This window comes from Cervus canadensis, chromosome 18 (genome assembly GCF_019320065.1).
Source record: "Cervus canadensis isolate Bull #8, Minnesota chromosome 18, ASM1932006v1, whole genome shotgun sequence".
In the NCBI taxonomy this organism is placed as follows: domain Eukaryota; kingdom Metazoa; phylum Chordata; class Mammalia; order Artiodactyla; family Cervidae; genus Cervus; species Cervus canadensis.
The window spans coordinates 54310388-54381328 of NC_057403.1; the positions used below are offsets into that span (position 1 = coordinate 54310388).

At 49.5% G+C, this 70941-nt stretch overlaps 1 protein-coding gene across 1 annotated transcript; it reads left to right on the top strand.

Annotated features, from left to right (window-relative positions):
- The first annotated feature begins 2244 nt into the window (after positions 1–2244).
- On the top strand, positions 2245–45915 carry COTL1 (coactosin like F-actin binding protein 1). The gene is made up of 4 exons (XM_043436533.1): positions 2245–2529; positions 2790–2872; positions 26659–26816; positions 44652–45915. Exons 1-4 carry the CDS (start codon positions 2453–2455, stop codon positions 44760–44762), a joined length of 429 nt encoding a protein of 142 aa, XP_043292468.1. The 5' UTR covers positions 2245–2452; the 3' UTR covers positions 44763–45915.
- Positions 45916–70941: the final 25026 nt, after the last annotated feature.

Consider the following 70941-nt stretch of genomic DNA (forward strand, 5'->3'; position numbering starts at 1 on the left):
CAACTTTGCTAGATATTGACAAGTGGCTTCCATGCTTGGTTGTGCCAACTTGCACTCCCACCAGCTTGTATGAGATGGCTTGGGTCTTCATGGCTTCACCAACAAAGCATGCTTGTCAAATTTTGCTTTTTGCTAAACTGTTAGTTTTTTTTTTTTTTTTTCTTTAAAGTTATCTCAGTTTTGCTTCAATTTGCATTTCTCTTATTAGGGCTTGAGATTGAGCATCTTCTCGTTGTTTAAGAGCCTTCTGATCTGTCTGGTCATATCTTGTGCTCACTTTTATTTTCTCTCCCTTCTTTCTGGCTGTTCCACAGGGCTTGCAAGATCTTAGTTCCCCAAACCCAACCCTCCTCACCTCTCCAGGACTGGAAGCATGGAGTCCTAACCACTGGACTGCCAGGGAATTCCCTCTTTTCTCTTTTCTAAGTTGGTTTCTCTATATGTCAGTGAGATAAATTCTTCCTGATTTGAGTTGCAAATACTTTCTACTGCCTTGTTTTCTTTTCTTTTTTTTTCCCCCTCGAAGAAGACTTTTTACATATCTGAATGTATCTATCTTTTGTTATGGCTTTTGGATTTTGAGTCATGGTTAGTTTGGTTTCCCTTTCCAGTCTTATAAAGGAAGTTTCCCATGTGTTCTTCTGGCACTCTTGTGGTTTCCTTTATTTACAGGCAAATCTTCCATCCTTTTGGAATTTACCTTGATCTGCGGTGTAAGGTATGGATCCATCTTTGGTTCGCTTTCTAATGGCTAATTATCCCATTACCTTCATCAGGGAGTAAGATCGGAGCTGCTTTGAGCTGTATCCAATTTGAATTTCTTTGTTTTTGCCTTTTAATTTATAGCAGTACCAGCTCCTATTTTTCCCATTCACCCTCCCCCATTTGCCTGTTCAATGCTTGATTGATTTTTATTTGTTTACCATTGAGAATTTTATTACTAATTGAACATTGTCCCTGACCTTTGGGGTTTCTTTTTACGATTTATTTTAGTTGATAACCAACAACTATGACCTTTTGTTGAATGTCTAACATATTTGTTTACAAGTTTCATTAAATCATAAAGCAAACCTTTGATGTCAGTTGTAGTTTAGTCACTATGTTCGACTCTTACGTTGTCGGTACTATTGTTATTCCATTGGAGGAAAGTAATCGGAGAGTTTTTGAGGCTTGTCCAAAAGCCCACAGTTAAAAAGAGGCAACGTTGGATGCAATTCAAGAGCCAAGTCTTGAGGGTCCAGCCTTTTTACTTGCCTCTACCCTATAACTGGTCTTTGTGGAATGACTGCAGGAGGGAATGAATGAGTGAGTCAGTGAGGGAAGTAAGAAGACAGAATGAGTCATCTCCTGCCCTTAGTGGAACCCAAACAGGGAGATAAGATGTGAATGGAAATAACCAGAGCGCAAAGTAAACAGTGATCCCACCGGTGGAAGCAGTCTATCCCCTCCTACTTAACAATCTTACTTCTTTCCAATTTCTCCCTACCTAGAAACCACGGAGCCCAACACCGGGGCAGGGCAGTTTGATGCAGTAAGTCACCCATGTGGAGGTTCCTTGTGGAGCTCTGCAGCCCAGGAGCCCTGGTGGGGAGGAGGGAGGTAGAGGAAGGGGTAGGGAGGAGGGGGGATGCAAAGTGAGAGAGAGAGGAGAGAGGAGGAGAGCTTGAAGACAAGGAATAGGGAGGAGGTAAACGGAGTTGTTGTTTGGGGGGGATAAGGAGGACTAGGGGAGGCTGGGGTAGGAGGTGGGGGAAGGGAGGGGAGGTGGGAATAGGGAGACAGGAGGAAGAAGGGGTTAGGGAAGTGGGAAGGGCAAGGGGAGGAGGTGAGGCGAGGAGCGGGTAGTGAATGAGGAGGGAGACTCAAGGAGGGAGGAGGGAGAGGGAGTAGAGAGAGGGAAAGGAGAAAAAGGGCTTGGGGAGGAGGAAGTGGGGGAGGAGTTAGAGGAGTGGGAGAACAACAAAAGGGTTGGGGGATGGAGAAGAGAAGAGGAGGGGGGAGGAGGAGAAGGGGAGGGAGAAGAAGAGGGGAGAGGTGGGAGGAGGGGGGGAGGAGGGAGAAAAGGCCCCCCTCCCCAGCCCCCTTCGCAGGGTTGCGCAACCCACTCGGGCTGGGATTGGCCGCTGGCGAGTAAAGACGCCACGCCCCTGACTCGCGCTACGACCAATAGCGATAGGGGGCGGGGCGTAATGCGTCCTGGAAGGCCAATGGGCGGGGGGGGGAGGGACTGCGTGGCCTGGGTCTAGCTCGCGCTCCTCGCGCACTCGGAGCCACCGCCGCTCTCAGAGCTCCGAGCTCTCCTCTCGCTGCAGTAGCCGCAGCCGCCCGCCCGCCCGCTTGCCAGCCCGCCTTCCACGCGTCCCCGCCCCGCTCCGCTCCGATTCCTGCACCCGGCCCCAAGCGCGCTCATCTATCGCTGCGAGCACTGTATTCCCACTGAGACCCCGGGGCGATGGCCACCAAGATCGACAAAGAGGCTTGCCGGACGGCGTACAACCTGGTGCGCGACGACAGCTCGGCCGTCATCTGGTGAGGAACTTTCCATTGCTCTCCGAGCCCCGCTGCCCGAGCTCGCAAGGGGCCTGGTGCGCTGAGCCGTCTTCCAGACGGGACGGATTAAGGGTCATCCCCGTGCGGTCTCCCCGCAGCCTTAACCCGGGACAGCGTGGAAAGCCAGAGCTGGCTTTTCGCTAGCCAGAGCATCTTTTAGATTGTTCTGTGGAAGCTCGGCACCGTTCAGCCACCAACGCTGATGTGTATGTGTGTTTTTCTCTTCTCCCAATCCAAAGGGTGACTTTTAAATATGACGGCTCCACCATCGTCCCCGGCGAGCAGGGAGCAGAATATCAGGACTTCATCCAACAGTGCACAGGTAGGGAGACACGCCTTCTGGGGGGACTCCCGGTCTTTTGGAACATGGTCAATGCTAGGGAGGAGCCTGAGGCCACCCTGGGCACCCCCAGCGCTGGAGGAACCAGATTGGAGCGTTCTAAAGCCTCCACAAGCCTTCTCTCCTCTGGACATCCAGAACAACCAGAGGTGACCGCCAGCCTCCTCCCTCTCACAGTAACCTTTTCAGGCGGGACAGCTCCTTTGCCCCCATGGTCTCTAGCTTTCCACCGTTAACTCAGGGGGTTCCAAACTCCAGGGTCCAGCCCTCCGGGTTTCCCCTTTCATCGGTCAGAGCCAAAATAAAAACAATCCTGGTGCTTATTGAAGGAGAAAGAAATGGTTAGCGGCAGCCCCCTCCTTTCTCCTGCAATCATTGTCCATGTGCTGGTGATGTGTTTTTGTTTGTAGAATATAGAGCAGGACATGAAAGCATACATACCATATGATCCCATTTATGTGAAATTTTACAAAAGGCAAAGCTAATCTGTAGTGTGAAAAGTCAGAAGAGTGGTCCCACTTGTGGGTGGCTAGCCCCTGACTGGGGGAGGCACACGGAAGGTGGGGTGGGGTCTCAAGGAGTTGGGAATATTCTGTATTTTGATTTGGGAGGCAGTTACACAGGTGTGTACATATAAGAAATCTTTCAAGCAAAATCTTTAGGATCTGTAAATTTTGTGCCTTTCCCTGGGTTGTCTTAAACCATTAAGTGGAAAAAACACATGCATGTACAACCACAACCTCCAATCCCTGTCCCCCCACCCCCACCCCCCACACCACTGAAGCAAAAGGCCCAGCATTACTGGTAATAGGACCCTTTAAAGCTAAGATTGGAGGATGAGTTCTTTTTCTTGGCTCTGGTCTCTAGCTTGGAAATAGATACTTTCAGACAAAGGCAATGCGGCCTGAAAGTTAGGGTGGGGACCTAGAGTCAGCAAGGTGGGTTTGACTCCCCTTGTGGCCACTTTCTAGTCGTGTGGTTTGGGGCAAGTTACTTAACCTCTCGGGGCCTCGGTTTCCTCGCCTGTAATCTTAGAGGGCTGTCAAGAGGATGGGTGAGTCAGTGCTTGTACAGATAACACGGCCATTTGTGAAATAAATAAGAAATACACCACTGTGCTCAAGATCGCGCAACGGCCCCTTTCCTTTATTCAAATGATTATTTTGAATTTATTCTAATTCAAAGAATATCTATAAAGTGTCTGCTGTGGGCTGGGTGGCACTGAGATTTACCACCCAAAAAAAAAAAAAAAGTCTCCCAACTAAAACACCTCCCAGAGCTACCTCTAGACCTTCATTCACTGCTTTTGGACAGGATTGTTTAAAATGTTGTTGTTGAGTTCAGTCGTGTCCAACTCTTTTGTGACCCCATGGACTGTAGCCTGCCAGGCTCCTCTGTGCCATTTCCCAGGCAAGAATACTGGAATGGGTTGCCATTTCCTTCTCTAGGGGATCTTCCCGACCCGGGGATGGAACCCAAGTCTCCTGCATTGGCAGGCAGATTCTGTACCACTGAGCCATCTGAGGAACCCTTTGTTTAAAAGCAGATGTGTAAAGTACTATCACAACTCACATCTGTTGAGGTGAACGGGGCCAGGATTGAAAGCCGGGCCCCTGACTCAGGAACCCTGCCTCTCAGCCACCTGTGTCCTTTCACCACTGTGATGCCTGCTTTCACAAGTCGGGTAAGTGCAGACTCCTGGGGTTTGGTGTGTAACTAGGAGGTTCAGCAGTATTTTTTGCCTTGCCGGCTCTGAGATTTTCTCTCAAGCCAGCTTCCTTCCTCTCTGGACAGTAAAGTAGCAGTTTCCTCCTGCTAGCCATCCGTCATCCCCACCCCCTGCCGTCAGACTGGGGTCTTCTCCCACCCACCCCCCAGCTTCTGAAGCTATACTTCTGTCTATTGAGTAGAAGGTGACCCCAGGAATAAAGAGCATCCTGTGAGTGGATTCTGAATTGGGGAGGCTGTGGTCAGAGAACACTTCCTCCCTCCCTGGGGCTTTGTGGTTTGCTAGTCCAGCCCTTCCCCCAATGATAGGGATGGCAGTGGGGAGGGCCTGGTGGGAGAACTAAAAATGCTTTCCCTGCTGCTTGTTGAGCTTATGAATGGGCCGTGGGATCTGAAGGCTCCGTCTGCTCTGGCTGGAAGTCCGCCTTCCTTCCCCAGCCATCTGTTGGACAAATGTATAGGCGAGCTATGGTTGCCGTGTCTGCTCCTGTTTGTCTTAGAAAAGCCTGTTCCATACAGCCACCGTGTCCTCCTAACCCAGTGACCAAGGATTCGGAACGCTGACTAGTAACTTTCTACATGCAAGTCACTGCACTGGGCACACCTTGTCTCCGTTTCTGAGCTTGCTTCCCTTCCGTCGGTGGGGAAACGGAGACCCAGAGAGGTTAAGTGATTTGCCTGCAAGTCACGGCAAGGTCGTGGCAGGCCCGGGCCTTGAACCCGGGCAGGGTGGCTTTGAGGCCTGTGCTCTTGGCCTCTTCTCACTAAGGAAGTAGTTTAGAGGCTCATTTCTGAGTCGTGGAGCATCTTCACTGTACAGCATGTTCTGGTCGGGGCTGGTGGGATTGTTGGCAGTTACGGAAGGCACGTTCGCCTACTCCTGTGACGTGGGGAGGCCTCTCCATGGCCCTCATCTCTGGCCAGGTGTTCTGACAAGCCGGAGGGTCTAGTGCTCCTGGTCTGGCATAGCCTTCCTATTTCCAAACCTCTCACAAGGTCACAGGGGACCTGGGAGCCTAAAACCAGTACCTGGTCGCTCCTCCATCTGCCCTGGGGGAACGAGGTGGGTGGAAGCCCCCCGCCCCCACTGTGGGCTTTCTCTCCTTGACATCTTCACCCTGCCCCCCCATCCTTGCTCAGAAATACTCTCTTTCACCCCTCCTCTGCCCTCTGGCTACTGTCTTCCTTCTGTCCTTCCCCGGGGTTCTTAGAAATGGAATCTGCCCAGTAAGCCTCTCCCTGTCAGCCCTCCTCCGCCCCCCCAGGCTGGCCTGTCCTTGTCCCCAGGCCCTGGTTCCTGAAGGTCATGGACTGGAAGGTCGCTGGGCCGCCCTTGTCCTCTGTTTCTTGCTGCCAGGATCTGGAGCCCTCTGGGCCCCCGCACTGGCTCTTCTGGCACCGGCCTCACCTGGCCCCTTCCTTCTGTACTGACCGCTCCATCACTGCCTCTGCTCTGGCTTCTTACCCCAAACTTCAGTCCATGTGGGATGGTGGCAGATCTGTCGGTGCAGTGAGAGGAGCTCAGTGCAGGTAACTTACCCACTCTCCCACCCCCAAAGAAAAGAAATCAGTCTTAGCTTCTGTGGTTGGAAAGTCCAGGTAAAGTACTAGCTGCAGATAAGGCTGTCGGAACTCACGCCCCTCCCCTGGCCCTGTTTTCCTCCTTGATCACCTGCCTTGGGAGCAGGAGGGTAGGTTCTCCCTGAGCGGTGAGGTGATAACCTCTAACCACCCGGCTTCCAGGCTTTGGGGAGGAGGGAGAGACTGACTGCCACTGATTTCAGCAGAAGTCTCCAGACTGACAGACTGTCTTTGGTCTGACTGGGTTCATGTGCGCATGTGAACTAATCCCTGTGATTCTGGCTGACTATACCTGGATCAGTGCCCATGCCTGGACTGGGGGAGGTGCAGCCCCACCAAACCAGGAGTCAGTGGGGGAGGGGCAGCCCCACCAAACCAGCTGGTAGAGTTGGGGATGGTGGGTTCCTAAGGGAAGAGTGAAGGCGAGGGCATGCTGCTTCCAGAAGAGGGGCAGACCCAGAAGAGGTCCATAGCCACCCTTTATTGCAACAGTCTCTCAGCCCACGGTCTTTCTTGTCTTAAATTCATTCTATCCCCCTCAACTCCCCCAAATGGGAGTGAAAGTGAAAGTGAAGTTGCTCAGTCATGTCTGACTCTTTACAACCCCATGGATGAGCCTACCAGGCTCCTCTGTCCATGGGACTTTCCAGGCAAGGGTACTGGAGTGGGTTGCCTTTTCCTTCTCCAGGGGATCTTCCCAATCCAGGGATTGAACCTGTGTCTTTTGAATGGGCAGGTAGACTCTTTTACCACTGAGCCACCAGGGAAGCCTGCAAAGTAACTCTTCCTAAAGCGTGGGTCTCCTCAAGTTCCTTCTCTGCTCATTAACCACCTATAGCTCCCATCTGCCTACTAAGTACAGGCTATCTCCTTGGCCTTCCAGTCTGTTTGTCCCCACCCACATCTCCTGTGCAATAGCTCCCACACCCTCCTTTGTGCACCTGCAGCCTGACCCTGTGTAACTCTCTCAGCCTGCAGGCCAGCTATTCTCTCTAGGTGGAATTCCTCTCCCCTGTATCTGTCCATCTGAGACTGAGCCAGCAAACCCGCCTAGTGCAATCCCTTCTGCATTTCAACAGCCAGGACCTTTGGAATCAGAGAAATTATAAATTTGCATCCCAACTCTGCCCCCTGCCATGTGACCTCAGGCATTTCTTTACCTGTACCACAGTTTTCTGGTGGTTCTGATGGCGCCCGCCTCTCATGCTGACTGAGAAGGTTCGCTGAAGTTGTATGTCTAAATGGAGAGTCCAGACATGGTGATGCTGTTGGCTGTTGTCACTGTTATTTTTTTTTTAAACTCTCCTAGCGTCACATTGGTTGTTGTTACTATTACTTTTTATATCATTATTTCTATTCTCCTAGCATTTAGGATGACAGTGTGCTTGCTGCTCTGAAGTTTCTTGTGCATGCCCTAGCTCAGCACCCAGTAAGCACTCAAGTCTGAGTTCACTTAGTAGAGGTGCTCAACCCCAGACTGGCACGCAGTAGGCGCCATGTGGGCATGCTTGAGACCTTTGGCCCAGGTCTGCATGCAGTAGGTGGTCAGTACAGGGTAAGAGGTGGTTAGCACAGTGGTTAAAGGTCTAGGCTGCTTTGGATGGTCTGGGTTCAAATGCTTGCCAATCATGTGACCTGAATTATTCACCTGCTCATCCTTTTGCTATAATGTGATTATTAGGAGGATTAAGGAAGCAAGTTCATGGTGCCAAGGATGCAGTCCGTTCTCCAGAAATGGTAGTCACTGTGATTGTCATCTCATTGGTGGAATTTAATTGATATGGAAGTAAAATATGTGATCAGAGAGATGGGGGGAGGGAAGAGATGATGGGGAATGGGTACTGAGCTGTCTGGAGGGTCTCTGATTGCCGTGACAGAGCCATGGGGAGTGGGGAGGAGCCAGGGCTAAGCTGGCAAAGGAGAAAGGAGTCATTTGCCAGACTGACTGGTGGTGTGATCTCTCTGATCTCTGTAGGAAGGGCTTACAGATCATGTGTATGTGTTGGGTCAGTGGCTCAGGGTGTCTGTGAAATGTTTTTTTCCTTCACCTTACAAGTAATACAGGTCCGTTGCAGAATATTCAGAAAGCAAGATTAAGCAAAAGGAAGAGAATAAAAACCAGATATAATTCAAATATAGTTTAACACTCAGAAATTTGTTCATTCATTCATTTCCTCCTTCCTTCCTTCAGTCAACTCCTCTGTAGGTTACTATTCTAGGCACTGAGGGTAAATCTAAAAGCAGAGAAAGCTCCTGTTCTCATGGCGCTGATGTTTTATTGTCATCATCCAGCCCTTAAAGTGGCTCCTAATCTATCTGTTGTATAAATGTAACATTGTTTAACAGATCTTTTATTGGTAAACTGACCCCAAAATACTCTGTTGCAAGCGTTTTTATTTTAGAAAGAATCTAGGCATCTGGGAATGAATCCAGTTTTCTGTTGGTACAGATTTTAGAGCCAATCAGTTACGAGCATCGATGGTAGAGCCAGGGTGTCTTGCTTTGACTTGGAGCCTTGCTGCACTGTGTGACCTTGAGCAAATCTCCCAGATTCTCTGTTTCTTCATCTGTAAGATTACGTTAGTGATTGCACACAGGGAACAGGGTTGCTAAAATTGAGGATAAATTGACATGATACACGTAAAGCTTATAGGCAGTGCCAGCTATACAATGGGTGCTCAATCAATGTGGTTATCAGTAACATAGCACCTTGCAACTGCTTCTCAGGGACTGAGTTTGGCAGCGGGATGGTTAAGGCAAACGGGGGTGTCTTTACTGTTAAAGGCAAAAACATTCATTCTAACACTTGTCAAAGAACAGTAAGGCAGGGACTTCCCTGATGGTCCAGTGGTTAAGACTCCCACCTTCCAGTTCAGAAGGCATGGGTTAGATCCCTTGTTAGGGAATTAAGATCCCACATGGCGCATAGTGCAGCCAAAAAAAAAAAAAAAGAACAGTAAGGCAACTTTATTCAGAGGACTGTTGTGATAGGTGTAGGGACCACTGCAAGAGAGAGAGATCAAACTCAACTCTGAATACTACAAGGAAGAGTGGGAATTTGGAGTCAAGGAGCAAGGTAGGGATCAATGGCTGGAAAGTTACCAAGAGGAAGGGTCTGGGGTGAAGGGAGAAGCTGGTTAAACTGACTTAACAGGATTCTTGCTGAAGGCATGCCAGGGATCTGACATCACCGGGAAAGGGTGAGGACAAGGAGCCTGATTAGATATCGAGGGGTGATCAGATAATGGCGGACTGGGAATTCCGGCTCAGTTGACTTGGCGGGATCCTTGCTAAAATCAGCGAAGGCCGAGACAACACAGAAATCGAGAAGTTGAGACCCAGATGAGAAAGAGCTCGGAAGAGCATGGTTAGAGTTTGGTCAAAGAGAGACTCTTTACTATTACTGCAAGAGGGACAGGTTGGGACAGAGACAAATTCGCTCACTGTCCACGGCCTCTGCGTGTGCAACGGTGCAGCACACATATGTGTGGCGGTCTATTTTACTCTTCTGCACACTGGCATTTTTTCCCCCAAGCTGCACATATGCATTTTTTTCCCCCTCTAGCTTTACTCAAATTTAGAAATTTGAGTGAGAAAGGAAGGAGAGAAATTAACTAGTGAGTCAAAGGAAATATGAGGTCAGAAGGAAGCTGTAATCTGTGACAGGGCTTTGGACCTTGTAAAGTGCTAAACAGTCTGTCTGTCATACAATCAACAAATGGGGATTGATTGACGCATCATTTCTGTTGCTCCAGAAACAATGCTAGGTGGTGATTCTTCAGTGGTACCTGAAGTGCTCTGGAAACATTATCTTCACAGTTTTCTGCAAAATTCAGTCTCCTACTGCCTTCTTGGCTCATGCATGTGTTGTTGGGGGATCCTGAGCCGCGTTTTGTGGCTTCTTTGTGTCATAAGATGCGTGGGCTTTGTAACAGCTCTTCTGGGTGATATTTCCACTTGTGTGGAGTTTGTGGCCACACCTCCATGGAGAAGGTTGCTAGATGTCCCTTTTCCTGCTAAGCAGGGTGTCTCTGCTTCAGCAAAAGTATACAGTTAGTTGAAATGAATTGAGTTTCCCTCTTTGAAAGTCTTTAGACGTTAATGCAAACTTTTGGAAATTATTGCTGATGAATCATGTAGATGTCACATCCATGTCGTCATCTCCCACCATTTTTTCACCTTGTTACATCCTGGCATCCCACCGCCCCACATCTGGAGCCTGGCACCCCGTGCCCAGGTCTTTGGTCACCTCCTGGTGGCCAAATGGAGTGGATGTTTCTTTGTACTTGTTTCACTTTCCCTCCTTCTAGCCTTCGGCAGCGACCGCTAGTTACTAAAGACATGGTTTTTCCCTTCCGCCTGCTTTTGCACTGCAAAGCTCACTTACTTCTCCTTTCCTGTTTCTCATCTTCTGCTCTCACTTCTGTCTGCCGGTTCTGCTTCCCTTTCGTGCCCCAGAAGTGTGGGTGTTTCCCGGGCTCCACCCTTGACCCTGTCTTTTCCTTCTCCGGAGCATTTCTTGAGTGCCAGCCCTTTGCCCAGGTCTGAGTTGACCCCTTCTGAACTTGGTGAGCTTGTAGTCCAGGTAGCGGTGGGGAGAGCTTTTCTCTCCCCTTAACTTTTTGTTGCTTTTGCCCACAAGGTCAAAATGCTTAGAAATGGCCCGGAATGCCCGTTAGGATGGGATGCTCAGCAGCTCGCCCCCTCTCATGCACATCCCAATGCATGATTCTGACCCCATGGATGCCAACTGCCCTGCACTAGGTAGGCACTTGGCCTGTATTAGCTCATCTAATTTTTCTTACCCGTGAGGGGTGTGTATGTAATAAGAACAATGACACCAGAGTAGGGGTCATCTCCATTTTACTGATAAGGAATCTGATTGTTTTCTCAGAGTCCAAAGTCACTTGTTTGGTAGACTCACAGATGACAGAGAAAGAAGTAGTGGTCACCAGTGGGAAGAGGGGACGGAGGACCGGCCAGTGAGGGGTTTGTCCTAAGTCGCTCCAGTCGTGTCCGACTCTTTGCGGCCCCATGGACTGTAGCCCGCCAGGCTCCTCTGTCCATGGCATTCTCCAAGCAAGAATACTGGAATAGGTTGCTATTTCCTCCTCCAGGGAATCTTCCCAACCCAGGGATCGAACCCAGGTCTCCTGCATTGCAGGCAGATTCTTTACCACTGAGCCACTGGGGAAGATAGGGGTAATGGGAGAAAAAGGATTATTATGGGATTTTATGATATCATGTGGGAAACTTTTGAAGATTGTAAAGCACTACAGAACTTAAATAATCTTTCATTCAATAATAAAATAATAAAAAATCACTTGCTTGAGATAGTGCAGTAGGTAGAGAAATTGGACTTTGAATCCAGATCTGTGTCCGAGGCTCCCAGCCTTTCCCCTATGCTGCACTGCCCTGCCTTCCCCCTTCCTTGGACTTGTGCACAGTTTTCCTTCTTTTGGCCTGTCCTCATTGGTCTTGCTTTGCTGGAGGACTTCTATACATCTTTCAAGGCCCAGTGTAAATATCCCCTCCACTCAGATGGCCTCCTTGCCTTTGTGATGTTCATCCCATTCTGTGGTGATTACGTGTGCATCTGTTTCTTCAATTCCACGGTGAGATCCTGGAAAGAAGGACTTTTTTCTCTCTGGTGGTGGTAACCTCAGTGGAGCATCCTCACCCCTCACGGTTACCCGGTCCTAATCTCTTTTTCCCCAGTGGTTATGTCACTCTCTTGTGTGGACCCAAGTCATGGGTAGCAAGCCCTTAGCAACTCCGCAAACTATATCTAAAACAGGAGCGTTTCGGTATCTGGTGTTTGACTCTCCTGCTGGATAGAATCTGAGCTCCTGGGGGCAGAAGCCTGGTTGGCCTGGTTCTCTGCTGTGTCATCAGCACCTGGAACAATACCTGATCTCCCCAAGTGTGTGTTGAATAGATGAATGAACACGGTCCCCTGAGATGTTTGAGAGCCAAGCTCACCCCTGGACAGCCCACCGTGCCCTCTGCCAACGTTAACAGCCCAGTGGCCTGTATGGAGAGTCTTTAGGTGCTGAGGCTCTGAAACCCTTGTCCCCCTCTGGCCCACATTCCTGCCCTGGAGCCCCTAGGTGTCTTCCTCTCCAGCTGAGTTTGATGCCTTGGCTTTTGGGATTCTGCTCAGTGGCCTCAGCAGGGCCAAGTCCCCAGAGGCTTGTATGTAAGGCAGGGCTGTTAACCTCAGCATTTTGTGTTTTGTTTCATCAGTTTCATTTGAAATTAACTTGCCTGACATCCTGTTTTAGTTCTGGACTTAATTTCTGGTCATCTGTCTCATTTTTCCTCATGCACTTATTCTTTTTTTTAATCATCTGTGCATTTCTATAACCGTCCTTGCCAATCATAAGTTATCATAATCCTTAAAAATAATGATGAACACTGGGCTTTTATTGTGCCAGGAATTGTGCTGAGGTCATTGTATCAGTTTCCTGTGTCTGCTGTAACCAATGACCACAGGCTCAGTGGTTTAAAACAACATAATTTCTCATCTTAGAGTCTGGAGGGCAGAAGTCCAAAATCAACCTCACTGAACTAGCATAAAGGTGTGGGCAGGACTGTATTCCTTCCAGAGGCTTGAAAGGAGAATCTGTTTCTTTGCCTTTTTCTGCTTCTACAGGTTCTGTATCCCTTGGCTTGTGGCCCCTTCCTCCATCTTCAAGGCCAGCAGTATCTGGATGAGTCCTTCTTATGAAGCCATCTCTTTGATTCTTCTCCCTTCCTCACTTCGATATTTGAGGACCCTTGCGATGACATTGGGCCCACTCTAGTCATCCAGGACAATCTCCCCATGCTGAGACCCTCAATTTATTTTATTTTTATTTATTTATTTATTTTTTGAGACCCTCAATTTAATCACACCTGTAAAGTCCCCTTTGCCTTGTCCAGTCACAGAGTCACAGGTTCTGGGAATTAGTGTATGGACATCTTCGGGGGCCACTGTCTTGCCAGCCAGAGTCATTTAATCCTCACTTTATTTCATGACACCATGGCCCCATGTGGTACCAAGGTCCTATTGTCACTCCCGTTTCACAGACAGGAAAATTGAGGCTCAGAGCCGAGAAAGCACCGACCCCGGGTTGCGTGGAGGTGGAACCATGTTCCTTACCCAGTCTCTGCCCTTCTGGCCACCACTCCTGACACCCTGCTGCTTCTCAACATGTGCAGCTGAAATTCTTTTGAAACAAGGAGGGAAGACCACGGGCGAGCTCTTTTCTTTTTTTCCCTGCTCCTTCCTCCCCCAGTTTTGTTGAGAAATAATTGGCATGCACCACTGTATGAGCTTAAAGGGTACAGCATGATGGTTTGGTTTCCATGTATCATGAAATGATGACTTTAATAGGCTTAGTTAACATTCATCCTCTGATATAGATACAATAAAAAGAACAGGAAAAATATTTTTTTCCTCCTTGTAAAAAGAACTCTTAGGAGCTATTCTCTGAACAGTTTTCCACAAGCTCTTTTTCTGAAAGCCAAGGGGCAGACCGGAGGCCTGTGCCTCTGGCTGGAGGCACATTTCTAAGAATACATAGCTCAGAGGTAATTTTTCTGCCTTTGTTCAAGTGGAAAACCTGTGATGGTCTCTGGGGAGCAACACTCCTTAATTCAAACGCCTCCATTTTTCCTAGGAAAGATTTCTGACTCTGCTGCTTTTGACTGAAAGGATGGCCCTTGGAGGTCATCTGATCTGACCCGGAAGTAGTTTTTTTCCCTTTCTTGGACTATAATTCTACCCTGACTCTAGAATGGAGTGTATTGTTCAGAATTTGAAAATCAAGGAAGCTGCTAGCCAGGGGCTGGCCAGGGGCCCCTCTGGGTCACATGCTGGGGCTTCTGGGGAGGAGGAAAAAGAGTCAGACTTTGTGCAGCCCCTGTGAGGCCCCTGCCTGATCAAAGAGGACCTGTGTTCACTCTGGTGAGCTCCTGTAGCCCTGAACTGGAATGCCACTTGCACTGGCTTTTAAACTTTATTTATTTATTTATGTTTGGCTGCGCTGGGTCTTGGTTGCTGCAGCTGCGCACAGGCTTTCTCTAGCTGCGGCGAGGAGGGGCTACTCTCTAGCTGCGGTGCGAGGGCTTCTCATTGTGATGGCTTCTCTTGTTGTGAAGCATGGGCTCTAGGTGCGTGGGGTCAGTAGTTACAGCATGTGGGCTCAGTCGCTGTGGCACATGGGCTTAACTGCTCTGTGGTATGTGGGATCTTCCCGAGCCAGAGATTGAACCCATGCCCACTACATTGGCAGGTGAATTCTTATCCATTCTTATCTGTCTTATCTGGACAACCAGGGAAGCCCATTTATATATATATATATATTGAAATATAGTTGATTTACATCACTTGCTCTGTTCTTGATTTGGCAAAATCTAACTGCCATGTGTTTGATTTGGGGAAAGTAACTTTTCTTCTTTGGCACTTTGTTACACTCATTATCCAACAAATGTACATTGAGGGCCTACTATGTGCCAGGGACTCTGGACACTAGGGAAGTTGAGTGATCCAGATCACAGAGCTTACATTCACAGAAAATGCAGGGGCAGCTAATAGGCAAGCTAGCAAATGTGATCTTTTCAGAATGAGATGAGTGTTAAGAAAATGAAATGAAGTGGTGGGCCACAGACACATTGTGGGGAGGCCGCTGTTAGCCAGGGGGGTCAGGGGAGGCCTAAAGGGGAGGGGACATGAAGGCAAGACCTGAATGAAAAGGAACCAGGCGTGTGGATACCTGGGTGAGGAGTGACTCCAGCAAAAGGGGAGGGCCTCAGACCATGCATCCTGTAATGGTCCAGCTTCCAGAGTCTGTAAAGAACTCATACAACTCAACAAGATGGGTAACCCAAGTGGAAAATGGGCAAGAGATTTGAATGGACATTTCTCCAAAGGAGACATACACATGGCCAGTAAACACATGCAAAGATGCTCAGCATTAGTAGTCATTTGGGAAGTGGAAATCAAACCACAATGAGATGTGACTTCACACACACTAGGGGGCTGTGATAACAGGTGTTGTAAGGTGTCGCGAGTCAGAACCTTCGTGCAATGCTGGGGGGAAAGAGAGCTGGTGCAGGCACCGTGGGAAACAGTTTGGCAGTTCCTGAAAGGCTAAGCCTAGCTGTTTCACGCCTTAGTGTCTGCCCGAGAGAGATGAAAACACACAAAAACTTGTGCATGAATGTTCAGAGCAGCATGATCCACAGTTGCCCCAAAGTGGAAACCACCCAATGTTCATCAGCTGATGAAGGGATACACAAAATGTGGTCCATCCATGAATGGAATATTAATCACCCATATAAAGGAATGGAGTACTGATTCATGAGACAACATGGGTGAACCTTGAAAACATGTTGCTGAGTGAAAAAGTCAGACGTGAAAGGTCACATGTCGTGTGATTCCATTTATTTCAAGTTTCCAGAACAAGCAAATCCATGGAGATATAAAGCAGATTTAGTGGTTGCCAGTAGTGAGGATGAGGGACAAAGTGTGACTATTCATGGGCACCAGGTCTCCTTATGGGGAGATAAAAATGTTCTAAGATAGACAATGGTGATGGTTGCACAACCTCGTGGATATACTAAAAACCAGTGAGCTTTACACTTAAAAGGGGTGAATTTTATGGTATGTAAACCTCTCAGTTTTTAAAACGTAAAGAAGAAAAGGGGTAGGAGGAGTGCAGAAATCCAGCAGGGTGATGGCCTCGCGGTGTGCAGGGAATGGGGTCAGGGGTGGGGCTCAGGGCCATGGCCATGACTCTGATTTTGCATGAACAGCCTGCATTTTATCCCCATGACTTTTGTCCACGACCTTGTGGAATTTAGCCCTTGGCCTTCCTGTGGTTCATTCCCAGGTCAGCACCTCTGGTTCTGCCATTTTCCCCTTCATGTCAGACTTGTCTTTCCCCAGGGCGGCTGTGCAGGTCCACGTGCCCCAGATGCGCTCAGCCCCGCCACATGCGCCTGCGTGAACTTGATCTCGCGGTCTCACGCGCGAACTTGATCTCGCGCGCTCTCGTTTCCCGCCTCCTGCGCTCCGCCATTGTCGTCCACATCCTTGTCGTCACCCTGTGCCATTTTTAGTGCCTCTGGCTCTGTGCCAGGTTCAGTTCTGCGCTTTCCTTTCCACGAGTCTCATGAGGATTGATAAGGAGCCCCAGCACCAGTCCCCATGGGTGGGTTTTCATCTTCCAGCCCAGCGCCTGGCACTGAGCTATTACGTTGCCTGCGACCTTTCCTCAGAAGTGGGTCCTTAAAGCAGGAAAGTCTGTCTTGGATATTCATGTGGGTTAGTAGCTGTGTGAATCAATAAAAGAGTGGGATGAGTCAGCTGTAAATGTGTGGGCGAACTCGAGGGCTGCAAGTGTCAACAGCCACAGCGGGGTGAAACCTACTTGTGTGTTTGTCCCCACCACGCAGGGGGCTCTGAGACAGGGACCGAGAAGCTACCCCTCCCACCCCCAGCTTAGAACATTGAGGATCAGAGAGGGGATGCCATGGGTCCCTGGTCACACAGCAGAGAGAGGCAGAGCCAGGGCTTGAAGCTGTGCCTCCTGGCTCTCTGAGCTGCTGAGGGCTGATGTCTGCTTTGCTTTTCTGGGGCCCCGTGCTTGGTGATGTGAGCAGGGAAGGGAGAGAAGAAGGCCCAGTGATGCAGGCATTGCTGATCCTAGCAACACCGTGGTGTTGGGCTGCCCTTCCCCTGCGCTTTTATTTACAGGGCACCTTTGTCCAGATCAATCAATTGCTACCTGTCTGTTCACATCTGATTATTTTTGCCGGTCTCTTCGTTAGAAGGCACACCTTTAAATCTGGGGAGGGGATTGGTTTTATTCTTATAAGACAGAATCTCCCACTGAAGTGACCCAGCTGAGGACTGGGGACCAAAATGGTTCTAAGCTGCTAAGATAGATGGGCAGAGGCTCCTCATTTACTCAAGAAATGTTTATTGAGTGTGGGTCGTGTGTCAGGCACCGTCCTGGGTACTGGAGATGTCCTCCTAGGGGACAAAATGCCTGTCCTCCTGGTGTAGGGGTGAGCAGACTGCAGGAGCCCCAAGTGATATCATTCTGAGACGTTCAACTCTTGTTTTACGCACAGTAATAATAAGCTAATTATATGCCGGTCTAGCCTGTGGCCAGTCAGAAACAGCGGCTGGTAGAGGAAGGTGTTTTGAACTTGCCCACTGAAGCTGGTGCTTTTGTCTTTGGAGTTCTGTTATAATTTAGCCCTTAAGTTGTTAACATAGCCCCCTTCTTCCTCTTTATCCTGTTAGCTAGATGAATTCTAGGTCATCCTTCAAGACCCAGATCAAACATCGCCGCTTCTGTGAAGCCTGCCCTGATCACTGTCCCCCAGGCAGAGTTAATTTCTTTATTTCTTTGATGTTCCCGTCTGCCCTGTGATGCCTGTGGTCATGGTGCTAACTTCACTGCGTTCACATGCTTAGTTTTTCCTTTTTTTTTTTTTTGCCCTGCTAGATTGTATATTATTGAAGGGTTCGGATTGTATCTTATTCAGCAGTCTTCGAACCACAAATTGTCAACAAGTGTTTGTCAAATGACTAACAGCAATGGAAGAAACAGCAAAACTATGTGAGAATGCAGAACGTGTACCCCAGGGCCTTTAGTGCTCAGACAATCAGACGCTGAATCCTTCAGTGTCTCCAGAGAGTCTCCTTGTCAACGAGGCCATCGCGTACTCATAGCCTCCAGGAACTGGTTGCAACCACTGGTTCTCTAAGTCAGGAGATGCAGTTGGGTGTAGCACACCAACTTCCATTTAAGGAAGTAAAAGTAATCATTTAAAAAAAAGTTCGGTGCTTTGTCACTGGGGGAAAACCTGTAGCTGTCCTGATCGTTTCAGTCTCCAGATTGGGTCCTTCGCTGTGGGTTCTACTGAAGTAATCATCTTTCTTTTCCTCTGGCTGTCCTGTACTCCATTTTCTCGTGTTCTGTGTCAGACTAGGAAAGTGGGGTCATTCATTTCACAAAAATTCAGTGGGAAAGGAATCATTTGAGAAGTCTCCTGCTTTGAGGAAGGGTGGGACAAAGAATCAATGTGCATGGGCTGTGAGAGCTCATATGCCAGGACTGTGTACACATCCATGGAGCCATTGTCCTCTGTGTCAGAGAGAGAGGGACCGTTTTCCCCGCTTCTAGGTCCTCGTCTGTGGCCGCCTGGGCTCCCCTGTCAGCAGCCCGCTGGAAATGATGCAGCTGTGGCTTCTGTCCAGCTGTCCCTCTGCCCCAGGCGGCAGGATGTTTGAATTCTTTCCTGTTTCCTTTCATGCCCACTCTGGGGAGCTTGCTCGGTGGAAGCTGACAGCTCAGCTTTTTTGGTGTGTGGGTTGTTTTCTTCCTTACTGAACCTTGTTTTCATAACTTCTTAGGGAGTCTATATAAGGTAAGGGCAGCTTCAGCCCGACTCTGGGGCAATTTCCTGCTGTCTCCTTCCCCCTTTCTTTTGTCTTGCTCTGAACTTCAGTGTTGGGCGGAAATTATGAAATGGTTACTTCTCTCTCTCTTTTTTCTTTCTGTTGACCGGTAGATGTTTTGTTGGGTGCCTGCTATGTGCTTGGCACTGGAGATGTGACATGAATTGGGCAGGTATGGAAGCAGCTAAAAAGATCAAAGGACGTGCCCCCAAAGATTTGCTTAGGTTCCATAGGGAGTTTACTAGGCTATTTTGCTGGTGAGGCCTTTTTTTTTTTTTTTTGACTTGTTTGTATTTCTAGTTATTCTACACCTCATATATGTTTTGTGTGTAATGAAAAAAATTGTTCAAAGTATTTGCAAAAGTGTGAGTCACAATGCCTGGCTCATGGCAGAGTCTCAGTCTCCTTTGGGTTTTGTCCTCTGGCCAGTGCCAGCTGTGGGAAAAGGCAAAGCGGAAGACAGGTCTTTCTGGGGGGAAGATGAGGGCCCTGGATCAATGTGAATCCTGTGTCAGGGTCGCCATTGTGAGAATACTGAGTGTGACAGGTCAGACTCTGCCTCTCAGTGATTCCGAACCTCAGGAGATTTCCCGTGTGGCTGGGAGGTGTGGAGGAGGGCAGGGAGTCCTCAAGAGCTTGGTGGGGATTATGTGCCACTCATAGTTTTGGGGAAGATTTTTAGAGCAGCTCATCCCTGAGGCCTTGATGATTCCAGAGAAATCTGACCCCCCTTTTTTCTTCACTCCCCTTCCCATGCCCTCTGTGGTCATGTCTCTCTTTTTGTATCATTCTATATCCTTCGTATCCCCTTGCAGGATTGAGGAGGGGAATAGAGGAGGGCAGGGGGAGGAAGGGGCTGCAGAGGCGAGACTGCCTAGTGACTGCTGCCAGCGTTGCTGAGCACAGTTCTGCCAGGCAGCGTCCCAAGAACTTTATATGTGGTGACTTTATGCTGCATATTAACGCACTTAATATGTGACAGCGAGGACCCTTGAAAAGAACAGGACTTTGAACCAAGTGGGCCCTGTCTGGGGTCTCTAGGTCCTGGGGATCCTTAGGGCTGTGGGATTGGCTGGTGCAGGAGATGTTTCACACTGATAATCCATCCTTGACCTGTGATGAGGCTACATAGACCAGTGAAAGGATTGGGTTCTTTTGAGAGGGGACTTTTGTTAACACCCTATAAGGACCATCTCTTCATGAACAAGACTCTCCCTGGGCGGGAAGGGAAGGGTGTTCACAGCCCTGAACTGAGGCCACCACAGTGAGGGCCCAAAGGCAGTGTGTGGCTGGCATTTACAGTCCTCCGGGACAGTGCTCCCGACCTTGTTTTGTCATTGGTTGATGGCTCCCCTGAGATGGGGCTCTGTGTGGTTTTGTGATGCATTTGGGAATCCTTGTTAGTGACGGCTTATGTTAGTAGACATGCAGAGGTCACAGAAAAACTCTTACTAGTGCCATGATTCAGCATCCCTTTTTCTAGAGACCACTCTTCTTTGTCTTGGGATGTGGGATTCGGGGGGAGGGAGAATCTTTGGGGGACAGTCCCGGTGGTTTTTGAAGGTGAGATGCTCAAGGAACCATGCCTCGAATTCTATAAGTTACAACATCCAGAAGACAGACAATACAGGAAGCTCCTTTATACGATCACTTCCTTAAAATGAAAGGGTGCGGGTGAGGAGGATGGGGGTGGGGCTGACCTCTGGGCACTTCAGCTTTTCTGCCCGCAAGACCCTTGTCTCACCCTCTTTCCCAGCCAGGGGAGAACAGGTCCTCCGAGTTGAAAACCCCATCTTCTCCTCTCCTCACCTCTTCCTCTAGCTCAGTAGTTCTCAGGCTATGGAGGCATAAGAATTCCCCCCCAGGGTCTCTTTTAAAAAAAACTCACTTCTGTTTAAAAGTGGCCCTGTTCCTAGAGTTTCTGAATTCACGATCTAATGAGTTCCTGGGAAATGACGTTGCTGCTGGTCCGAGGAACACACTTTGAGAGCTGCTGCTCTAGATGGAACCAGGGAAAAGAGATGTCTGGTTTCTTGTCACTTCACCTCTCTGAGCCTCAGTTTCTCTATCTGTGAAATGGGATTGTGGGCAGTCCTGACCAGATGGAGAGGTTGGGATGAGAAAATGTGCAGTCACACATAAGTGCTTAGGATGGCGCCTCCCACATAGCAAGTGTGCAGTGAACAGCTTCTGTTATCTTCAGGACCCTTGTTGGTCTTATCTGTGCCCTCTAATGCTTGGCACTGTGTTTGGCACACAGTAGGTCCTCAAGAAATCTTCATGAGACGAGTGGTTCCATGACCGTGTGCCTAGGAGGGCCCCTTCTTTGATACCCAGCAGAGTGACCATTAAGTTGGTGGATGCAGAAAGCCAGCCAAGAGGCTGGAAAGCAAAGAGGCTATCCCCTAGGGTTTGGCAGTGGAGGCCACTGTGGACCTCATTTCACAGACAGGTGGGGAGAGAAATTTAGTCACCAGCCCCATCAGCCAAGCCTTTCACGGCTCTTTCTTTTTCATTTAATCCTCACTATACCTGATGAAATATATGTGACCCGTTTTGCAGATGAGGAAACAGGCTCAGAGGCATTCAGGAATCTGGTCTCATTACAGAGCTGGGACAGAGTGGGGATGAGTTTCCAGTGGATTCCAAAACTTGGACTCAACCCGGATGCTGTAGACCAGAATGTTGAGACTGAATGGTTCAGGGGGCAAGCAGTATAGACAGCTGTTCTGGGACCTCTCTCAGAGGGGGCTCAAGGTGTGTCCCCTGGTGTGAATTCGGGGCCCGGGTCCCCCCATTGGGGTTATCCAGAGCTGCACCTCGACTGCTCTACCCCCTCAACCCCATACTGGGAAGATGGGCCACTGAGTCCCGAGTGCCACCCCGGGGGTGGCAGTAACCTCGGTACCAATCTTCCAGCCAAGTTTGCTATCCTAGTGTGTAGGTGCTCGCACATACATTCACACTCATGCATGAGCATGCACACACACACAGACGGGCGCACACAGACACGCTTCACATACACGTGTGTGATGAGGTCAAGCTCTCCCTTCGAGGTGATACACCCGTGTGCACATCCGTGTTTGACCTGCCCGGTTTGTTCAGAGGAGGGAAGTTAGTGGCTAAATGAGAACTTCCTCCTTCATTGACTAGTTGGAGGCCAGACAGGCTTAGAACCTCCTTCAGGAGGTGTGGGGGCTGGAGGTCTGTGTGGGCAGCTGTGCAAAGGTCTCCCCGACCAACAGGTTTTTCACGTTGGACTTTCTGCTGACTTTTCAGTGTCATATCACGTCCCGCGCAGTGGACAATTGTAAGCAAAATGTGACCCACGGATTTTCAAAGACATCAGCAATCTTCTCAGCCAGACCATTGTCAGATAAGCGCCCAACAGCCACCCGGGAAAGTGGTCTCTCCTGCTGTGACAATTTAAATGACATTGGCCTGCAGTTCTGAAAGTTCTTATGGCCGTGTCCATGGGGGTGGGGGTGAGGCTGACTTATGGGGCGTCTGTCCTGTGACAGGTCCTAGGCGGATACTTGGGACACACAGTTTGTAACTTTCTCAGTGGCTTTGGCCAGTGACAGAGCAGTTGGGATCCAAGTGTGGTCACGGGATCCCAAACATCCAGACTGACCAATGAGGTAAAGAGAAATAGAGTGGTTGCTGTGGAAACAGGCTGCGAGTTCTTTGCTGGTGTTGTCTTGGCATTAGTAAGTCAGGAGGCATCAGATGTGTGGTCCGCCTACCCCTCAAGTCAACGCTGCAATTTAATTAAACACTTTGGAACTGCTTCTCCTGTTCCTCCAGTAACACTACTCAGAAGAGTGTGCTGGCTTCCCAAACTCAGCCTCCAGTGCCGGGAAATACTGGGGAACGAAAGGGCTCCTGTACCAGCCATGCGTGGCTGTGTGAGTTTCAGTTCCTCAGCCCCACCAGCCTCATTTCCTGTGCTTGCACCTCACCCGCAGCTCCACTCCAGGGAGAAGGTTCTACCAGGTCGGGCCAGACAGCTTTCACAGCATCCCATTTTATCCTCATGGCTGATATAGAAGAGAGGTATAAAATCACCTGATTTGGAAATATCCCAAAAGTCCATCAGTGGGTGCATGGATGAATAGAACAGAATGTGGTCCATCCATACAATGGAGTATTATTCAGCCATGAAAGGAATGAAGTACCAGAATTCCCTGGTGGTGCAGTGGATAGGAATCTGCCTGCCAATGCAGGGGCCATGAGTTCAATCCCTGGTCTAGGAAGATCCCACATGTTGCGGACTGACATGCCATGTGCCACAAATACTGAGCCGGAGCTCTAGAACCTGTGAGCTGCAACTACTGAAGCCTGCGAGCCCGAGAATCAGCACACCGCAACTGCTGAATTCCGTGCACCTAGACTCTGCTCCACAACAGGCGAACCCACCGTGATGAGAAACCTGCACACCGCAACAAAGAGCAGCCCCTGCTTGCCGTAACTGGAGAAAGCCCTTGCAAAGCAATGAAGACCCAGTGGAGCCAATAAATAAATAAAAGCTTCAAGCTATTAATAAAAAAAAAAAAAGAATGAAGTGCCGATCATGCTACCACGTGGATGAACTTTGCCAACATGCTGAGCTGAAAGAAGGCAGACACAAAAGACCGCATAGTGTAGGATCCCTTCCATCTGTAAAATGTCCAGAAAAGGCAAATCCAGGGACAGAAATTAGCTGAGTGGTTGCTTAGGACTGGGGGGATGGGGGAAGGGTGAGGAGTGATGGCTGGTGGGTAGGGGTCTAGGGGAATAGGGGTGGGTGAGGAGTGACAACTGGTGAGTAGGGGTTTGTTTTTGTTTTTTTTTTTTTGAGTAGGGGGTTATTTTGGGGGATGATGCAGATGTTCTGGAATTAGACTGTGGTGATGATGGCACCATATTGTGGATGTCCTAAGTGCCAATGACTTGTATGCTTTAAAACAGTTAAAATGGTGGATTTTTTGTGGTGTGATGTTTACCTCCTTAAAAAAAATGAGGAGGACCATAAAATCACCCCATTTTTCAGATGAGGCCAACTGAGGCTCAGGTGTTTGGGGGTTAAGTCAGGTTCCTCAAGGAGTTAGAGATGGCACTCATGTGGTCTCCTGTTCCCAGACTTCTCCTTCCTCATTTCCCATAGCCAGTTGGTCACTTGTTCGGTTGCTAAGTCATATCTGACTCTTTGGGACCCCATGGACTGCAGTACGCCAGGCTTCCCTGTCTTTCACCATCTCCCTGAGTTTGCTCAAACTCATGTCCATTGAGTCAGTGATGCCATCCAACCATCTCATGCTCCGTCACCCCCTTCTCCTCTTGCCCTCAGTTTTTCCCAGCATCAGGGTCTTTCCCAGTGAGTCAGCTCTTCGCATCGGGTGGCAAAGATTGGAGCTTCAGCTTCAGCATCTGTCCTTCTAGTGCATATTCAGAATTGATTTCCATTAGGATCGACGGGTTTGATCACCTTGCTGTCCAAGGGACTCTCACAGCACTACAGTTTGAAAGTGTCAATTCTACAGCACTCAGCCTTCTTTACAGTCCAGCTCTCACATCCATACATGTGAGATGTATGTCAGTCACTAAGCCATGTTAATTTGGCCCATGAAGTGACCCTGAGACCCGTCTTTCTTCTCTGTCTTCACCACTTTGTCCCCCACTGACCCCTGTGATCAGGCTCCCGTGGCCGGGTGGGGGCGGTTCCCTCAAGGAGGAGGGCTGGGCAGACACACCCGAGACACACCTTGGCTCCAGGCTGGCTTGTCCTTGGTGCGCTACCTTGGGCATGTCACACGACCTCCTGGCTTCATCTCCCAAATGGTGGTTTGGATGTAGATGATGGTGACCATGATGCAGCCCATGGCCCGCCTCCCCACATCCTTATGAAGACCCGATGAATACTAACCCATAAACTGAAGAGTGCTGTGTCAGTGTGAATGGCGATTGTGATCTGTTTCCTTTAAGAAATTCCTGGATGTAGAGTTTGAATCTGGAGTCCGTGCCCTGTCCAGGGCTGTGTCTTAGCTCCCCCAGGGCAGATGGTTCCCTGGTAGACTGGCTGGCTTGTTGTCTAGGGTGAACTTGGGCTTTCAGGTAATAACCAGCCTGTGTGGATTGTCTCCATCACACTCAGAGGGCTGGTGGTCTTGGGTCTTTGTGTGGGATGCCACATGGAGGCACCTGGAATGATTCTAGGATCAAGACACCTTGGTTTTTGTTTGTTTATTTATTTATTTATTGGCTGCGCTGGGTCTTTTTTGCTGCTTGAGGGCTTTCTCTAGTTTCAGAGAGCGGGGGCTACTCTCTAGTTGCAGTGCTCGGGCTTCTCATTGCGGTGGCTTCTCTTGTTGTAGAACAGGTTCTAGGCTGTGAGGGCTTCAGTAATTGTGGCACATGGGCTCAGTAGTTGCATCTCATGGGCTCCAGAGTGCAAGCTCAGTAGTTGTGGTGAAGAGGCTTAGTTGCATCTTGGCATGTGGAATCTTCCCAGAGCAGGATCAAACCTGTGTCCCCTGCATTGACAGGTGGATTCTTAACCACTGGACCACCAGGGAAGCCCAAGATGCCTGGTTTTAAAGTAAAGTCATGAAACCTCAAAGCGTGATACTTTGACTGACAGCATCAGTATCACCTCAGAACTAGTTAGGAATGCAGACCCCAGGGTCCCATCCTAGACCTGAGGAATTGGAATCTGCATTTAAGTGAGATGTCAGGTGATTCAGATGCACACAGTGCTTGGGAAACACAGCTCTATGAGTCATTGGGTCCCTGAGAAATCCTAAAGCCAGCAAGAAAAAGCTGTTTGAGAGCATGAGCTGAGTCAAGCGGCAGGTACAGGATGAATAACCCCAAACCAGCAGCACCGACTCGATGGACTTGAGTTTGAGCAAGCTTAAGGAGTTAGTGATGGACAGGGAAGCCTGGCGTGCAGCAGTCCATGGGGTTGCAAAGAGTTTCGGACACAAGTGAGCGACTAACAGAGTGAGCAGCTACCTGCGTCCCGGCCATCACCAGGGAGGGGCTGAATCGAGACTTCACTGATAACTGCAGTTGACATGTGAACTGTTTAGGGATTAATCTGAGTAAGGATATGTGATGCCCTCAATGAAAAGTGCTGGATTTTGGTGCAAAACTCAAAGGGGTCCTGATTAAATGGGGACATAAAGTATGTCTAGAAATTTGTGCTCATCTGGCAGCGGCTGGGGGTGGTTCCGTTCCCCAGGGGACATTGGGTAGTGGCTGGAGACATTGTTGGTTGTCATCCTGGGGTGAGGGGTGTGATACTGGCATGGAGTAGGCGGAGGCCAGGGTTTCAGTTCAGTGTCCTCCAATGCACGAGACAACCCCACCAGGAAGAACCACCCAGCCTCAAATGACTGGAGTGCCGAAGTGGACACAAACATGTGCACATGCACACGCGCGCACGCACACACACACACACACACACACACACATACACACCATATAACAAGCATAACACACCTAGTGGAAAAATGCTCAGAATTCTTTATTGGCCTAATTGGCCACAATCTAAGAATGCCCAGGGGGCCCCAAGCTGAATCCCAGGCCAGAAGGAGGGCCACTGTCTTTCTTTGTTCCCTGCCCCCTGACCCCAGCTCAGTTCCTATCTCTCTACTGTGTGTCTTTCCTGTTCCAAATAGGGCCTCAAAGATTTGGGATAAAAACAGTTGACAACCTTTTGCTCCCTAAATCAGATTCAGAGTTTGAGGTGTGACTGTTTGAGGGGAGGGCAGGGTGGCAGGTGTGGCAGTCAGAGAGGCTCCCTCTCTGTGCAGAGCGTCCCGGGGCCCTTGTGCGCCTCCGCCTCCCGTCTATGAAGTGGGCATCTCCGCCTGCAGCACTGTTGTTGGGACCAAAGGAGGGAATGGTGGCTCCTTCTGTGTCGCACTGGGCACCCTTGAGGTTCACAGCCCCACCTGGGGGTGTGGATCTGGGTGTTCTAACTGAGCACCTTGCCCTCCTTTTGCTGTTGGTGCAGATGACGTCCGACTGTTTGCTTTTGTGCGCTTCACCACTGGGGATGCGATGAGCAAGAGGTCCAAGTTCGCCCTCATCACATGGATCGGCGAGAATGTCAGCGGGCTGCAGCGCGCTAAGACCGGCACCGACAAGACCCTGGTGAAGGAGGTGGTGCAGGTAACTGTCTTTGTGTTCTCTTAGGGTCTGGGGGGTGGGGTCACATTCCACAAAGGGTCACCATCCGGTAGGGACACAAGGGGCTGGCTTGGCTCCTTGGTCCGTGACTTTGAACGTGTCATGCTAAGTTCCTGGACCACTAACGACGCTGGTGAGAGATACCCCGAATTACTTTTTGAGTATGGTAGCTGCATTTGTGATCCCGACTAGAAACATGGTGGCCGGTGTCTACCTTTCTGGGTGGGGCAGGCAGCTCATGGAGAAGGGGGCTAGAGGAATGACCAAAATGGCACCACTTCCTGTGGGTGATGGAGGGCTTCCAGCCATGGCCATGAAAAAGTGGCAATGGGAAAGTTCACGAGTGCCCGCTGAATGGTGTCTAGCACACAGTAGGAGTGCAGTGACACTTGATGAATGAATAAATGTCAATCACACGGGCACCAGCAGGAGTTTAAAGATGACTTTAATGACCCTAGAATGACAAAGGCTGCATCAGCAATGGCACAGATCCTTAGACTGGGTAGCTGGTGATGGCTGATTTACTCCTGTGTCCCTATTAGACTGAGAGGAAGAGGGGAAAATGGTGTACCCTTGGTTTTGTCCCTGGACTTCTAAACAGCTCTACTTGTAGAGCTTCCCATTTTGAAGTGTTTTTTTTTTTTTGCATTTTGAACATAACAAAAATTGACACTATTGGAAACTTCCAAAGCAGTTCATTTGAAGCTAGGGCATGGGGTCATGCTGAGGAAAAAAAATAAATTCTAGGGCTTCCTTGGTGGTTCAGTGGTAAAGAATCTGCCTGCCAGTACAGGAGATATGAATTCGATCCCTGGTCCGGGAAGATCTCACATGTTGTGGAGCAACTCAGCCTGTGCACCAAAACTATTGACCCTGGGCTCTAGAGCCAGGGAGCCGCAACCACTGAAGCCTGTGCGTGCTGGAGCCCACGCTCCTCAATAAGAGAAGCCATCACAATGAGAAGCCCTCGCACCACAACTAGAGAGTAGCCCCAACTCCCCACAACTAGAGAAAAGCCCATGCAGCGGTGAAGACCCAGCATTGTCTTAAAAAGCAAATCAGTAAAATTATAAAAAAAAAAAAATCCAAATTCCAGAACGATAAACTGGGGAAAGGAGGTAGAGGGGAGAGGGTTTCTACTACCAAAGGGATCTCCATGTTGCAGAAGGATTTCCCAAAACCCATGATAGGGAGTGGATGGCTAACTGGTACAGGGCTTCCCTTGCAGCTGCTAAGTCGCTTCAGTCATGTCCAACTCTGTGCAACCCCATAGATGGCAGCCCACCAGGCTCCCCCGTCCCTGGGATTCTCCAGGCAAGAACACTGGAGTGGGTTGCCATTTCCTTCTCCAGTGCATGAAAGTGAGAAGTGAAAGTGAAGTCGCTCAATTGTGTCCGCCTCTTAGCAACCCCATGGACTGGAGCCCACCAGGCTCCTCCGTCCATGGGATTTTCCAGGCAAGAGTACTGGAGTGGGGTGCCATTGCCTTCTCCAACAGGGCTTCCTTAGAGGTGATGAAAATATTCTAAACTGTTCTAAAATCTGTGGTGTTGGTTGCTCATCTCTGAGAATATACAAAAAGCCATTGCATCCTAAAAAACAAGAAACGCACACACACAAAAAATCTTCTGAGTGCAGTGTGATGTCCTGGATTGGATCCTCAGATAGAAAAACTGGTGAAATCGGAATGAAGTCTGGGGTTTAGTTAGTAGTCCTGTTCCAGTGTTGGCTTCCTGGCTATGACAAACATACCATGGTAACTGAAGATGCTCATAGTTGTCAAAATGGCCGTGGGGTACGTAGGAACTCTTGGTGCTGTCTCTTGCAACTTTCCTCTAAATCCAAAACTATCCCCCAATAAAACTTCTGTTAAAAAATAATAACAGGAGAGAACTCCTATCATTCCATTATTACGGCCGATTTTTCCATCTCTCCTACCAGTCCTGTGGGTGAGCTCACTCCCCTCTGCATCGCTACAGTCACAGCCTATGAATCACACCTAATCAGCTTCTTTCTTCCTAACATAACGTAATTACATAAATTATGTGTCTGCAGAGCCTTTGTGATGAACATTTTTCTGGCTGCCGACCGTCCAGTTTCACAAGTGTACTGTGATGGAATGAAAATCCCCCTGGTGTTGGCCTCTTGAGCTGCTTCCCATTTTTATTGTTATAAATTAATATGTTCTAACCAACATTTTAATACGTGCAGCTCCTTCCCATCCTACACTGAATTGTTTCCTTAGAGAGCCTTTTCAGGAGGGGGAGCATTCCAGAGTTAACAGGGGTGAGAATCGCTTTAAAAAGAAATAGGCTAGGACTTCCCTGGTTGCCCAGTGGTTAAGACTCTTCACTTCCAATGCAGGGGGGGCGCAGGTTCAATTCCTGGCCAGAGAAGTAAGTTCCCACATGTGCTGGTGTGGCCAAAAATAAATAAAATGAAATTTTAAAATATTTGAGCCCAAAATTAAAATATATATACGTATTTATCTTGCACCTAAAAAAAAAGGTATAGGCTGTCAAATTACCTCCTAAAGGGCTAGCACTGTGCCTGGGATGTGGTAAATGTTCCATAAACGTCACTCACTTCCTAGCCTAATCAGCATTACCAGCGAATACTGCGGCTGGAACCCTCTCCAGCAGTGGCACCCTTTCTTTGGGCAGCCGCCTATTCAACCCCTCGGGCTGTTTTTCTCCCGGACAATTGGAGGCTTTAATGGTTAACCAGCCTTCAAGGGTCTCCATTGTGGAATAGAATGGAAAATGCAGAAGGATGCATGTCTACGACCAGAGGTCTCCTGCTGGACTCCACCATCCACACTTAGCCCTCTCAGCCAGCCCGGCGTGGCCGTAAGAACAGCACACACTGGGAGAGGGTGTTTGCTGGGGCATGTCCAGTGGGGGCGGTCTTTTGACTCTTGGAGAGCCCCTGTTTTTCCATTTTTAAGACTGTGGTAAAATGCAATAACATAAAATGTTAGCCCTTTAGTGTGCAGTTCAGTGGTGTGACGTACATTTAGTGTTGGGCAGTCACCGCCATTGTCCAAAAATTCCGGAGCTTTTAAAATCACCCCTGAAGGAAACTCTGTCCCTGGTAGCAGTCTGCAAAGTTCCTGTTACATCTAAAACTCTTCTCAGTTTGGTGAAGTGGTTAGAAGGTGGTTTGGGGAAATGATTCTCTGGTGGAAAGACTTCAGTTGGGCGTATTGGTTATAATTCACTTGTTTGTAAACTCTAACATATTGCAGCAAAAGGGGAATTGCTTGGCTCTCTGAACTAGGAAGTGCAGGGGTCGCCAGCTTCTGGTGTGGCTGGATCCAGAGTTGAAGCCATAGCTTCTTTTCTTTTCTCTTTTCTCTTTCCTCTGTGTTTGGCCCCAAGTGGCCCCTGTGCAGCAGGAGAAATGGTCCAGGCCTGGTGGCTGTTCTGGGTCTTGATCCCAAGGGAAGAGAGAGTCCTCCTCCCTTAGTGTCAATCATTCTCTTAAAATGATCCAATTGGCCCAGCTTAGGTCACATGCACGGGGCCGGGAGGTGTGGGGCCTCATGAGAGGCAGCTCCAAACTGATTCCAGTTGTTAAAAGAAAAGGATACTGGTATATGAAGAGCATAGTGGATATTTGCTTGATCTTGAACTGCAGGTGCAATGTGATATTCTGACCATTACCTTTTGCATTTCCCTCCTCTGCATTTAAAAAAGGTTATTACCTGAAGCTGTTACAAGACTTCACATTTATACTACAGTTGTAAATACAGCCATTTATGTTACAAAGGGTTGATTTTACTGGTGTAATGGTATCTTCCAACAGTTATTAAAATCATGCTGATGCTGGCAGGTCAGTTTCCCCCTCTGCTTAGCGGGGACTCAGAGCAGATGTTCTTTAAGGGGTCTCCAGATGGTCATTCTGGATTCCTTGTCTTGGGGACAGGATCACATCCCCAGCTGCCTTTTACCACCATTTTCATGTGAAGAATAAATGGATTGAGTTTTAATTTCAGATTATTCCTAACCTTTTTTTTGTAATAATAAAAATACCCACATCCTTATGCTTTGTATGAAACATTCAGTTCAGTTCAATTCGGTCGCTCAGTCATGTCCGACTCTTTGAGACCCTTTGAGACTGCAGCATGCCAGGCTTCCCTGTCTGTAGAGAATGTAAATGAATGTTGTTGTTCAGTTGATAAGTCGAGTCCGACTCTTTGCAACCCCATGAACATAGCCCACCCGGCTCCTCTGTCCATGGAACTCTCCAGGCAAGAATACTGGAGTGGGTTGCCATTTCCTTCTCCAGAGAACCTTCCCGACACAGTGATTGAACCTCTATCTCCTGCATTGGCAGACGAATTCTTTACCACTGCACCACCAGGGAAGGCCATCAATGAATGTAGAGCCACTGAAATCAAGAAGTGTGGATCTTTATGCCACCTCCCTGCCCGTGGGCAAGTCTCTCTCCTTTCCTGGGCCTCAATTTCCTCATTTAAAAATAAGTTGGAGTGGGACTTCCCTGGCGGTTGACCTTGCCTTCCAGTGCAGAAGGTATGAGTTCAGTCCTGTGTTGAGGAGCTAAGATCCCATGTGCCTCCTGGCCAAAACACTGAAACAGAAAGCAGAAACAATCTTGTAACAAATTCAATAAAGACTTTAAAAATGGTCCACAGCAAAAAAATTTTTTCTTAAAAAAAAAAAATGAATTGGATGAGTTGAACTGCTGTGTCATACTCTGTTTGTATATATTCTGAAACGGTTTCATTTGTTTGGGGGGCACTTTGTTTATCACAGCGTATTACTTTTAAAGGAACCTTTTACTTTGTCAGTAGAAGAGACAGCGTGCAGGGCCGTGGTCTGGGGCTATAGCCTTTGGAGCCAGATGGAGTGAGCTCAGGTTTCAGTCCTGCCAGTCAGCGTGCAGCCCCAGGCAAGTTCCTCTCCTCTGGGCCTCTTGTCTGAAGCAGGGCTGGTATAGCATCTGCCTCCTGGGGTTGTTGTGGGGATTGAATGAGTGACTGTCAGGAAGCTTAGAACAGTGTCTGGTAGCATCCTGGGAGTGTAGTTGAGAATACTCCCAGCTTTCCTGGTTCGACACCACTGTGATACACAGCTTTCTAGTTTCCCTGGGGACTGACAGGTCCACATGCTGAGTCCCTGACCTGGGGCATGAATCTTGTTTTTGAACCATCCTGCCTAACTGTCTTACATACGGCTTGGATCACAGTCACATCCATCAGCAACACAGAAAGGTTCCAGCCTCACTCACCCTTGCTGGTGCTGACCTCAAAACAATCCAAACCTCACCTGGGGCCTGTGCCTAGGTGCATCAGCTGGGAGAGTAACCCTAAGCGTAGCCCTGAGCAATGATAAGACTTGCCTCAAGCCATGGCCAGCAAGCAGCCGGCCGGGGCTGGCTGAGGAGTCAAAAGTCAGGAGGTTTGATGGCGGGTCTCTAGTGTGTGTTCAGAGCCAGGCTGAGATGCTGAGCTGCCTCTGAGGCTGGTGGAGAACAGGATGAGGCCAGCAAGGCTGGGGGCAGCAGCTGGCTGCCAGGCTGGGTGATGATGGCACCCAGACTTGGGCCCGGAATGCGCTGAGTGGACAGGGTGCGTGGCTGCCTCGTCACAGCCGTCGTCTGCTGCACAGAAACGCCTGGCTGGTGCCGGCGACACAACACCCAGCCCATTGTCCTGGCGCCGCTGCGGGGTGAGAGGGACAATGCAGTGGCCCCCGTCAGAGACCAGCCCGCGCCGGGCCAGGCTGTCTCGATTTAGAAACAGACTCGGTCGATGGAGCATTGTGCTGGCCTTGCAGAAGCTCTGTATTCACGTGGTCCTTTTATCTCTTTTTTTATTTTTGAATATCATATGAATGCTCACTGAACCAATTACCCGGAGGTACATCTCGGCTTTCAGCTCTGGGAAGAGAACAGCAGGGAGTGTTTCCTCTACGGGGAAGCGGAGGTGGGAAGGCTGGGCCTGTCAGTGACTGCATGGAGCCCTCAGTGTAATGTGTATCCTGAAGGCTTCTGAACCCCAGGAGCAGGGGCAGTTTATGTGCTAGACCCGTCCACCCACAGGGCCAGGGCTAGGACCAGATGTCCTAACTCTCTTCCGGGGGGGTCCTGTTTATATACAAGTGCAGTAGTTATAACAAGAGTTTTACTGTGTCCTTGCCTTATGCCTGGCACTTTGAAGGACTTTCCACATACTGAAATTATTTCTTCTTCACAAGGCCAGTTCTGCCATCATCTGCATTTTATAGATGAGGAATCTGGGGACCAGGGGAAGTTGGGGAAGTTGCTCAAGGTCCCCTGTGCTTGCAGACTGGCCAGGGACCTTGACTCTGTCACTTCAGCCCACTACACGTTTCCCAAAGTCCTCTAGCACCAAGAATGTTCTGAGGCCAACATACCTTTTGGAAACTCTACTTTTATAGACTCGCATGACACATTAAAGGCTCTGAGAAGATCTGCAGGAAACAAATGTCTTACATTTATTTTTAAATTTACTGACCTGGTTCTCAATCTTCCTTGATGTTAGAACTTTTTTTTTTGAAACTGGAAACTGAACATCATTGCCCAGTGTTTCTTTCTTTTTTAAATACTACTGTGTCAAATGGAAGAGATCATGGGCCTAAGGGGTAGTGAGATCCAAGTTGACATTCCAGCTTTATTAACCTTTTGCCCTAGGACCTCAGGCAAGTAACTTTATCTCTAGAAGCTGTTCTCACTTAAAGAGAATGTAGATTCTCACAGAGCTGTTGGAAGGATGAAAGAAAAACAAAGGAAGTGAAAAGGTTTCTCCTTTTAGTGACTGATGAACTCCTATTCATCCTTCACAACCCTGATTTTTTATCCCATTCTCCTACCAGCCTCAATCAGAATTAATTGCTCCTGTGTTTGGACTGTAGCCCAAATTCCTTGAATTACAATTAAGTGGCCCTAGTAAGTAATCTCGAGGGCAGGGACCATGGCTGCTTTATTTGCATTTCTCATACCTAGAAAAGTACTAAAACATGCTAAAATGTGAAGAAATAGATCTGTTCATGTAGGCACTGCTGCTGCTAAGTCACTTCAGTCATGTCCGACTCTGTGCAACCCCATAGACGGCAGCCCACCAGGCTCTGCCGTCCCTGGGATTCTCCAGGCAAGAACACTGGAGTGGGTTGCCATTTCCTTCTCCAATGCATGAAAGTGAAAAGTGAAAGTGAAGTCTCTCAGTCGTGTCCGACTCTTCACGACCCCATGGACTGCAGCCTACCAGGCTTCTCCGTCCATGAGATTTTCCAGGCAAGAGTACTGGAGTGGGTTGCCTTTGCCTTCTCCTCATGTAGGCTCTAGTCTATGCCTTATTCCAGGACAAAAGCTAGTAAATGTTCAACAATGCTCTTCCGGCTGAACTAAGTTGTGGAAGCTATTTACACTCAGGGAGGGGCTTGAGGGTGGATTGGAATTTCCACAGGCTCCTCTTTTGTTTCAGTGGAAAGCAGAGGTGGAGCGGGGAGAACTTGTGTACCTTGGTGTCGGGAGATTTACGGGGCTGCTGCTCCTGCTTGTAGAGCATCAGTGCTGCCCGCCACTCAGTGGACCAGCTTAGATGCCTCATCCCTCTTTAAAAGGGCTGTTTTTATGGGGAGTTTTATGCTTCTTCAAGCCTGTGGCTTGGCCCTTTATTCTTCTCAGAACCAGAAAGGGCTTTTTGTGCTGTGTTTCACCTGGGCCTGGACTCATGCAAGGGGGCTTTCCAGTGATTGAATCCTATACTGAAAACATAGGGACTTGCCTGGTGGTTCAGTGGCTAAGACTCCATGTTCCCAATGCAAGGGGCGTGGGTTTGATCCTTGGTTGGGAAACTAGATCCTATATGCCACAACTGAGATCTGGCACAACCAGATAAATATATATATAAACACACAGACAGACACACGCACACTAAGGTCCCAAGCTGCCTGTGAATGGTGGTGCCAGGATCCTGTGTGGAGGGGCAAGTGCCATTATGCGTCCAATGTACAGATGAGGAAAATGAGGCTTGGAGGGGTGCCGCCTCAAGCCAAGGGTGAGTGTCAAGACAGAAGCCAGATGATGGGGCTCAGAGACCATTTTAGTCGTGGGGAGGGCAGTGGGGAACGTGATTCTATGCTCCTGCTATCAAGAGGTTAAAAGCTCGTGGGAGAAAGAGGAGGATACCCACACCCTGAGCCCGGCATGTACATGCAAGTCGCTTTCACAGGCTGAGAGCTCTGCCAGCAGGTTGTGGCTGGGTGCCCGTCACTAAAACCCCAGGTGGGTCCCAGCTCTGGGCCAGCCGGCCTTGGCGTGGTGCCTGCCTGCCCCCACCCCCCACCCCTGCAGTGGTCGGCCTCCTGATGTCTACACAGTGATTCCTGACACTCACAGCAGACAGTTTCCATGGACTGGGGATGTCAGATTAGAGCCGTGCAGGTCTTTACTGAGGGAGCCCAAGCACTGAGTCCAGACAGGTCTCCAGGTGTGACCCACACACCCAGTGGTGCTTGTTGAGAAGGCTGCCTGTGCCCTCTACCTCTGAATCTTTCAGATCTTCCCTCCCTCAGTCTCTTGCCTTGCAGGGACCATCCCCCACCTCTGTCCTTCTCTTGTCGTAGTTTATCCCCGACACCCTGCCTTTTGAGAGTCCCTCCTAGAACAAGCTCCAGGCTCTCTGTTCTTTCCCCTATGGTGGTTTATCCCACCTAGTGGTTAGGACAAAATTAAGGACTTCCCTGGTGGCTCAGACGGTAAAGCGTCTGTCTACAATGTGGGAGACCCGGCTTCGATCCCTGGGTCAGGAAGATCCCCTGGAGAAGGAAATGGCAACCCACTCCAGGTATCTTGCCCGGAAAATCCCACGGACAGAGGAATGTGGTAGGCTACAGTCCATGGGGTTGCAAAGAGTCGGACACGACTGAGCGACTTCACTTTACTTCACAAGTGATGGTCCGTCACACAGCTAAGTCTGCTAATTCCTCTGGAGCCCTGGGTGCATAATATGTGTTATTACAAAACATTGCAAAAAAAAAAAACATTGCAGAGGTGCTGGGTATGTCCTTTTATGTAACATTTATTTCATAGATGTTTTCAGTTTTCGTAATTTTAGTGGCTGAATCCTATTCTGTTCAGTGGATGTGGGATTATGTGTGTGTGTGCGCATGGTTTTCATTCTCCTGATGAAGACCTTGGTGTGGAGTTAAACATGGGTTTGGGTCTCAGCCCCACCCCATGATGTGTGTGACCTTGTGCCAGCTGTTTCACTTCCCTGAGCTTCAGCTTCCTCTGAAAATTGGGGATGATAATATCTAACTCATAGAATTGTAAAAATTAAATAAAATACTGTGTATCCTAAGTGCCTGCCATGTAGGACCTGTTCAATGTAGGTGCTATTTACTTATTTACTCAACTTTTGTTGAAAAGTGGAAGCAGTCTGGTATTTACTGACAGTGAACATCTGTGAGTATACATGTTGTAATTTTTTAAAAATTCCGTTGAACTTTTCCTTTGGGAAAAATTCCCAAAAGTGAGTATTGCTGAGGAGCAAGAAATACTAACCACTTTTTATGGCTAAGCAATATTCCATTGCATATATGTACCACATCTTCTTTATGCATGCATCTGTTAATGGACATTTAGATTGTTCCCATGTCCTGGCTATTGTGTAAATAGTGCTGCAATGAACATTGGGGTACATTTGTCTTTTTGAACTATGGTTTTCTCAAGCAGTTATATTCCAAGTTAAAAAAAGAAAGAAATGCTAGCCACAGCTTCAACCAGGCAGAAATTGAAGTCCTAAACTGGATTAATATCTCTTGTCAGTTGATTGAGAGCAGGGGCTATTTGGAGGTCTGGATTAAGAAGGATTCTGAGGTTAAGTCTGGACTCAGTGGGGAAAGTGCCATGACTGATTTGTGATGTCTGCCCTGGGTACCGGAGGAGAGAGTGGAGTTTGTTCCTGCCTTCTTTTTTTTATATATATTTATTTATCTGGCTGTGTCGGCTCTTACTTGCTGCACTTGGGTTCTTGTTGTGTCATGCAGGATCTTTCATCGTAGTGCTTGGGTTTAGTTGCCCCATGGCATGTGGGATTTTAGTTCCCCAGCCAGGGATTGAATTTGTGTCCCCTGAACTACAGAGCAGATTCTTAACCACTGGACCACCAGGGAAGTCCCCAATTCCCACATTCTTACCATCCTTGATCTAGACAGAGCCTTGTCAGAAACCAGGCAAAGTGGAGTCGGGGCTCTTATAAATATCCATGGTCCAGGAAGGCAGGGGTCAGAATCCAGGCAGTTACTCAAATGCTAAAGGGGTGGATGGCCCTGCAGGGTTAGGATTCAAGGCACAGAGACAGCTGCCCATAGCTGGTTTGAACTGAGAGCGAGCCCAGCATGCTGGAGGACATCATGCCTTTCCACCACCCGTCCACATTGGGCAGTTACCTTGAGTCCACTCAGAATGCCACCACCTGCTCCGCTCTCATCCTCTGTCCTCTCCTTAGTGAAATAGGCTCGTGCCATTTCTGACCTGTGACAATGATGCAGGTGCCTACATTCCCAAATTCTGTCAATCATTGGACTATACCATTTCGACCTACTTGTTTTTCCCTTGTCTATGACGACTCATGCCAGTTACAGGAACCTGTTCTTTTTGTAGTAAATATACCCCACTGGAAGGACTTTTAAAACCTTGGTCTCTGAGACTGTAGAATAGTTGTAGGAGGGAAGGTGTAGGGGGCCCAGGAGGGGTTGGCAGGTTTGCTGTGCATTTTCATCTGGCCCATGTTCCTTGGAGGGTGCCTTTTCTCTTAGCAAGATGCGGGCTGCTGGGGACCAATTGCTTTTCTTCAGCATGCCAAGGCCTTTGGTTTATAATTAATCTTCACCCACTTGGGGAAAAGATACATTATTGTGGCCAGCATGTGTCCCATCCACCCACTGCTCCATCTCACTGCGCACACACACTGCCCCACCTCACACAGGTGGGAGGGGAGGCTCCATCCCCACCATTTTTGCAAGAGTTTGGGATGGGCCTGAAGCCAGCACGCAGCCTTCTTTTCGAAAGTCATACTCAAATCCCAAAGTTGACACTTATGTGCTGGTTTCTCTCACTGCTCCTTGGACTCTGGTGTCCAAGGTAGAACTTTGTCCCATGGTCTCTGGAGGCTCAGGTGCAAATCCAAGGATGGCTGGTGGGGAAAGAGCTGGCAGACCCACCATCCATACCGCTTCTTTCATGGAGATGGAGACCAGGGCCTGGAGCCATTGACTGCTTCCTGCAGGGCCTTTTAGAGCCCTCTTGGTTCTTCTTCTCTGCTCTGAGACTGTCAGAGGGACCTGACAGATTTTGACTTCCCAGGGCCTCAGATAGTGTCTGGCATATAATAGATGTTCGGTAGGCAGGTGTTAATTGGAAGAGTGATTTGCATTAGCTCTCGTTATCTTAGGGTACGATGAAGGTCACCTCTCCTCCCTGGCACCACCTTGTAGCAATGGGCATTGCTGGCATCACAGACTTAACTCACTTTTTCTCCCCAGACCTTCCCAGCACTTGTGTTCTCTATGTAGGGTAGTAACTCATCGTGGTCCTTATGTTCTGGGTAGAAGACCAGACACACTTCTGCCCCCACAGGCCTCCTCTCTGTCTTCCCATGGCTAATTCTGTCCCCAGCTTTTGAGTGAGCAGCTGGATTTGCTGTCTTCTTTCTGCAAGGGCAAGAAGAGCCTGTGTCACTGTCTCGCTTATTCTGAGAAATTCCCCAGACTTTCCTTCATTAAAAAGTAACCAGTGAGGATGGAGAAGTCAGTGTGGGTGAGGGAGGGAAAGGGAACTTAGCTACACCCTATACATTTGCTCTGAGCGTTTCAGAAAACTTCTTTAGAGCTCACAGTCTTCCCTAACAATCTTGAGAATGAAGAAAATCCATGACTTTGTGAAATATTACCTTATCATTCTTGAGCATGTGCTCTGCACTAGGCACACTCATCAGATCCTTACAGGATGTAGGTCCTCTTACTGTCCCCTCTTGAACGAGAAACCTGAGGATCAGGCGGGTAAGTTTCCGGGGAGGGTCAGGCTGCTGGAAATGCACATGGGCGGCCGTCTCAGTGTGTGGCCCAGGCCACTCCCAGTACATTTTAGGACCGAAACCTGGGCTTAAACCCAGGAAGTTGGGGGCCATATAAAACCGAGATGATTTGGGGACTTCTCTGGCAGTCCGGTGGCTAAGACTCCACTCTCCCGATGCAGGGGGACTGGGTTCAATCCCTGGTTGGGGAACTAGATCCCACATACAACTAAGAGCTCGCATGCTGCATGCTACCACGAAGGTAAAGATCCCGACTGCTGCAAGTAAGACCCAGCACAGTCAAATAAATAGTATTTTAAAAGTAATAAAAGTGAGATGATTTGAAACCAAGGATGGGAAAATACAATACTCATGCACTTTTTAGACCAGCCTTGCAAATAGATTCTTGACCGTGTATAGAGCACCACTTCCTAATCCTTGTCCTTCTCTGGAGTTGCCCTCCTTGGAAGCAGACCGATGTTCATCTTCGTATTTGAAGCATGAGCTTAAATGATCCAGAGAAATGTCCTGGGGACAGAATGTGTCCTGAATTTGATCAGTGTGTGTCTCCAAGTCATCTAGGAGTCCTGGTTAGCTGGATGAGGTGTCTTCCTTTGAGAAGTCCTGCCCTGGCAGAAAAGGGAGAGACCCTGTCTGCAGGCCATCAGCCAGGGACACCAAGTTCCCAGACATGACGAAGTTCTTTCTAGAACTCTAGCTGACAGTGCCCCCAGACCAGCACATTTTGCTTTGAAGTCCTTGGCATGTGCCCCTGGCAGCCTGAATGGTGTGATGGCTGCCGGTGTGGGAGGGGCATGCAGCCCACCAGGTAGCATGTCGGGGTGAGAGGGCCTGTCCCTGGGGCCCCAGTGTGACGCCGCTGTGTTCCCCGGGATGAATTGCTCCCCCTCTCTGGGTCTTCCTTATTCTCTATCAAATGAGGGGGTGACTGTCAGGGTCTCAGAGGCTCTTTCAGATCAATACCCCCTCACCCTGACTTTCTTTTGTTAACCAAGGTACACATAGAGGAAAACACATATATCTTAGGTGTACAGCTTGATACATTTATGAATTCTAACATTTGGAAATTTTGTACACACCCGTGAAACCACTGCCCAGATCAAGACATGGATCCAGCACCCACCCACTCCTGCCCCAGAAGGCTCTCCTCCCCTGACCAAGATCAGCTCTAATCTTTTATGATTAATGTGTCTGCTTGACCGAGCACATTATTCTTTTTTGTTTTTATTTTTTTTAACTTTTTATTTGATATTGAAGGATAGCCGATTAACAATGTTGTGATAGTTTCAGGTGCACGGCAAAGGGACTCAGCCATACACATTTTATTATTTACTCATTCGGCTGCCCTGGGTCTTAATTGCAGCTCTCGAGATGTTAAGTCACAACATTCGAACGCTTAGCCGTGGCATGTGGGATCTAGTTTCCTGACCAGGGAACGAACCCAGGTCCCCTGACTTGGGAGCATGTAGTCTTAGCCACTGGACCACCAGGGAAGTCCCTGAGTACGTTGTTCTTTCAGGCTCTTTCCTGTTCTCTCTGGACCTGGACTGCCACTGGCCATGTGTGGCCGCAGAGCATGTAAAGTCTGGCTTGTCACGCTGCTGTGTACTGAGTGCACCGGCTTTCTGAGATTCAGTATGGAAAACAAAATTACTTGTTTCAGTGCGGCTTCTAGCAAATTTACGATTCCCTATGTGTTAGGGTTGCTCTGGGCTGTGCTGGGGGTCTTCTTTCCGGCGAGGACTTGCGCCCTGCAGCTTGCAGCCTCTGTGTGGCCTGCCTCTTCTCCAGGAGGTGTTGCTGGTACCTGGAGGGTGCCAGGGACTGTGGTTGAGAGCCCAGGGTGTGCGCATGGCGGGGAGGTGGCCCTGCTTTCTGTAGATGTATTCTTTGTGGTTTTCAGCGTAGGCGAGTCCTTGCAGGACCCTCAGGTTGTGGGCTTTGCTCCTACATTGAGGTCTGGCTGTCCACAGAATTATTTTTGCTCTTTCTGCCTGTTTTTGAAAACTCACATTTAAGCCCACTTCCCAGAGGTGGTGGCACCTCCCTTGCCACGTTGAATGCCCGTTCTGTGAGGACCCTAGAAGGAACAGAGGTGGAGAATTGTACAGTCATTTTGGGTTGGGTTTAGGTTGACTCAGACCTTTGGGGGACTTTTTGCAGAGTTCACACCCTGAGGGGATCTCACCTTTTTGAAGCCTCCGCCCTCCCGCAAACTCCACCCCAACATCCTGTGGTGGGGGAGCCCCTCCAGGCCCACCAGGCCCACCTCTATGTGACCGGCCACTTCCTGTCTGCCCTCTGGAGGGAGGGGGCTGATTCCAGTAGTAGGGATGGATGAGGCTGCTTGTCTCCATACTTTTGTTTGAAAGAATCAGTTTTGGCAAATGTGTCAAAAAATTTTGGTTTTAAGCATGTCTCAAATTCTCAAATGTATAGGGTTTGAGTTTTATTTTTGCAGTTTGAGACATAGCTGTTTTTTTTAATGTAATTTTTGAGACATAGCTTTTTTTTTAATGTAATTTTGTTCATTTACATTTATTGTTATGCTGTGTTTCACTGGGTTCTGCTACCCTGGTTTGCTTCTTTAGCTTTGATTCGATTTCCCATATACTTGTGGTTTTAAGGGGGACTGTGCTCTGTCTGCACTTTCACTGTGGATTTCTTAGACCTTGTCAAACCTCTTCTTGATCTACATTGTCTAATGGCTAACAGACACAAGCGCAAGTGTTCTTGTTTCTCTAGATAGCCATATATAGCTATGACGGGGCAGAGGAACTTTGGACTTCCTTCTATAGGCATCTTGAGCTGTGGGGCTTCCTCCTCCTGCTTTGCTCTTCACCCCGCCCCCTGCCGCTGGGGCTCAGGTTGAGAAACACGTTATTTCTGGGTTCCCCTTTCTGGCTCTGCCGTTCTGCTGTGTCTGCTCTATGCTGATGACTTACACAGGCCCTTAGCAGCACAGTATGTCGGACTGGGAGCAGAAAAGGATGTTTAGTCATCTGGGCTGATTGCACAATCTCTCCAAGCCCAGCCCATGGAACTTATCTTTTAAAAAAAAAAAAGCTAATATACTGAAGAAGGATAAGTGAGGAAAATGTGTGAGGCTGCACCTGGCACATATTAGTTGCTTGATAAATATTAACCTCCCCTTTCCTCCTTCCTGTTAGTATTCTTGGTGGCTTGGCATGTTTTGTCTTAATATTGTGAAACTTGACCTTGAGATTGCTTCTGGCTTAGTCATTCTTTTTTGTTTCTTTCTCCCTCTTCTTAAAATTGAGGTGAAATTCAATAACATAAAATTAGCCACCATTAAAAAATATACAATTCAGTGGCATTTAGGACCTTCACGGTGTTGTAGAGACACTGCTGCTGCTGCTAAGTCGCTTCAGTCGTGTCCGACTCTGTGTGACCCCATAGACGGCAGCCCACCAGGCTCCCCTGTCCCTGGGATTCTCCAGGCAAGAACACTGGAGTGGGTTGCCATTTCCTTCTCCAATGCATGAAAGTGAAAAGTGAAAGTGAAGTCGCTCAGTCGTGTCCGACTCTTAGTGACCCCATGGACTGCAGCCTACCAGGCTCCTCTGTCCATGGGATTTTCCAGGCAAGAGTACTGGAGTGGGGTGCCATTGCCTTCTGTACAGACACTACCTCTATCCAATTCCAAAATATTTTCATCACTCCTAAAGGAGATGATGATACTTTTAAGAAGGCCAGCTTTAGGACTTCCGTCATGGTGCAGGTGATAGGAATCCGTTTGCCAGTGCGGGGAACATGGGTTTGGTCCCTGGTTCAGGAAGATTCCACATGCTGTGAAACAACTCAGTCCATGCGCCCCAACTCCTGAGCCTGTGCTTTGCAACAAGAGAAGCCACCGCAATGAGAAGCCTGTGCACAGCAACAAGGACCCAGTGCAACCAAAAATAAAAATAATTTAAAAATATATAAAATTAAAAAAAAATAAAAAGAAGAAGGCCAGCTTTAGAGTCAGCTGTGCCTGCTAGCCGTATGACTTTGGGCAGCTCTCATTATCTCTAGCCTTTTGTTTTGTCATCTTCACAATGGAAATAATATTGATTATTAATATATTACAGGATTTTTTAAAAGCAGCTTTATTATGGTATAATTTACACACCACAAAATTAACTCATCCTAAGTCACCCTAAGTTCAATTGTTTTTAGTAAATTTACAGAGTTGTGCAACTATTATTGCAATTCAACTTTAGAGCATTTCCATCATTTTCTGTTCCAATCTCTAGCTCCTAGAAACCAGGAATCTACTTTTTGTCTCTCTGGATTTGCCTTTTCTGTACCTTTCACATAAACGGAATCATACAACATGTGGTCTTTCATGGCTGGCTTCTCACTGAGCATAATTTTTTTTTTTTTTTTTGAGCATAATGGTTTTAAGGTTCACCCCTGTTGTAGCCTGAATCAGTACCTCACTCCCTTTTTATGACTGAGTAATATTCCATTATACAGAAAGACCCTGTTTTGTTTACCCTTTCATGTGTTGGGCATTTGAGTTGTTTCCACTTTTGGGCTGTTATGAATAATGTTGCCATGAATGTTTGTGATTACCAGTCTTTGTGTGGACATATGCTTTCATTTCTGTTGGGTAGCTATCTGGGAGTAGAATTGCTAAGTCATGCTAAAAGGTTTTAAGAATTAAGTTTGTTAATGTGTGGCACTGCCTGGTCACTTACACCCTTTGTATACAGTGGTCATTGTTTACATTATTTCCTCGTGGACTCTTTTTTTTTAAAGTGGATGATGTTCTGACCTTCAGACTTGTTATTCACATTTTGGTAACTTCTCCATATTCTTACCTGTCACCATCCTAACATTTTCCTTATGGCGGTTTTATGACGCATGTATTCAAATACCTGTTGACTCTTCACGGCTTAGATCACCTGCTTCACTCATTCAGGCCACACACATTTCAGAGAGCCTCGTGTGTGCTAGGTCTCTGGGGTTTTATGATGGACACGTGTACCACAGCAACTACAACCGTTTGGCTCACCACTACAGCCCCATCTCTTGACACCGTGTTTGTTGAATGAATGCAAACAGCTCCCTTGCCTTCAAGTAACTGAGTGTGGCTGGCGAGCCCTGTACAACCTTCACTGCATCCAGTGTCTGGGCTGAGTGATCTCAGACCTGGGACCAGAGGCCCCACTTCATAGGAGTGTCTGAAGCTACCTTGTACTAGCTGATGACAGCCAGTCATGCATCTCTTCCCAGCTCCACTTACAAGCCCCTGTTGATAGTTTGTAATCAGCCAACGTGGGGAGATTTATGCCAGCCATGGAAATGGGTAGAAGGCTACCATCCACCCCTAACCCCTTTTGTGAGAGAGCCTGGTTTAAACATTGACCAGCAGACCAGCCTGCCTTTCCAACCTCCTCTTCTCTTATTCTCCTAACAAGATGGGTTTTCATATGAGGAAATGGAGGCACGGAGCATTGAAGGAACTTGCTCAAGGCCGCACAGTTGGAAAATGACAGAGTCAGAATCTGAACCCAGACCTGACCCTTGCCTTTCTGCGTACTCTCGGGATCTCTGGCCATGTTTTTTTTTTCCCCTGCAGAACCGTTCTGCCCCCAGATTTTCGTTTTGATCATTTCTTAGTATTTTAGTTGCCAAGACTTCCTGGTGTGTTGCCTGAGCAACACTCACATCCCGTCCCCTCTCTTTTAACGGGAACTCTGTGTTTTATTTTGTTCCTGCAGAATTTCGCCAAAGAGTTTGTGATCAGTGATCGGAAGGAGCTGGAGGAAGATTTCATCAAGAATGAGCTCAAGAAGGCGGGCGGAGCCAATTACGACGCCCAGACGGAGTAACCCCCCGCGCACCCCGCCCCTTGCCAAAGTCATCTGCCTGCTCCCCAGGGGAGGGGACCGCGGCCTCAGCTACCAGCCCACCAGCCCACCAGGGAGAGGAAACGTGATGAGAGGCGACGCCCACCACCCCGTCCAAAATCCAGCTCCCCTCCCCACTTCCCTTGTGCACCTGCCGTGTCCTAGCCCTCAAAGCTCATTGAACATCTTTTTTTCCTCTTTTATTCTTTCTCCCTGCCCTTCTTTCTTATTCTAAAGAAAAATCATTTTGATGCCAAGGTCACGCACATCATCAGATCAGAGGCGCCTCCTATGGTGACCCTTTCCTGATATTTCTCTGACGCACAAGCAGCCTGCCCGGCTTCACCCACCAACCTCGTGTCACTTCTGGCACCTGGGTCATGCTGCTATCTTGGTTTTCCTTGGCGCCTGCCTGCTTCCGCTGAGGCGACGGCTGTGCCGGGAGCCGTGCCCTCAACAGCGGCCTTCACAAGCACACACACATCCCGCTGGCCAGGCTCACACCCCTGAGAGTCGCTCCAGAGCCCCCTCCACCCCCCCATTCCAAGTTGCCTAAGCTCCATGCCCATCCGAGACGGTGCTCGGTGGAGAGAACCGCAGGCCTGACTCAGACCAGAAGAGAAGAGAGAAAATTTGCCTTAAAAGTTGCCTGGCTTTGCCGTCGGTCTGAAGTGGCCCATTCCCACCCTCTTGATAGAAATCTCATGATGGCGTGGAGTGGGGGCAAAGGTCTAGGTCCAGATTCAATAGGAGGAGTCTTTCAGGGGTCACATCCCGGGCTCCCCAAGTGATGAGGACATTAGGGAGAGAGGCCCGGGGTGCGGGATGGGAACTGAGGTCCAGCCAGTCAGCAAGGACAGCAGGGGACAGAGCGTGTGCAGCGGGAGCCCCGCCCTCGCGGGACCAGAGAGTCTGTGGGTTTAATCCTTGGTGGCACAACAGCGGCCAAAGGATTTCCTTTTTTTCAAAGAAAGATGTGATTGGCTTGGTTGTTCATGAGCATGTTTGGTAGCGTTCTTTTTCTCTTTTCCTTGCTCATTTCGTTGGGGGAAGTCTGTGCTGCGTTGGGGTCGTTAAGAGCATCCGCACTCAAAATGGTTTACAGAAATAAACAGTTTTTTTGTTTTTCAAAAAACAAGTCTGTCTGATTGGTCTTATAAAGCTTCTCTCTTTCCTGGAAAAACGAAGGTGGTTGTCGTATCAGATTTTAATTGGCATTTGGGGCTGGTTGTTTTTCATATTCCATAGCTTGTTTAATTTTAGCAATAACCGTAAGAAATTTGTGCTGTTTGGGACTTCCGTGGCAGTCCACTGGTTAGGACTCTTGAGTTCCCCGTGCAGGGGGCATGGGTTTGAGTTCCGGTTGGGGAACTAAGACCCCACGTGCCACACGTGGTGTGACCAAAAAAAAAAAGGTGCTGTTTGCATCCCCATTTTATGGAAACCGAGGCTCAGAGAGACTCAGCGATTCACCCGTGGCCTCCCGGCTGGCAGGTGGGAGAGCTGGGAGTTGAACCTGAGTCTCCGGGTGGCCCTGGTTCAGTGGCTCAGGAACAGCGGGGGAGGCCCAGGATCGGAAAGAGTGATGAGGCCGCGGGATTGTGACATGTCTCGTGTGGCCAGACCCCTCCACTCTGCATTCAGGAAGAACCGCGAGAAGGCGCCCCCTCAGCTGGGCTATGACATGCTTTCTGAGGTTGAGCTTCAGAACGAGATTTCCAGCACGCCAGCCCTGCTGGGAGTGCAGAATCAGGCCAGAGGAGTTTCAGATGCACAGTTGGCTTTGGAGGAGCTGTGAGTGGGGCGGGGAGGGTGCGGGGAGACCAGGAAGGAATCCTGCAAGATGTGGGCACAGCCCGAGGTGGCCCGGGGCCCGTCCTCAGCCAGGCTCCTCTGCTCGTGGCTGGGCAGGTTAGTTAACTTCTCTGAGCCTCAGCTTCCTCATCTGTGAAATCCTTAAGGAGCGCTGAGATTATGAGGATATCTGGCAGGGCTCGGTTGCCATCCCATCGGGCCTGCCACTAGGTCTTGACAGCTCTGGGTGCCCCAGTTTTTCCTAAACCTAGAACAGAGGGAGCCAAAGTAGGTCTCTGGCTTCCTTGCTTTTAGCACTGGTTGGAGAGCTTGGATAATTACACATGTAGATAAGCCCCCTCAGGAAGAAAATTACAAAGGCACTGGGGCTGGTTAGGGGCATCAAGGAGGGCTTCTCTGAGGAGGGAACACCTGAGACATGAAGGGGAGGAGGGAAGCCGGCTAAGGGGTGTGGGAAAAGGGGACCAGGGACAAAGGCTCTGGGGGGATGTGTGCCCAGAAGAAGGGCAGAGAGGGTGGAGCTGAGTTTATGTGTCAAGGAGCTGGAGTTTTAGTCGACAGCTGCAGTTCAGGCCTTTGCTGGGATTTCAGAACTTGGCTGATGGGATCTTGATGTCCTCAAGGGCAGAGAGACCTTGCCTTTATGTTTTTGAGAGTGAAAGTGTTGGTCACTCAGGCGTGTCTGACTCTTTGCGACCCCATGGAGTGTAGCCACCAGGCTCCTGTGTCCTTGGGATTCTCCAGATAAGAATGCTGGAGTGGGTTGCCATTCCCTTCTCCAGGGGATCTTCCCAATCCAGGGATCGAAACTGGGTTTCCTGCAGCCCAGGCAGATTCTTTGCCGTCTGAGCCACCAGAGAAGCCCCCGCCCTGCCGCCCTGCCCCCTATAACCGGCATCCAGCAGGTGTCTGGTAGTGCTGCCTGGAGCTAATTCCATCCAGCTGCTCCCCACGCTGCCCAGGGCGTGGGCGCCCCAGTCTGGCTTCCCTCAGGGTCTGGGGTGAAGCTCTGGGTCCTTGCGCCTCCTTGCTTACAGACTCTTAATTACTTGACACACTGGACATTCAGCAGCTGTTCCGGGTTACCCCAAACTGAATGGTGGAAACCAACCGCTGTGTTGTTTGGCCCTTGAATTTGTAGAACTGGAATTTAGGAGGGGTTCAGCAGGGTGATTTTCACTAGCAGGGTCTCTCCTTTGGTTGTGGTCGGATCAACTGGCCTGGATGCTCAAGCCGACCGTCTCACACGGCCACTGGCCGGCAGCCAAGGCTGGCCTGTGACTTAGTGCACCCAGCGCGTCCTCCTGCCATAATGTATCAGGCTGTGACCTTTTAAAAAATGTTTTAAATGTATGTTATTGAAGTATAGTAGATTTACAATGTTGTGGTAATTTCTACTGTAGAGCAAAATGATTGTCACACATATACTTACCTTCTTTTTCATATTCTTTCCCATTATGGTTTAACATAAGACATTGCATTTAGTTCCCTGTGCTATAAGCAGGACCTCATTTTTAATCCATTCTATACGTAATAGTTTGCCTCTGCTCACCCCAGACTCCCGCTCCATCCCTCCCTCCCCTGCCCTTGGCAACCACAAGTCTGTTCTCTGTGTCTGTGAGTCTGTTTCTTTTTGATAGATAAGTTCTTTGGTGTCAGAATCTAGATTCCACGTAATGATAGTTGTCTTTCTCCGTCTGGCTCCCTTCACTTAGTACGATAACCTCTAGGCCCATCCGTGTTGCTGCAGATGGCATTATTTCATTCCTTGGTATGGCTCTGTAGCGTTTCATTGTGCATGTGGACCTTAACTTCACTAAGGGCTGTGGGCTTGCATGGCAGCCAGTACTCTGCAGAGCGAGCATCCCAGGGGACCCGGGTGAGGCTGTGTGTCCTTTTCTGACCAAGTCTCCAGCGTTACATGGCAGCATTTCCACTGACCCACCACCCTTCACATTCAAGAGAAGGGGACTTGACCGCACCTCTCAGTTAGAGGAGTGCCAAGACCCGTGCCCCCTTTTCTGAAAAAAACACCTTGTCCGCTGTTACCAGGCACTGTGCTAGGCCCATGCCTCGTGCCCTAGGGACTCGCACGGGGCTGGTGAAGGGCAGAGGAGGTCTCTGTGGAAGCCAGCCGATAGCTGCTGTGCCCTCCGGGGTCAGGGGGGTTGGGGGGAGGGAGGTGGTGAGGCGGTGGGAGGTGGGGGTGTTATTGCTCTTTGCTGACTGATCCCTGGGGGGAGGCTTCTGCTTCTCAACTTTGCCAGCCTCCCCAAGGACCTTTCCTCTCCAGGGGGCTATCTGAGGCTGGCAAGAGGGTTGCCAGGCCCCGGGTGCCGCCCCCACCCCCAGGATGGGCTGTCCCTGCTCTCATCCCCCTGCTGCTTCCTGTTCCCCGTGTATCAGTGAGTCACAGAAGAGAGCTGCCCACAGAGCCAAAAGAGGTTGGCTGCCAGGACGTGACGCGCGAGAGACCGGAATGGGAGGGAGCTCTGCCCTCAGGCTGAGTGGGGTCGGAGGTGGCCCGCCAGGCGGGCTGCACCTCAGCTTCCTTCTCATGGCTCGTCTGGCCCATCGGAAAAGTCCACCCTAAACTTAGAAGGGAATTTCACTCACCAGTTACAGCTATACCCTAGTCCTTTGCCAATCCCCGCCCCTCAGCGCCTCACTGCTCTGGGATCCAGAGGAAATTTCCCAGTGGTCGGGGTGGGGGTGGGGGGGCGGTGACCAGGAGTCCTGCTTGTCCCTCCACTCAGGACTCTGTCCACTTCCTCCTCAGAGCCCCGATCCCTATCCAGCATCCTTCTTCCTCTGTCTGAACGCCCCCCCCCGCCCCCCCCCGCCCCCCCACCTAGAGAGACTGGCTCCTGCTCTGACCTGCTTCTTCAAGAAGGTCCCCCATATCCTGTGGGGTTGGTTGAGTGGTTGTCCACTGAAGACATTAATACATCTGTGCCCAGAACCTGTGCATGTGTGTGAAGTCGCTCAGTCATGTCTGACTCTTTGCAACCCCATAGACTGTAGCCCTCCAGGCTCCTCTGTCCCTGGGATTCTCCAGGCAAGAATACTGGAATGGGTTGTCATGCCCTCCTCCAGGGGTATCTTCCCAACCCAGGGATTGAACCCGTGTCTCTTACATCTCTTGCAGTGGCAGGCAGGTTCTTTACCACTCGAGTCACCTGGGAAGCCCCCAGAACCTGTGTGCAGGAACTTATTTGGAAATAGGCTCATTGAAGGTGTAGCTATGACCAACCTAGACAGCATATAAAAAAGCAGAGACATTACTTTGCCAACAAAGGTCCATCTAGTCAAAGCTATGGTTTTTCCAGTAGTCATGTATGGATGTGAATGTTGGACTCTAAAAAATGCTGAGCACTGAAGAATTGATGCTTTTGAGCTATGGTGTTGGAGAACACCCTTGAGAGTCTCTTGGACTGCAAGGAGATTCAACCAGTCAATCCTAAAGGAAATCAGTCCTGAATATTTATTGGAAAGACTGATGTTGAAGCTGAAACCTCAATACTTTGGCCACCTGATGTGAAGAATGGACTCATTTGAAAAGACCCTGATGCTGGGAAAGATTGAAGACAGGAGGAGAAGGGGATGACAGAGGATGAGATGGTTGGATGGCATCATCGATGCAATGGACATGAGTTTGAGTAGGCTCTGGGAGTTGGTAATGGACAGGAAAGCCTGAGCGTGCTGCAGTCCATGGGGTCACAAAGAGTCGGACATGACTGAGCGACTGAACTGAGCTGTAATTAGTTAAGGATCTCCAGGTGAACCATCCTGGATTTAGTGTGGGCCTTGAAGCCAAGGCCAGGTGTCCCTTAGGAGAGAAAGCAGAGGGAGGCTGTGAGAAGATGGAGGCAGAGACTGGAGGGAGACAGTCACAGGCCGAGGACGCCTGGAGCCGCAGGAGCTGAAAGGGGCAGGAAGGACTCCCCCAGAGCTGCTAACATCTGGAGGGAGCCTGGTCCTGCTGACACCTCCATTTCAGACTTCCGGCCTCCAGACGGTGAGAGCCTAGATTTCTGTTGTTTGAAGCCCCAGTCGTGATCGTTTGTTCCAGGAGGCTCAGGAAGCTCTGCTCTCATTTACTCCTCCCCTCCCCCACTCACTGTGACGCTCTCAAGGGCAGGGAGCTGTCCTTGGCGCCGCACACATAGGGGGTGCTCAGTAAATAATCCGTGAGTGGGGCTCGCCTGGGGCGGGTGCGCCTCTGCCTGCTCTCCAAGCCCCACACAGAACCCGAGCCCGCTCAGAGTAGGGTCAGACTTGGCTCACGCCCAACCAGGCAAAGGGCCCCAAGGCCTTCCTCCCATCCTCCAGCTCCTACCTCCGGCTCTGCCGAAGGGCAGGTATGTACCTCATCTTCCTGTCTACCGGTCCCTCCCACCTGTCCAGCTTCTCCACCTCTGGGGGCTCAAGCCCTTATCCTGATTGCTTCTCCCTTATCATTGCCTCTGGAAGATTTTAAAGATATCCCTGGGAGGCTGCTGCAGAGGCTGGAGCATGCCCCCGGGCTGAGCCGGCCGGGGGACCCCATGGCTCCCTTGGGATGGGGCAGGAGCGGGCAGGTTGGCCCCAAGGCCGAGAGCTGCAGCAGAGAGTCAGAGCTCTGGTGAGGACTCGGCCTTCCGAGACTTGCAGGTCCCTCAAAATCCACGCTGCGAGCCCGGGGAGGGGGCGGTTCTGCCTGTGTGTGCCCGGGATCTGGAAGGGGAGCCCAGCGTCAGCCAACTCTGGTTTGGGGGAGCTGCCCGGCAGCGGGGGGATGAGGGGGGAACCGAGGGCTAACAGCCTGCTGTGGGTTATGTCTGGTAAAGCCAAGAGAAGTAGCACAGACGTTAATACGCCCTGGGCTCACCCCCGCAGGCCTGTGTCTGACATCACCGCTGAGGACACACAGAGCCGTGGACAGCATGCACAGGCAAGACAGACTGGTCCTTCCGATAAGTCTCCAAACATAAAGGTGGGTGCGAAAGGCAACATGCAAAGCAATGAGGGTACAGAGTGCTAACATCAGAGCTAAATTTTCAGGCTAAATAACACGATCTGTTGGTTGTGCATACACACCCATGAGCAAAAATACATCAAATGCTGTGAGAATGAGGGGTAAGCTGGATGGGGGGTGGGGGTGCTCAGGGAAACCGGGGGTCAGAGCGAGGCTCCGACTGTGTCTGTTTGGTGAGCTGAAGAAAATTACGAAATGGGAGCACCTGTGTCATGGGCAGGTGGGGATTCATCAGGTGGATTTCTCTGATCTCCTGTCTGTTTGGAGTACAGAAGTTTCAAAACATTTTAAAAACAAAGACACAAAAGAATTCATGAAGCAGGGGCAGAGAGGAGGGGCAGAGGGCTCACCTGGACAGGTGGGCTTTGAAGTATGATGAAGGGACAGGACTGTGGAAGCTGAGGGGAGAGCCGTGAGCAGATTCTCAGAGGCCCTGCCCAGAACGGACAGCCAGGCTGCTGCCTAACAGCATCTGTTGTTTTTTTTTTTAATTGAAATATAGTTGATTTACAATGTTGTAAATTTACAGTGTAATTTACATGTACAATATAAATCATTTACAATGATTTACAATTTACAATGAAATATAGTTGATTTGCAAAGAATTTACAATTCTTTTCTTCTGTACAGCGGAGCGACTTAGTTATACACATACATACATTCTTTTTCATATTCTTTTCCATTACGGTTTACACAGGTGTTAAATATAGTTCCCTGTGCTCAAACAGAAGGACTTTGTTTATCCGCTCTGTATGTAATAGTCTGCATCTGCTAAGCCCAAGCTCCCACTCCTTCCGTCCCCCACTCCCCCTCGGCAACCGACTGCTCTCTATGTCTGTGAGTCTGTTTCTGCTTTGTAGATAAGTTCATCTGTGTCATAATATAGATTCCATGTGAAAGCGATATCATAGCGTGTTCGTCTTCCTTCTTCTGAGGTACTTCACTTAGCCTGATCGTCTCTAGTTGTACCCATGGCGCTGCAAACGACATTATTTTGTTCTTTTTTATGGCTGAGTAATATTCCATTGCATACAGGTACCACATCTTCTGTATCTCTTTATCCGTTGATGGACACTTAGGTTGCTTCCATGTCTTGGCTATTGCGAATAGTGCTACTATGAACATAGGGGTGCGTGTATCTTTTCAAAGATGGTTTTCTCCAGATATATGCTCAGGAATGAGATTGCTGGATCACATGGTAGTTTTATTTTTAGTTTTTTGAGGAACGTCTGTACTGTTCTCCATGGTGGCTGGATTAGTTTACATTCCTGCCAACAGTGTGGGAGGGTTCCCTTTTCTCCACACCCTCTCCAGCATTGGTTATTTGTAGGCTTTTTGATGATGGCCAGTCTGACTGGTGTGAGGGGATATCTTGTAGTTTTTATTTGTGTTTCTCTAATATTAATAATTAGCAATGCTGAGCACCTTTTCATGTGCTCCAACGGCACATATTTTGAGTTTGACAATCAAACACTAACTGAAGCTGGTTGCTGTCGAGAACAAATTGTTGGTTTGAAAGATCATGAGAAAGAATGTCCCCACATGCTCCCAGCGCCCTCCTCCAGGCTGCCTCCCTCTAGACCCAGGACACCCCTGCCCAGGGCCCTGCCTCCTGTCTCCCCACACCCCAGCTCCTAGAAGCCTTCCACTGGGTGCTTGTTCCTCCTGCCCCCAGGGCCGCCCCTGGAAGGAGGGCTGTGGCATACGGGTCTGTCCAGTCCAGTTCCTGCCACAGTGCTGGGCACACAGCAGGAATCCACTGAATGCCAGTAAATGGGTGTCACCCAAATGAGCTGGCAATGCAAAGAGGTGCAGTGCTTCTCAAGGGTGTCCCCAGGCACCCACAGCAAAACCATCTAGCATATTTGCTAGAATGCAGATTCCCAGGCCCCAATGCAGTCCCCCCAGGAGTCACTGTCTTTGAGGATCATCCCAGAATGTGCATTTTTAGCAGGTTGACGGAGGGATTCTTAGATCCCCTGATAAGAAGGTCTTTTCAGAAAAGCCTAGTCTTGCTCTTTCCCACTGGTTCTTGGTGGGTGTGGTCCAGGCCCTGTGTGAGTTTGTGAACTTGAGCGTCACCTGGGAGTTGGTGAAGGGCGGACTCCACAGCCCAGTCGTTGGCCTACTGAGTCCTAGTACCCCCAGGGTGGGCTCTGTATTTAAACACGCCGTTAGGTCAATGCCGGTACAAGTTTGAGTGTGGGAACCCCTGTTTTTGACCACAACCCCACTGTCCACCCTTTTGCTAGGAAAAAAGCTTTGATTCCATTTAAAAACAAATTTTGAAATGAACTTAAATTTTTTCACTGTGTAAGTGTTACTCGCCATCTTGTCTATGTGTCTGTGTGTGCTCAGTCACTCAGTCGTGTCCAACTCTTTGCAGCCCCGTGGACTGCAGCCTGCCAGGCTTCTCTGTCCATTAGGGTTCTCCAGGCAGGAATACTGGAAGGGGTTGCCATTTCCTCCTTCAGGGGATCATCCTGACCCAGGGATCGAACCTGCGTCTCATGCATTGGCAGATGAATTCTTTACCACTGAGCCACCTGGAAAGCTCCCGAATACTACTAACATCATCATTTTTTTGTGGCTTATATTGGATAGTTGGACAATCATTAACTTAGCCAAACCTCTAAGGCTGGGTTAGAGAGTTGGAATTGGCAAGCTGTGACCCACAAGCTAGATTTGGCTCCTTGATGTGATGGGATCACACATATATATAGCTGCACAGTTTGTCCTGAATTTACATAAGACTAGTGAGCCCAGAGTTGTGCAGTGTAGGACCTGCACAACAATACTCAGAAGCCCAACTCCAAATCTTGAATTGGTTGCCAGTGTTTCAAAATGGAAGGATTTCACATAAAACTCCAACTCTCAACTTTCAACAAATCTGAAGATCCAATAACACTGGGATTACATTCCAGCAGAGAGATGAGGGGCTGGACTGAAATGGCTGCTCTTACAGATGGGGATGTGTGCATGCTCTCCAGGGCTTTACTGCCCCTTACTCTCTGATTAAACCCCTGGCCAGCCTTTTAAACGAACTCCTTTATGTCATCGGTCTGATCTATAAGCATTTGAATTTGCCACCCCTGGATGACACTTTCAAATACTTGTTGAATGAACGAATCACTTTTTAAAGCCACAATAGCCTAGAGATGGAAGATGCTTCTTCTGTTTCATTGAAATAACACAGATGGGGAGTTGCTATAGCAACACTGGGACAGTACTATAGATTGCTTCAGGGATGATCACAGAGCATCTTCCAAGAAGCAGTATCCCTCCTTCCCCCAGACCCTGACCTGGTGGGAGCCACTTCCAGCAAGGCTGTGGTTTCAGTGGCTTTTTAACGGGGGGAAATAGGTGTGCTTGCAGAATGGAATGTTAGCTCTGAAAGGAGCACAGGTACCATTTAGTCCTGTAGATTCCAGCTCCTCCCCCACGAAGGATTCCTTTTATTATTTACATCCCCATGCATTCCATATTTGGGAACAGTTGTCTTCCAAACAAACAGCACTTAGGACGTACAGATTTGTTTTCCTATTTAAAAAGAAAATCAAAGATGAATCATGGTAGCCGATGTAATATCGTGGTTAAATATATGGGTTCTCATCCTGGCTCTGTCATTCACTTGCTGTGTGACCTTGGCCAAGTTACAAAACCCCTCTGAGTCTCAGTTTCATTACCTTTTAAATAATATCAATAGGGGCTTCCCTGGTGGCTCAGTGATAAAGATCTGCCTGCCAACGCAGAAGACATGGGTTCAATCCCCGAACTGGGATGATCCTGCAGGCTCCAGAGCAACTTAGCCTGTGTGGCACAACTATGAAGCCTGGGCTTGAGAGCACTTGAACCGCAACACGTGAGCCTGTGTACCTCAACTACTGAAGCCCGTGTGCCTAGAGCCTGTGCTCTGCAACAAGAGAAGCCACTGCAGTGAGAAGCCCGTGCACTGCAACAGGAGAGGAGCCCCCATGCAGCAGTGAAGATCCAGGTCTCCTGCGTTGTAGGCAGATTCTTTACCATCTGAGCCACCAGGGAAGCCTGATGAAGACTCAGCACAGCCAAAAAAAAAAAAAAGATAAAAAACAAAATCTTAACTAACAATAACAATAGCAATAACAGTCTCCATCTTACAAGGTTGCTGCAAAATATCTGATACAGGACAATGCATGAAGCATTCTGCACTGTACATAGCTAATAATGGCAGCCACTTGATACAGAATAGCCATTAAGTTTTTTTTTCTCTTCTTGCTTCCTTTTTTTTTTTTTAATTGGAGGATAATTGCTTTACAATATGTATTGGTTTCTGCCATACATCAACATGAATCAGCCACAGGTATACATATATCCCCTCCCTCCTGAATCCCCCTCCCATCTCCCACCCCATCCTACCCCTCTAGGTTGTCGCAGAGCCCCAGTTTGAGTTCTCTGAGTCATATAGCAAATCCCCACTGGCTATCTACTTTACATGTGGTAACGTATATGTTTCCATACTATTGTCTCAATTCATCCCACCCTCTCCTTCCCCCACTGTGTCCACAGGTCTGTTCTCTATGTCTGTGTTTCCATTGTTGCCCTGCGAATTGGCTCATCAATACCATCTTTCTAGATTCCATACATATGCGTTAATATACAATATTTGTCTTTTTCTTTCTGACTTACTTCACTCTGCGTAATAGGTTCTATGTTCATCTACCTCATTAGGACTGACTCGAATGCATTCTTTTTCATAGCTGAGTAATATTCCATTGTATATGTGTACCACAATTTCTGTATCCATTCATCTGTCAATGCGCATGTAGGTTACTTCCAAGTTGATCTGTGCAGCCACACTGAGGTTAGAACAGAGAGACCTGATCCTTATTTCTTTGTTTAAGGACCACAGGGGTCATCCAGGCAATGGCTAGAGGCCGTGTCAGGGCTCTCCTCGCTGCCTTGCTGGTGTGGTGGGTCCCTGGAGCTGGACTCTGCCCTGTCTCCCAGGCCCTCATCAGGATCCTTGCCTTCCTGTGCTGTAGTCTCCCTCTTTATGACCCTGGGTACTTGGTGTTCATTCTAACTCTTTTTGAAAAGTTAAAAATGAATTTCCCAAACTCTCTAGGAGCTCGGGTTCTGGGTGTGAGTTTGGTCCTGCCAGTTTGATGCATTCTCATGAGATGTGGAAGATGGGAAGATGGGAGCTGTCTCTGTGGCCTGTTTTCCCTTGACCAGCAAGGTCGTGGGGATGCTGGCGTCCAGTCTCCAGTTCTGGGGGTGTCTAGCCGCAGGTGCAGGGCAGCAGTGGGGGCTTTCACTCCTGGACTACGGTGCTAAAGGTGTGCTTCCGACTCAACAGTGCCCTCGCAGCTTTGTGCTACTCAGCCCTCCTGAGTGTGGCAGCTCCTGTTCTGCTGTGTCGAGGGGTCACGGCCGCAGCGGAGCCTGGGGCTGCTCCTCCAGCCCGCCGTTGGCTTTGCAAGCACCCAGTGCGTTGTGTTGGAGAAGGCAATGGCACCCCACTCCAGTACTCTTGCCTGGAGAATCCCATGGATGGAGGGGCCTGGTAGGCTGCAGTCCATGGGGTCGCTAAGAGTCGGACACGACTGAGAGACTTCACTTTCACTTTTCACTTTCATGCATTGGAGAAGGAAATGGCAACCCACTCCAGTGTTCTTGCCTGGAGAATCCCAGGGACGGGGGAGCCTGGTGGGCTGCCGTCTATGGGGTCGCACAGAGTCGGACACGACTGAAGCGACTTAGCAGCAGCGTGTCGTATGAAACTGTTCTCTGCCGGAAAGGCTTCAAATTGTTTCTACTTTCTGCATGGAGCCTGACTCACGGCACCCCTCTTCCCAGTACCCCAATCCTGCTGACTGCCTGGCCTGTGTGGCTGCCCCGCCCTTCCATCAGCAGCCTCTAAGCCTGACTCAGATCTCATGGGCTGCTGCTTACCTCCAGTGTAGACAACCCACTTCAAACTCCAACCTGCCTGCCCTGAGGCTTTTGCTCCCATCCCCCAGCGTTGTACAGGGGTGTGGTTCTGAATTCTCACTACTCTGATTGCTGGGAGCGCTCCTTTAGCAATGAGTAACTTCAAGAGTCACTAAGAAATATTTCAAAACAAGAAATAATGAGAAAATGAGTCTGGCTTGAAAATTACTCCCAACATGGTCATATCATAAAAGCCTGGGGGGCAGGGGGAGGCATGGGCCAGTTTTCCTTTCTGTGCCTTAAAATGTAGTGATTCAACTAGTGACTAAATTGTGAGCTTTTTCTTATTAATGTGTTAATCTTTCTAAGCTACAAAAATAATAGATACTCACTGCAACTAATTCTAAATAATACACACTGTATGAAATAAAGTTTAAAGACCAAACTATGAATGGTGAGCCCCTCAACTATCTGTATTCTTCTAGAATTCTCTTTGTACATGTACAAACACACACATATGTACAGATGTACATAGTTGTTTTTGATCAAATGAAACTGTATGTGTAAAATTGCACATCTAAAAGAAATTTTGTATATACACACAGACAGAAAAAATATATATATATAGTTTTTCAATGTGCTGTTTTCACTTAACAGGGCATCAAGGAAGGTGTTCCCCATGAGTGCATATAAATAGTTCTCATTTTGTTTAAATTCTTTCCAGTTTTTGAGATCATGAAGTCACAATGGTTTACTGACATGGTGTCCTACTGATGGACACTGTGACAGGCAGAATTCCCTGATGACCTGCGGTGATTCTACCCTTAAAAGGCTCCCTCTCCTTGAGCGTCTGCTGCTACTGCTACTGCGGTTACTCAGTCGTGTCCGACTCTGTGACCCCGTGGACTGTAGCACCCCAGGCTCCTGTGTCCACGGGATTCTCCAGGCAAGAGTACTGGAGTGGGCCGCCACGCCCTCCTCGTGAGTGTGGGAGGAAACTACAAATACGATGGGGCGTCGCTCCTGTGAGTAGAGTGTGTGAGGTTGGTACTGTGGATTTCAGGAAAGGGAGGCTCTTTTTGGTGGGCATGACCTAGTCAGGTGAGCCCCCAAAAGGAGTGGGTTCTTCCTGGTGGGGGGCACGTGAAAGAGCCACTCCTGGACAACGGTCAGCAAGAAAAGGGGGCGTCAGTTATAAACCCCGGGGAAAATGAACTCTGCCACCAACCTAAGTATGCTTATAAGAGGACCGTGATCTCTAGGTGAGGCTGACAGCTTGATTTTGGCCTTGATACCTTGATCAGAGAACCCAGCCCAATAATGCAGGGTGTGTGCTCATTTGTTTTTATTATTTATTTATTAAATATATATATATATTTTTAGCTGTGCCCGGTCTTAGTTGCGGTATGCGGGATCTTTAGTTGCAGCATGCGGGATCTAGTTCCCCAAACAGGGATCAAACCTGGCCCTCCTGCATTGGGAGCACAGAGTCTGAGCCATTGGACCACTGGGGAGGTCCCTGCTTGTTCTGAGTTAACAGCTCCATCTTGAACCTCTTCGCACATGTATATTGATGTCACAGGAGTTTCTATAAGATTTTTGGGTACAAGCGTTTAGATGATGACATGAACGACCACACTGTTCTCCTGAAGCCCTGTGACCCCACACCCCTCACCATCATTGGCTATTAGGCCTTTTTTTCCATTATGGTAAAATGCACATAACATAAAATCTACCATTTTAACCATTTGAAAGTGAACAATTCAAGTGGCATTATACTCACAACACTGGGCAGCCATCACCACTATGTCATTCCAGAACTTTCTCTCTCTCCGGAGGACGCCTCATACCAGTTTAGCAGTTGTTCCCTATCTCCACCCCCACCCCCTGGCAGCTGCTAAACTGCTTTCTGTTTTATTAGTAATCTTTTTACTTTTTTTCCAATCGGATATGCAAATAGGGGTGCTGATTTCAAAATGCTTTGACGACCGGCTGACGCACTGCCTCCTCTTTGAGTTCAGGCTTGTATGTTTCAGTCGGGGCTCAAAAACACCAAGTGGACACATCCTTGCCCTCCTCTTCCCCCCCAGGCTCCCCGTCTCCATCCACCTCCATCTCAGCCTCAACAACCTCCCAGCTCGAGACCTGCGTGTACCTCTCTCTTCCTTGTCTGAGTTCTGTTGACTCCACCTGGGAAAGCCTCCTGCATCTTATCCCGCCCCCAGCCCACTTCAGTTCCTCCTCTGACCTGGACTGCCCCCCAGAGGCAGGGGGCTGAGGGCGGGAAAGGAGGCTCGCCAGGGAGGCGGCAGGGAGGGGTGGGCACTGTGGCTGCCAGCTGAGGCCATGCCCTGGTAAAGAGGACACCGTCACCCACGCTGTGTGGTTGCATGTTCCCAGATCTTCTGACTTTTCAAAAGAAGCCCCAGGTCTGGATATTTATGTAAGAAGTCTTGGCGTCTCATTCTGAGAGCAAGTTCTCCTTGTTCTGGACAACCTGGGAGAAGCAGGGGCGGTGGGAGCCTGGAGCCATCTCACCCTGCAGGCGACTCCTCTGCCAAAAAGAGGGTGTGGGGACAGTCGGTCCCAGGTTGCGGAAGGCTTGAGAAGCCCCAGACAGACGCCCCAGGCTCATCTCCCTGCTGCCAGGCCCTTTAAGGATTCTGGAACATTCTCTCCAGCTGCCCCTGCGACTGTGGCTGTTTCCATAGCAGTACCAAGTATCTGCAGAGCGTCTGCGGGCAGCGGGCTTTCCCGGGGCAGGTACCCCACCCCGTGTGACAGGGGGTGCCTGCCAGATGGGGATGTACGGGTGGGTTTCTGAGCAGATGCTGTGGGAGGGCTCCGGCCTGCCCAGCCTGCTGAATTGTGCTGAGATGGCCTTGGGGGTGGGGCTGTTACTGGGCTGAAAGAAAGCAAACCTCAGCCCCCGGCTTTGGGAGCAGGCTGGGGCCACACCAGCTGTCAGGGAGCGGGGGTGGGGTGGGGTGGGGGCAGGGATTGCTGGCTCTAAGAGTCAGCCTTAGGCTGGGGCCTTAGAACCTGGCTCCTGCTTGCAAGTTTTTCTAAAAGGCTCTTATTGGGAGCAGCCTGCTGGCCCAGGGGTTAGGATCCAGGACTTTTCCTGCTGGGCCTGGTTCAGTTCCTGGTTGGGGAACCGAGATTCCACAAGCCCTGTGTGGAATGGCCAAAAAAAAAAAAGAAGGCTCTTCTTGACATTAGTCATTAGGCCCCAGGGTCTGCTGTCACTTATGATCTCAGGTTTCGTTTCCACATGGGAGGGCGTTGGCTCCGGCTTCCTGCAGAGCCCACTGCCTGAAACCTCTGTGTGATGAGAAATTGGCAGGGTAGATTTGGCGTGGGGAGCAAGAACCCCTCCCTTGAAGGAAGACCCTTTTAATTGAGGGCCTGCTGTGTGACAAGCCTCCCTCCTTCTCATCTAGGCAGGATGCAATACTATTAAGCCATTTTACAGACGTGGAAACTGAGGCTCAGAGAGGGTAAGCTACTTGCCTAAGGTCACAGAGTTAGGAAATGGTGTGGCTGGCATTTGAACCCAAGTCTGTTGGCCCAAAATCCATCCTTATATCTTTCTCTCCATTGCTCCCCCTCTCCCTCCTTCCTTCCCTCTCTCTTTCTCTTTTCCTCCCTCCCTCTCTCCCCCCTTCCCCCCCTCCCTTGCACAAAAAAGGGCATCTTTTAAACCCCCTAAGCTACTTATCCACATAGCTAGAATTGTGACCTTGTTTCACTTCATTTTGGTGTCCTTGATTGAGGTCAGACCCATGATTCTCAACCACTGGCAGCTTCGCCCTCTAGGACATGGTTGACTGGAGACAGTTTTGATGCTCTCAGCTGGAAGGGTGGGGGGTGCTCCATGGCATCCAGGGGGTCCAGGCCTGGACTGTCTGCTCCTTCCCTTCTACCCTCCCAGCACCTAGGAGGATGCCGGGGCCGCAGTGGGCGCCTGGTGGATGGGGTTCCTGTCTTTGTCCTGAAGTTTCAGCATTGTGCTGGAAGGAATGTGGGAAACCTTTCAGAGCTTGTGTTGATGAGACTTTTGTGACATAAAAGCTGGGGATGGTTGAGATGGTTTGTATGTCAGCTTCTCCAAAGATCAGCCTGATGGCTCCACTAGTTATTTGTACTGAAGTCAAAAGAGTCTTTAACAAAGCTGAAAGGAGAGGGTGGGGGATGCCAGGGTAGGGGCTCCAGGTCGGGGGGGGGGGGGGAGAGGGCGCAGGTGCTCCCTGTAGCAAATGCCCTCCTCAGGGACCCTCGGCAGAGACAACCCACTCTTGGGGACCCCTGGCAATGACCACCCCCATCCTGACATCCCCAAATGCTCTGGGAGTCCCTGGGAATATACCCTAAGGATCGAACAAGACAGCTGTTTAATTATTCATGATTTACATTTTATTTCAGTTCAAAAAAGGAAAAAGTTATTTCCGGGAGTCAGAATCGCGGGATGCTCGGGTTCCCCTCTTACGCACTGCTCCTGAGCCCTGGTTTCGGGGCAATTTCAGCCCTAGGATGACCTGGGCCCTTTGGCCTTCAGGCGTCAGGTGTTGACCCAATGTCCCTGTCCGCCGTGAGCTAGGAATGGGAGCCCGGCCTCGGGGGTGGGGGCTCGCAGCCAGCAGTGATGGAGCCGGCACTTGAAAGGCTGCGTGACTGACCCCCAAGTCTGCACTTTCTCACATGAAATCAGGTTCCCTTCACCCAGGGGGCTTTGAGAATCAGCACACCCACCAAAGTAAGAGAAGTCAAAATGCCCAAAGTATCAGCTCCACCCGAAGCGTCACTGAGAGAAGCTGAGCAGAGAAGAGAGAGGGTCGGGAGCAGCAGTCCTGACTCTGACTCTGGTTGTGCCAGGGACAAGCTGTGTGGCCCCGGGGCGGTCCCTCTGCTTCATGGCTCTCAGTGTCCCCGGGGTTCGGTCAGTCTCCCCAGGCAATTCGCGTGGGGATTTAGGGACACCCAGAGGAACAGTCCGGAGAAGGCAATGGCACCCCACTCCAGTACTCTTGCCTGGAAAATCCCGTGGACAGAGGAGCCTGGTAGGCTGCAGTCCATGGGGTCGCTAAGAGTCGGACACGACTGAGGGACTTCACTTTCACCTTTCACTTTCCTGCATTGGAGAAGGAAATGGCAACCCACTCCAGTGTTCTTGCCTGGAGAATCCCAGAGACAGGGGAGCCTGGTGGGCTGCCGTCTACGGGGTCGCACAGAGTCGGACACGACTGAAGAGACTTAGCAGCAGCAGCAGAGGACCAGTCGTTCATGTGAGTCACCATGTCATGATCAGAAGGTATTAACACATGCAGGGCTTCCCTGGTGGCTCAGTGGTAAAGAATCCGCCTGCCAGTGTAGGAAACACAGTTCGAGCCCTCGTCTGGGAAGGTCCCACTTGCTGCATAACAACTAAGCCCTTGGGCCCCGACGACTGAAGCCTGCGTGCTCCAGGGCCCCGGAGCCGCAGGTACTGAGCCCGTGTGCCTAGAGTCTGTGCTCTGCAATGCGAGAAGCCGCTGCAGCAAGAAGCTGGTGCACCACAACTAGAGAGCAACCCCCGATACAACGCGCAACAACAAAGTCCCAGCACAACCAAAAATACATAAAACTTTTAAAACATGTGCAGTGCAGAGAGCTAACATGTCCCCCAGGAGTTCTCACACTTGGGCATGCAAAGAACCCCCTGGAGGGTATGTTAAAGGTCCCCAGGCCCACCCCCAGCATTTCTGGTCCAGTGGGTCTGGGTGGGACCCAAGAATCTTGAAATTCTTGAAGACCCCACGTGGTGCCGATGCTGTTCTCATGGGACCGGAACCAGTGTTGCCTGCACACCTCAGATGTGCTGGGTGGGTCGCGGGTGTTCACTGCGTATGTTACACACAGAGGGCTGTCTGCCTCAGGGAGGCTAACAGTAGAGAAATCCAGAAGTCAACCTCGGGACTCTCCGACCTCAAATTCCTCCCCGTCGACTGTGCTATCACAGGGCCTCTCAGTCAGCTGAAAGCTTTGTGAGTCCGTTCAAAGACAAACTGCCAACTCATCTATTCATGTAACAAATAGTTATTGTGCTCATACTATGTGCCAGGCTTGGTGCTGGGTGCTGGGCTAGCAGAAGCCAACGATACAGAGGCAGAGAGTATAAGAAAATAAAATAGGTAAATACTCTGCATCATTACAGTTACTGCCATGAAGGAAAGAAGCAAGAGGAGGGAGGGGCTACTAAGGGCGGAGCTGTGGATGGGAGAGGTGCTGGAGCCCCTTTCAACAGAGAGAGCCTAAAAATCTCGTTTGAAACAGTTTAAGCTGAAATCAGAAGGCTGCAGAGGCGTGGCCCAGGGAAGATCTGGGCGTGTTGGGGAGAATGGTGGTTGATGCAAAGAGCCTCCTAAAATGTTCAGATCTTAATCCTTGGAATCTGCAAGCGTTACTTCATGAGGGCCAAAGGGACTCTGCGTGAGATTAAGACCCTTGACGTGGGGCGGCCTGTGACCCTGGACTATCCAGGTGCGCCTAAGTAATCACACACGTTCCTCTCAGAGGAGGCAGGTGTGATGGGAGCAAAAGATTGGAGCCATGCAGCCCGGAGGCAGGGAGTGTGAGCGTCTCCGGTGGGGGGGTGGGGGTAGGAGCGGCAAGGTGTGGATTCTCCCCTGGGGCCTCCAGGAGGAACCCCTCTGCTGACACCTTGATTTTTGTCCGGTGAGACTCATCTCGGAACTCTGACCCACTGAACTGTAACAGGATCATTTGCAATGTTTGAAGCCCCTGCCTCTGTGGCGATTTGTTATTACATCGAGCAGTCAGGGATTAACCTTGCCTGATTTGACTCGTTCTGGGAGTCACCTTTGGAATATCCTGCCCAAAAGTGTTTACCTGGAGCCACCCTGAATGGTCTGTGCTGACAATGTGACTTCTGGGGGGGGCCTTGGACTCAGCCTCTGGAGAGGTTGCAGGTTGAAATCAATCTTGTGTGTGGTCAGCCAAGTCCACGTGCCTGAACCCTGATAAAACCTCTGATGTCAAAGCTGGGTGAGCTTCTTGGCCTGGCAGTATTTCCGAGCATGTGGTCACATCAGCGCTGGGAGAAGTAAGTGCCGTCCACCCGACTCCCTTGGGAGGGGCAGTGGGTTGCTTGCGCCTGGTCATGCCTGGTCTCTCCCGGACTCTGCCCTTTGCTGAACACTGCAGCAAGTTGCAACCACAAGTAAAACGGCTTTTCTGAATTCTGTGAGTCCTGAATTATGAAACTGAAGGGTGATTTTGGGGACTCCCATGTGCAGTTGGTGTCAGAAGTGAGGTGGTCTTGGGATTCCCAAGCTTTGCATGTAACAGTGGGAACCCACTACAAATGCAGGATCTTTTGGTAGGAAAGTCCCGTGATGCACTGGGAGCTTCACTAAAGCTACCTTCGCTGGGATATAAAGGACTGGGGAGGTCTGCCAGCCACGGAGACGCAGGGACAGCATCTCCATCACCGACCGTGGTGGTGGTTCAGCCACACTCTGACGTCTGCTTTGAGTGTGGTCCAGCTGTCCCCTTCTGGAGATGCATCGTGTGGGCCTCCAGATCTGGGCTGTGAAACCTTCACCCCTCTGCCTGGCTCTCTCCCTGACATCCGGAATCTGTTCTGAGATGTTCCGTGGGTTCCTCTTAGATCTCTGCTTCTGCACTGGCCACGGGGAGATGTTTACTCTGAGTAAGTTCAGACAGCTTGTCCATCAGGCACGCTCACTGAAGATGAATCTGGCTCATTCTGGTGTGGATACATCAGCCTCTTCTGTCCCAAGGTAGCATGAGCCTGGGTGCCTGGGAATCAGTGCCCCAGGGTGCTGACAGCCTCATTACAGGACCGATCGGGGTCCTGTGGGTCAGGGTAGATCAAGACACCCGGAATGCCAAATGGGCACACACCATTGGGTCAGTACCACATTTGGGTAAGAAATGAATGAGACTGTGTAGATATATTTAAAGTAGACAATACTTTCCAGGCATTATAGGATGGTTTTCCTAAAGGACTAGAAGATCCTATACCTTTCTTTTAGGCCCTAATTTATTATTTATCTTACTGTATATTTTACATGAGCAGACTTAATTTCCGTACTCTAAGGCAAGGATTGGCAGACTACAGTCTTGAGTCACATGCAGCCACACCCATTCATTTACTGTTGTCTATGGTTGGTTTTTGAACTTCCCTGGTGGCTCAGCAGTAAAAGAAATCTGCCTGCAATGCAGGAGACACAGGAGATGTGGGTTTGATCCCTGGGGCAGGAAAATGCCCTGGAGTGGGAAATGACAACCCACTCCAGTGTTCTTGCCTGGAGAATCCCATGGACAGAGGAGTCTGGTGGACTACAGTCCATGGGGTTACAAGAGTCAGACACCACTGAGCGACTGAACACACAGTCACCTCATGCAGACAGTGCTATGCGTATTCCTGCCTTACCCTGCTCATTCTTATAAGCACCCTTTGGGGTGAGTGGTGATTATCCCCATTTCACAGATGAGGGTATTGGGGTTCAGAGGGGTAATAAGGGACACAAATGCAACTAGAGTCCAGGTCTGACTCCAAAGCCCTGCTCTTAGGCCATGATGTGCTGCCTCTTGCACTGCAGGAAAGCTTCACAGGGCCTGGGGAGACTGCTTCTCCTGTGTTTGTTCAAAAATGGTTTTTGAGTGTCCCTGCTGCTGGACTCTGAGCTGGAATCTTTGTGGTTGGTTTAGTTTGGGTTCCCAAACCCAGAGAACCCGAGGCAAGAATTCAAGTGCAAGGGGTTTATTTAGGTAGTCTTGGATAGTGATCAGGAGGAGAGTGAGGGTGAGACAGGAAGGGGAAGGAGCCAGTGACAGGAGGGGTTGTGACCACCTTAGGCCGCCTGCAGGATGCACCCAAGTGTTTTCCCACCCAGGCTCAGGCATTGGCTCGGGGTTGCCTTCACTCTGTCTGGTGGGCCAGCTTTAAAGGTGGATAAAGTGGGTCCTAGCCAACGAAAGCTGCCAGCAGAGAAACGCAGGTGTTGGTGGTCAAGGACAGGTGGGGATATCACATGATAAAGGCAAAGGGGAGTCAGGGGCTGGAGTGGCAAAAGAAATGGGGGGCATGTCATTAACATGTGATGGGAAAGAATCTGCCTGCAATGCAGGGGACCTGGGTTTGATACTTGGGCCGGCAAGAGTCCCTGGAGAAGGGAATGGCTACCCATTCCAGTATTCTTGTCTGGAGAATTCCATGGACAGAGGAGTCTGGTGGGCTATAGTCCGTAAAGAGTCAGTCGCAAAGAGTCAGACATGACTGAGCGATTAATACTTTCACTTTTTCCCCCCAATATATTAACAAGGTCCCAAACTATGATGCTGGGGCCAGAGGGACCAAAAGTGAACAAATGGTCTGGCTGGGGACCAGGGTGATCAGCTGACCCCGTTTGCCCCAGGACGGTCCAGGTTTAAAACCGGAAGGCCCATGTCCCAGGCGATTCACTGCCCCCTCCCCCCAGGCCCTGAGGGGCTAGGGGGCTGTGCAGAGCAGGTGCTTCCTCCGAAGTGGCAGCCCCACCTAGCTCAGCGAACTTCACTGTGTTGGGACTGTGGAGCAGTTCTGCCAGGTCGTCAAAATAGTCCAAGAAGAGTCAAAAAGCTATATTTTGTGTGAAATTTCTCAGTTTGAATGGTTCGGAATGAATCCACATTTTAAAAGCTCTAGGTTGTCTAGGGAGTGATGGGGACAGCTTCCTTCATAAGTGGTCTCAGGTCACGGCTTTGGTGAGCAAGGGGCATCTTGGGGGAAGGACCCAAGGCAGGGCTCTTTGCCCTTTGGTCCTCCAGGCTGCCTGTGAGGGGGATGAGGGCTGCTGTGGGTGCCCACGACGAGCCCACGGGTGAGGATGGTCCTCCCTGGGTCTACAGAGTCCCCTGGGAAGGGAGTTGAGTACCTCTGAGTCCAGTCCCTCATTTCACAAAAGAGGTGCAGAGTCTGAGAACGCCCTCCAGGGACCCATAGCAAAGTGCTGACCACAGAAGTTCACCCATCCTGACATCTGTCTGGCCCCCACCTTCTTCCGCCTCACCACCCTTTCCAAGATCTCTATTATAGGGTCTCAGATTCTTCCTGAACATAAGCACCTTGAACAAGTAACAAGATCCGCTGGCAAATTGGAGGGGCCACAAGGACCCAGCTGCTCTCGAGGTTTTATTAGAGATACCTGCCCAATTAAAGGAAGCTGCTGGTTGACTTTTCAAAACAAAGAAGCTAATGAAACAAGATCTTCAGAAGGAAGGATAAATCTGCCCTTTCCTAGTTTATTTTTCAAAAATCTTATTTTGAAGAGAAGCCAGATCTCCTCTGATGTTGCTTTAACATATAGTTATTTTAATGACAGAAGTTTGCGGTTCTATGCAGCCTAGACCATTAGTTCTGAACCCTTTCAAATACCAGCCCCCTGCCTCAGGCAAATGTAGAAAGTGTGAGTGCAGGTGTGGGCGCTGTTGGGAGCCATCTGGGCGAGCTTAATAGGAAATGAAGGGAACTTATGGGAAGTGACCAAGGGCAGCAGTGCCTCAGGAGAGAGTTGGAACCAGATGCATCCCTTCTCCATCCTCTCTCTGCCAATCTACTTACTCTCCTCTGCCCACGTGGCCTACAGCTGCCCCCAGCGCCTAAAATTATGAATTGCAAATCCGAGACACAATATGGTAAGCATATGCTCAGGGGAAGAACCTGATTGGCCCAGATGGAATCAGGTGACCACTTCTGGCCCAATCATCTACGAGTGATTGAGCAGCTGACTTGCAAGGTGCAAATACGGCAGCCCGAGTCCATGCTAGAGGGGCTAGGGGCCGGCTTCGCCGGGATCTGCAGTGCCTGGGTGAGTTCCAGGACAGAGCCTCCTATCCATGCCTTCCATCACGTAGTGATACAGAAAATGCTTAAGGACCAAAAGCCACTGCAGACTTAAGATGCTAATGGTAAGGGATCATGTGTTTTTTTATTCCTTAAAAACTTTGTTGACATGAATTTGTGGAAGAGCAAATATACTTTGGAGGCATTTTAAAATTCTGTTCCCTAGTGGATTGCAGACTCCTTGTCAGGACCCCACCCACAGCCTGAAGTTTAGGAATGGAGGCCTTGGGGAGCTTATTGTGGAAGGTTAATGAACCCTTTGCTGATACCCTATCAGCCTTTCTCCCCCAGGGATGCCCCACCTGTTAGGCCCAGGAAAGAGCGCCTCCTGTTCGCTTTTTAGAAGGTCCCTCTGAGCCGGAACAATTCCCACCAAGCCGAGGGGTATGGAGAAGACCTGCCTGGGTGTTTTCTCTGCATCCTGAACCAAGTGAGGAACCAGGACGGAAGGAGCCAGAGGCTCAGCATGTGGGGTTATCAGGTAATCACTCACCTCCTCCTTCGCTCTGGTAACTCATTCCATTCATGTGTTCATTCCTGAGAGTATTGACTGATACAGAAAACAGGCTGTCATGAGGCTGAGAGTCCACCCTGGTGTGGGGGTGTGAGAGCCCAGGAGCCCAGGGCTGGAACCTGCCAGAGAGGAGAGGGCATTTGAGTTAGCCTTAAAATTAGGTGCATTCATTCATCCAGTCACCAAATACTTACCGAGGGTCAGCCTTGTGCAGACAGTATCCTAGGTGCTGGGGGCACACCAGGGAGATAAACAGCAAGGTTCCAGCTCTTATTACAGGCCAGGGGATTGGTTCCAGCTGGTAGGGATGAGGGTGAAGCCAGTTGCCAGCCTTTGTCCCATAATACTTGTAAGTCTAGGGCTTCCCAGGTGGCTCAGTCGGTAAAGAGACTGCCTGCAAGGCAGGAGACCTGGGTCAGGAAGATCCCCTGGAGAAGGAAATGGCAACCCACTCCAGTAATCTTGCCTGGGAAATCCCATGGACAGAGGCCAGGCTATAGTCCACAGGGTCACAGGAGTCAGATACGACTTAGTGACTAAACCACCTCTTGTAAGCCAGCAAAGGGCTCACGTGCCCGAGGCACAGAAAACCAACCCTGGCATTGAGAGTCTGCCGCAGAGTAAGGTTTATTTACTGCAGGACGCCCAGTGAGGGACTGGAGATGAGCCTCAGATACAATGAGACTTGGCATTTGAATTGGAGGTGTTTTAAGGTCAAAGAACAAAGAAGCTGGGGTTAATTATCATCTTGTGACGTTTCATCACAACAAACTGTGGAAAATTCTTAAAGAGATGGCAATACCAGACCACCTGACCTGCCTCTTGAGAAATCTGTATGCAGGTCAAGAAGCAACATGGAACAACAGACTGGTTCTAAATTGGGAAAGGAGTACGTCAAGGCTGTATATTGTCACTCTGCTTGTTTAACTTATATGCAGGGTACATCATGAGAAACACTGGGCTGGATGAAGCACGAGCTGGAATCAAGATTGCCGGGAGAAATATCAGTAACCTCAGATATGCAGATGATACCACCCTGATGGCAGAAAGCAAAGAACTAAAGAGTCTCTTGAGGAAAGTGAAAGAGGAGAGTGAAAAAGTTGGCTTAAAACTCAACATTCAGAAAACTAAGATCATGGCATCTGGCCCCATAACTTCATGACAAATAGATGGGAGATAATGGAAATAGTGCTCCAAAATCACTACAGATGGTGACTGAAGCCATGAAATTAAAAGATGCTTACTCCTTGGAAGAAAAGCTATGACCAACCTAGACAGCCTATTAAAAAGCAGAGACATTACTTTGCCAACAAAGTCCATCTAGTCAAAGCTATGGTTTTTTCAGTAGTCATGTATGGATGTGAGATTTGGACTATAAGAAAGAGCTGAGCGCCAAAGAATTAATGCTTTTGAACTGTGGTGTTGGAGAAGACTCTTGAGAGTCCCTTGAACAGCAAGGAGATCCAACCAGTCCATCCTAAAGGAAATCAGTCCTGAATGTTCATTGGAAGGACTGATATTGAACTTGAAACTCCAATACTTTGGCCACCTGATGCGAAGAGCTGACTCGTTGGAAAAGACCCTGATGTTGGGAAAGACTGAACGCGGGAGGAGAAGGGGATGACAGAGAATGAGATGCTTGGATGGCATCACCGACTTAGTGGACTTGAGTTTGAGTAAATTCCGGGAGTTGGTGATGGACAGGGAAGCCTGGTGTGCTTCCAGGGGGTCTGGTGTACTTCCAGTCCATGGGGTCGCAAAGAGTCAGACACGACTGAGGGGCTGAACTGAACTGTGACATTTCTGCGACATTTTCTTAATCATAGCTTTGGGAGTCAGGATATCTCTGGTTTATGATTCTCTGGTCAGGTGGTCCCTGGCTGGGGGGGTGGGGTGGGGAGTGGGAGTCCTGTGAGTTGATTTTGCCCTGGATAAACAACCCGAATTTGTACATTTATGATGATACCTATGTAGTGTTTTTAGTACTTATCGA

Excerpts from the sequence above, each read along its gene's own strand:
- COTL1 (XM_043436533.1), top strand. The coding sequence starts at position 2,453 with ATGGCCACCAAGATCGACAAAGAGGCTTGCCGGACGGCGTACAACCTG. Across the intron at positions 2,873-26,658 it reads CTTCATCCAACAGTGCACAG|ATGACGTCCGACTGTTTGCT; the intron begins GTAGGGAGACAC and ends CTGTTGGTGCAG. Across the intron at positions 26,817-44,651 it reads TGGTGAAGGAGGTGGTGCAG|AATTTCGCCAAAGAGTTTGT; the intron begins GTAACTGTCTTT and ends TTGTTCCTGCAG.